This window comes from Pristiophorus japonicus, chromosome 19 (assembly GCF_044704955.1).
Source record: "Pristiophorus japonicus isolate sPriJap1 chromosome 19, sPriJap1.hap1, whole genome shotgun sequence".
In the NCBI taxonomy this organism is placed as follows: Eukaryota; Metazoa; Chordata; class Chondrichthyes; family Pristiophoridae; genus Pristiophorus; species Pristiophorus japonicus.
The window spans coordinates 32,179,180-32,250,512 of record NC_091995.1 but is presented as its reverse complement, the minus strand read 5'-3'; the positions used below and the strand labels follow the sequence as shown (position 1 = coordinate 32,250,512).

The following is a 71,333-nucleotide window of genomic DNA, read 5'->3' as shown; positions in this document are numbered from 1 at the left end:
AAGATTTTTTTTCAGATGGTTACGTGAAGTCACGTAATGACATCAGGTCTTCTTACAAACCTGTAAAGGAGTTAACCCTTTCCATTGACAGCCGTTTCATACTGAACATTATTAATTTAGATTTCTTATTCGAAAAAAGACTCACCTAACAGAGGAATGGTGCGATAGTCAGAATAAAAATAAAAACAGAACTAGCTTATGTAATAATACTTGCCTGATACAATAAAGAAATAGATACTCAAACAATACAAATTGAAGAGTTAAAAGGCTAAGATAAATAAGCTGAAAGGGATCCACAAACCCAACTTAACCCTGACCTCCGATTTCACGGAGTGACCTCGACATGCATGGATATAATGCAGAATCAAGGGACCTGTGGGCCCTGGTAAAGCAAACCCTGAGCCCAACTGAGCATGCCCGATTTCTAACTCACCTAGGACGTGCTACTCATGATGCATTGTTGGTTGCTCACCCTAACGATGTCCAGGATCACCTAAACGCTATCTTTAATGCTCTCACCACGACCCTTCAGAAGCCCATCAGTATGGCCGCAGTATTAGAAACTAAACCCAAACGAGAAGAAACTGCCGATGAATTCATGGAAAGATTTATTGAAATATACGGAAGTCAATCAGGAGATAATGCCTTCAGGGCAGGAGAGGATTCTCCTCAATTCTGCGCTATCCTATTTCAGTGCCTGCCCTATTCGATTGCTCACGGTATCCGGACAAATAATTGGGCAGATAATAGTAAAGCCCAGATGGAAAGGGCGGTTAAATATTATTGGCAGGAAAAGAGAGGAGAGGGGGGAGGTGCGCCCCCAACCCGGGTCAAGACTGAATACGCGACTAGAAAGGAAGAGCTGCCTCGGGTGGAAGGACCAAAACCCGACCCAAGGGGCTACCAGATGGAACCGCAGTGTTGCGTGCAGGGTTGGGTGGATAAACAGGGATACGGTTATATCAAACACCCAAATGGCCCGGGCCCTGCTAATTACGGACCGCCCTACTGTCCCCGGCCTGGTATGGGAAGAGGTCGGGGCTGGGAAAGACGAGATGGATGCTTTATTTGTGGGCAAGAAGGACATTGGAATAGAAATTGTCCCTCCGGTCAGCACGAAAAAGGAAGAGGAGTGGGGCAAGGGGGGAGAGGACGGGGATCTTACACTAACTTCTCCCAGAACAACCCCTTTGGCCAACCGTCCCCCGATTCGTATTGACTACGCAGCTTGATTGTGCAGGGACCCTCCCCGGATGACGAACCGATGATATTGTTAAAAATTCGGAATGAGTGGCAACCCTTCTTGATAGATACGGGAGCCTTCATGTCTTCTGTACAATCAAAGCTTAAACTCCCCGCCTTCACTGAAACACAGGGACTGTCAGAATTCCTGGAACAAGTATCTACATTCCCGGTGTCAGAACCGGTTAAAATGGGTTACCAGGAAGAATCGGTGGAACATCGATTTGTTATCACAACCAATCTGGACTGTAACTTGATGGCGAGAGACCTCCTCTGCAAATTCCAGTTGCATTTGGAGTGTGGAGATGATGGGATTATTGTAAAACAGGGAATCCTTAAGCGGCAGTATTATACCACTAGAACCCCTCAGTGGTGGTCTCCGGACCTGCCGCAGGCACCCTATCACGTGACCCTAGCATACGATCCCAGTGGAAAGAATCAGGACCTGCAGAACTTTTATCAGGATCACGAAGGGGAAGTGAAGGAAATTCTATTAAGGGCTAGAGTGACTGGACCGGAAGGGAAGACAGATTTTGTGGAAATGGACAGCCCCCAACGGTGGCACCACATATTACTCGTGAAGTATTACCTCCCCCCCACCACGCTAAAGATTTGGGAGTTATGGTGCGCCAGGCTATAGACGAGGCTGACCCTACCAGCCGGGATGTGCAAATTGTAAAACATGGCCGAACAGTCCAATTCCACGGGGACCCCGAGAAGGTCTTAACGACTCTACAGCATCATACTGGCTCTGACATACCTGACTATGTGGATCCTCATGTGTGGGCAGAGGACCCCTCCCAAGTGGGTTATACTCCCATTGATCCGATTGAGATATCAGTGAAGGGCAATGTGGACTGGCCCTGTATCTGACAGTACCCACTGAAATCACAGGCAATACCGAGTATCCACCGACTGATTAAGGGGCTAATGGAACAGGGGATTTTGGTCCGATGCCAGTCCCCGTGTAATACTCCTATACTGGCAGTCCCTAAGCCAGGCAGACCAAACGAATACCGTTTGGTCCAAGACCTTTGAGCTATCAATGCTATCGTCCAGCCCCTGCACGCTCTGGTTCCCAACCCAGCACAGATACTGTCTTTAATCCCAGCAGACGCCAAGATCTTCACAATAATAGACCTCCAACACGCCTTCTTCGCTTTGCCGCTAGCCCAGACGAGTCAGTACCTATTTGCCTTCACTTACCAGGGACAGCAATATACCTGGACTAGACTTCCCCAAGGGTTCATCCACTCCCCAACCTTATTCTCAAGGTGCCTGCAGAAACAGTTACAATCTCTCACGCTGACTAAGGGATCTACTTTAATTCAGTATGTGGACGATTTACTGGTATCCAGCGCAGATGAACCAAGTAATAGAGAGGATGCTAATCAGTTATTGAATTACTTGTCCTCCCTGGGATACATAGTTTCCCCGTCAAAGGTCAAAATTGGCCAGTCTCAAGTCAAATTTCTTGGGATCATTTTATCAGGCACCCACCGAGCCTTGGAGGCATGTCGAATCAAACCCATCTGCCAGTTTTCAGTCCCTAGCACGGCTAGACAAATGCGGCAGTGGTTGGGGATGATAAATTACTGTAGATCCTGGATTCCTAATGCTGCCCTGATGACCAAGCAACTCACACCGTACACTACCAAGGAAGGCAGCTTTAAAATAGAAACCACAGACGTCCAAGCCTTTAAGGGACTAAAGACAGCCCTGCTGCAAGCTCCGGCTTTGGGACGGCCCCTCTACGACCGTCCCTTTCAACTGTATTGTACGATCATGAAAGATTGTGCTACCGCTGTCTTAACTCAGAAACACGGGGATAAACATAGGCCTGTTGCTTACTACTCTTCTAAAATAGACCCCGTTGCCTTGGGGCACCCCGTATGTACTCAAATATTAACTGCTATCTACAATAGCCTTCAATCTGCCGCCAACCTTACCCTCCAGCAGGATATTGTTGTATACACCTCTCACTCCGTAGCTGCCCTCTTGGGTCAACTGCAGACTCAACATCTTACCATGGCCAGGCAAAGTAGATATGAGATCTACCTACTAAATAATCCAAGGCTGACCTTTCAGCACTGTACTGCCATCAATCCGGCCTGTTTTCTTACCGAGCTGCCCCAAGATAAGGAAGAACCCAGTCATGATTGTTTATCTTTAATTCAAGAGGCCACATCAGTCAGGGAAGATTTAGTTGATGTACCAATGGAGGACCCTGACTGTATTATGTATGTAGACGGAAGCTCTTCCATTGACCCAGAAGGCAGACGCCATAGTAAACCAGGAGAATCAGGTCGTGGAATCTGCCGCCTTTGAGACCGCCTATTCCGCCCAACAAGCTGAACTATTTGCCCTTACCCGAGCCTGTATCTTGGCTAAAAACCTCAAGGTCAATATCTATACCGACTCTGGGTATGCCTTTGGGGTGACCCATGATTTCGGACAATTATGAAAGAATAGGGGATTCCTAACTTCAAATGGGAATGAGATATCTCATAAGCAGCTAGTATCTGATTTGTTGCAAGCCCTCATGTTCCCCAAGCGCATTGCCATTGTCAAATGTACCGCCCACACTACCGGAAATCCCCGGTTGATATAGGGAACCACTGTGCTGACAAAGAGGCTAAACAGGCCTCTCGTCACCAACAGATGGTAGTGCCCAGAATGATGAGTCAGACTAAAAAATCCTGCGAAGGATAAGTTAGCCTCGGAAAAACCAATGCCAACCATCCAAGATGTTATAAAAGCACAGGAGGACGCTCCTGAAAAAGATAAACTGTTGTGGAAATATTATGGATGTACTTATGACAATGTTTCTAAACTCTGGACCACTCCCGCGGAACAGACTTGCATGTCTGACGAGTTGGCTCTATGGGTTATTGAATGTATGCATTTTGCTACTCATTGTGGAGCAAGGACCACGAGTGACACACTTTTGGCTACTTGGTAGCACCCTAGACTCCAGGCGCTCGCCCAGAACATCAGTAGTCGTTGCCTGGTTTGCCAGCAACATAATCCAGGGAAGGGAGTCCCCTGTGATTGGGGTAAAATGCCCCTACCCGAAGGTCCCTTTGAGACATTTCAGTTGGACTACATTGAGTTGCAAAAAGTTCAGTGTTACAAATATATGTTAGTAATAGTAGATGTGTTTAGCAGATGGATTGAAGCCTACCCTACCCTGGACAATAAGGCTCAAACTGTTATTAAGGTGTTAATGAGGGAAATTGTTCCTAGATATGGTATCTCAGCTCGACTGATGACCACCTATGTTCTTTCTCTGACTCAGGCTCTGCGACTAGCTCACAACCAGGTTCAAGATGCTCACCTCGACCTCCCAGTTTTACCCGAATTGTCCCTCGTGGCACCAGGGAAGTATGGATTCGGAAGTGATTAGAGCCACAATGGGAGGGGCCTTTTCAGGTGTTACTCACTACCCCCACTGCAGCTAAGGTTGAGGGGAAAAGTGCCTGGGTTCACCTGCACCACTGCAAGCTCACCACCCTCTAACGAACCTATTTTACTGGTTATTCTAACTCCTGTTTCTGTTCCAGACTTCCTCTTCTCCATAGCTGAACAAGGCCGTTGGCATCCTAATTGGAATGTGGACCAGTTTGAACTTTTAACCGTAGTGATAGACAGCCAGCTACACCGACGGTGACCTAAGAAGAGAGACGGGAGAACCGAACTCTTTTAATCAGCAAAATAATTGGACTTTTTATCTGAATCCTGAGCCATAAGATGAAACTGTCTGTGTGCCACAGTCTGTATAATAGTGTTGATATATGACAGTTTTGGCGCATGGGAGGGGAGACAGAGACGAGAGCTCCATGTAAACACCTTTTTGTACATGTCTTATGTTTATGCGCAAAATGGGAACTTTTCTAGATGCTGGGTGTGTTCACATTCCCTATACATTCCAAAGGGAGAATTCCTTTGCACCCCGTTCCACTGACCCTAATTGAGACTGTCAGATGGATTCAGAGCCAAACTATCACGAGAGGAGGGGGGGCCAATACAAATACGAGAGAGGAAAGGCGGGTCAAAAGAGGGATCACAGAGATCAGGAGGAGCATCATACCGTTACCACATGAACGACCACGGGGAGGTTAGCAAGTGGGAGAGTGCTGGAGATCCCATTAGTCAGACATTCCAAGGATGATACCAACCAACCTACAACCGTGAAAAGGAACCCCCATTCATAGCCCTGACCAATACCTCAGGGATTGGGAGGCCAACCGGGGACATATGTCTAACCCGAAATGACACCAGTAACAAGGGACATATCGTAGGGTACAGCAATTGCCCACACAGTCTCAACCTCACCACAGGTGCACGAGTCACCATCCACTCTCACGATCCGAATCCTTGGTTGCCTAGGCAATGGACAGGGTTCTGCTATATGGGATATGTGGTGCCATTTGTGCGGCAAGTACGTACCCTGGCGGAAGCACATGCCTCCAGCCGATACAAGTGAGCCATCACCCCCGCCGACAAGTTCTTTGGGGTCCTGGTGTTCCCAATCGGGATAGGACATCTCATGGATGAAGTACAGAACCTAGAGACGATATTGGAACAGAAAGCTAACCATACTGCTGAAGCTCTGGAGGGCATCACAGCTGAAATGGTAGCAATAAGGACCGTAGCATTACAAAACCGAATGGCCCTCAATTACCTGTTCGCTGAGAAAGGGGGAACGTGTGCCCTGATAGGATCTGAATGTTGCACTTACATTCCTGATAGTTCAGAAAACGTAACCAATCTCGCTGATCACATAAGAAGGGAGGTGAAGAAGTTATCCACACCAGCAGAAGGATCTAGCTGGTTTGATTGTTGGTTGCCTTAACCTTTGTTGTAAAGTAATGATGGCAAGGTTAGCAAACCGTCTTGTGGTCAAGGGCTCCCGAGTTATGATCCAACGAACTAAAGAACTACTCGACACTAACAACAATATGATTCAGGAAATAGAGTGTGAACGGATGAATGCGATACTCCTAGAATGATCCTAAATGTTATCATGGAATGATAAAAGGGGGGAATGTGAATGTTTAAAAATGTATAAAGTCGAGAAGTTGAGAACGTGGGAATTGTATAGGGACAGTATAAGCTAACAAAGAATTCATGGAGGAATAGCCATGACATCTCAGACTCGAGACTGCGAAATGTTACAACACTAACACATATTGAAACAAAACCCACAGCTTGCAGAAAAACCTCAAGGTCTTATTAAATCATGTTATTAACCTGAAACATTAACAGAAGGTCTTTGTTTAAAATCAGACCATACTTAGGTCGGCTTATGAGTGGACAAAGGGAAAGAGGGATCAAAAGGGATAGGCTGGACTAGGATGTCACTCTAGCCCTATCTTGTTATCTTTTGCCGAAAATGTATAACCGTCGTCCCTTTACAATGTAACGTCACTTTGTCCGTAGGAAGTGAGTGCGTTCTATCAGAGTTGCATTCCTTCTGTCTGATAAGGTCCCCGATCGGGATTTGCTTTTTAAATAAAAGCTTGCTTTGTTTAAAGCACAAACGGTATTCGTTTCAGTAATTTTGCTGAACCAGATTGAGGTAAAAGAATCCAGAAATCAACAGGACCATGTCTATAATTGAGCACAAACACAGGATCATTGATCTCAATATCGTGTGACAAATTTGCGCGGCCATGGTACATACTTTGTTGATGCCTCTTGCCCTCCACGTGATCACGGAGATCAGGGTGGACAAGAGAGAGCCTTATTTTAAGCGCCCTTTTCATGACCAGCTCAGGTGAGGGAATCCCCGTGAGTGAGTGGGGTCTGGTGCGGTAGCTGAACAGCACTCGTGACAACCGGGTCTGCAAGGAGCCTTCTGACACATTTCAAGCCTTGCTTGATGGTCTGAACTGCCCATTCTGCTTGGCCGTTGGATGCGGGCTTGAAAGGGGCAGATGTGACATGTTTGATCCCGTTGCGGGTCATGAATTCCTTGAATTCAGCACTGGTGAAGCACGGCCCATTGTCGCTGACTAGGACATCAGGCAAACCGTGCGTGGCAAACATGGCTCGTAGGCTTTCAATGGTGGCCGTGGATGTGCTTACAGACATTATTGTACATTCAATCCATTTTCAGTAAGCGTTCACGACAACTAAAAACATTTTGCCTAGGAATGGGACAACATAGTATACATGGATCCTCGACCACGGTTTGGATGGCCATGACCACAGACTTAGCGGTGCCTCTCTGGGTGCGTTGCTCAACCGAGAGTAAGTGTTGCACTGGTGCATGCATGGCTCTAAATCTGAGTCGATACCGGGCCACCACACGTGAGATCTGGCTATGGCTTTCATCATTACGATGCCTGGGTGGGAGTTGTGCAGTTCACAAATAAATGTGTCTCTGCCTTTCTTGGGCAAGACCACGCAATTGCCCCACAAAAGACAGTCCGCCTGCAGGGACAACTCGTCTTTGTGTCTGTGGAACGGCTTAATCGCTTCCTGCATCTATACTGGGACACTGGACCAGCTCCCATGGAGGACACAGATTCTTACCAAGGACAGTAAAGGATCCTGGCTGGTCCAGGTCCTGATCTGGTGGCTGCAACGGGGGACTTCTCGTTCTCAAATGCCTCCATGACCATAGCAAGTCCGCTGGCTGTGCCATTTCCATCCCGGTGCTGGGCAATGGTAGCTGACTGAGAGCATCTGCGCAGTTCTCTGTGCCCGGTCTGTGGCGGATTACATAGTTGTATGCTGACAGCATGAGTGAGCGCCCAGCTTTGGATGCGGGCAGAGGCTTTGGTATTAATCCCTTTGCTCTCAGAGAACAGCAATATGAGCGGCTTGTGGTCAGTTTCAAGCTCGAACTTGAGGACAAATAAGTACTGGTGCATTTTTTTTACCCCGTAAACGCACGCCAGAGCCTTTTTTTCAACCAAGCTGTAGGCCCTTTCGGCCTTGGACAAACTTCTGGATGCATACGCAACCGGCTACAAAATCCCTGAATCATTAACCTGTTGTAACACACACCCGACCCCGTATGACGACGCATCGCAAGCTAACACTAATCATTTATATGGATTATACAGGACAAGCAGTTTGTCCGAACACAATAAATTTCTGGCTTTCTTAAAGGCAGCCTCTTGTGAATTCCCCCATACTAATCGTATCCCTTGCACAGTAGCGCATGTAGGGGTTCTAGCAGGGTGCTTAACCCAGGTAGGAAATTATCAAAATAATTAAGGAGTCCCAGGAATGACCGCAGCTCCATCACGTTCTGTGGTCGCGGCACGTTCTTGATGGCCTCCGTCTTGACGTCGGTGGGTCTGATGCCGTCTGCTGGGATTCTCCATCCGAAGAATTCGACGTCCTGTGTCAGGAAAATGCACTTTGAGCTTTTCAACCTGAGCCCCACGCGATCCAACCGACAAAGAACCTCCTCCAGATTCTTCAAGTGCTCCATGGTGTCCCGACCTGTAACCAATATGTCATCCTGGAAGACCACTGTACAAGTAACCGACTTTAGCAGACTCTCCATGTTCTGCTGGAAGATTGTCGCGGCCGGCCGAATCCCGAACGGGCACCGGTTGTTGATAAACAGACCTTTGCGCGTGTTGATGCAGGTGAGGTCTTTCGAAGACTCCTCCAGCTCCTGCGTCATGTAGGCTGAGGTCAGGTCCAGCTTGGTGAACATCTTACCTGCAGCCAGGGTCGCAAATAGGTCGTCTGCCTTGGGTAGCGGGTACTGGTCCTGCAACGAAAAACGGTTAATTGTTACTTGATAGTCCCCGCAAATTCTAACCGTACCGTCCTCCTTGAGTACAGGGACAATCGGACTGACCCAGTCATTGAATTCCACCGGCGCGATGATGCCTTCACGTTTCAGCCTGTCCAGCTCAATTTCCACTTTATCACACATTATGTACGTTACCGCCCGAGCTTTGTGGTGGATGGGTCGCGTCCCGGAAACCAAGTGGATCTGCACTTTCGCCCCCGAGAAGCTTCCAATTCCTGGCTCGCATAGTGATGGGAACTTGCTTAGAACCTGGGTACATGAGATCGTCGACGGACGAAAGCGCTCGGATGTCGTCCCAGTTCCAGCAGATTTTCCTCAGCCAGCTTCTGCCAAACAACGTGGGGCCATCCCCTGGCACAATCCACAGCGGGAGTTCGTGTACTGCTCCATCATAAGAGGCTTTGATTTCTGCACTGCCAATTACAGGGATTAGTTCCTTTGTGTAAGTCCTTAGTTTAGTGTGAATGGGGCTGAGCTTGGGCCTCTGTGCCTTCTTTCCCCAAAGCCTGTCGAATGCATTTTTACTCATTATGGACTGACTTGCCCCGTGTCCAGCTCCATAGATACTGGAACGCCGTTCAGTTCAACTTTCAACATTATTGGTGGACATTTCGTCATGAATGTATGTACCCCAGACACTTCTGCCTCCTCCATACGAGTTTCCAACTCAGTCTGATCCACTGTGGATCGATCTTCCTCTGCAACGTGGTGGTTTGCAGGGTTTGCAGCTCGCCTGCACATTCATTGGAGGTGTCCCATTGTTCTGCAACCATTGCACGCATAGTGCTTAAAGCGGCATTGATGGGGCCGATGATCACCCCCACAGCGCCAACAGGATGTTAACTGCCTCGCATTAACAGATGATGGCGGACTCTGGGTCAATTGAAGTCGGGCCACAGCAGCCGGTGTGTACGTTCTGCCCTGTACATTTCTGCTCAAAACGGACGTTACTTTATGCACAGTACTGGCCGAAACTTCTTTGTTCTGCGAAATGAACTGGATGGCGGTGTGAGCTGTGAGGGGGATGCTAGGAGGTTGCAGGGCGACTTGGACAGATAAGGTGAGTGGGCAAATGCATGGCAGATACAGTATAATGTGGATAAATGTGAGGTTATCCACTTTGGGGGCAAAAACACGAAGACAGAATATTATCTGAATGGCGGCAGATTAGGAAAAGGGGAGGTGCAACGAGACCTGGGTGTCATGGTTCGTTAGTCATTGAAAGTTGGCATGCAGGTACAGCAGGCGGTGAAGAAGGCAAATGGTATGTCGGCCTTCATAGCGAGGGGATTTGAGTTCGGAGCAGGGAGGTCTTACTGCAGTTGTACAGGGCCTTGGTGAGGCCTCACCTGGAATATTGTGTTGAGTTTTGGTCTCCTAATCTGAGGAAGTACATTCTTGCTGTTGAGGAAGTGCAGCGAAGGTTCACCAGACTGATTCCCGGGATGGCAGGACTGACATATGAGGAGAGACTGGATCAACTGGGCCTTTATACATTGGAGCTTAGAAGGATGAGAGGGGATCTCAGAAACATATAAGATTCTGACAGGATGGGACAGGTCAGATGTGGGTCGAATGTTCCCGATGTTGGGGAAGTCCAGAACCAGAGGACACTGTCTTAGAATAAGGGGTGGGCCATTTAGGACTGAGATGAAGAGAAACTTCTTCACTCGAGAGTTGTTAATCCTGTGGAATTCCCTGCCGCAGAGAGTTGTTGATGCCAGTTCATTGGATATATTCAAGAGGGAGTTAGATATGGCCCTTACGGCTAAAGTGATCAAGGGGTATGGAGAGAAAGCAGGAAAGGGGTACTGAGGGAATGATCATCCATGATCTTATTGAATGGTGATGCAGGCTCGAAGGGCCGAATGGCCTATTCCTGCATCTATTTTCTATGTAAATCTGCTTGGTGTTGTCGCTGGTGGACATAAATGCCTGGGCTATCGTTATGGCTTTACTCAGATTCGGAGTTTCTACAGTCAACAGTTTGTGAAGGATTGTCTCATGTACAATGATCAGTACACAAAAGTCTCTGAGCATTTGTTCGAGGAATCCCTCAAACTCACAATGTCCTGCGAGGCGCCTTAGTTCGGCGACGTAGCTCGCCACTTCCTGGCCCTCCGATCGTTGACACATGTAGAACCGATATCTCATCAAAACGCTTTCCTTAGGATTTAGGTGCTCCCGGACCAGCGTACACAATTCTGCATAGGATTTCTCTCTTGGTTTTGCCGGGGCCAGGAGATTCTTCATGAGACCATAGGTTGTTGCCCCACAGACAGTGAGGAGGATCGCCCTTCGATGGTGGTGTTCTCATCCCCTTCCAGCTCGTTGGCCACAAAGTATTGGTTGAGTCTCTCCACGAAGGCCTCCCAATCGTCCCCTTCTCAGAACTTCTCCAGGATGCCGACTGTTCGTTGCATTTTCGCGCGGTTGTTCGTTACCTCGTCGCCAATTGTTACACTCAATAATGGTCAGACTGAGTACTGTGTGTAATGAGCAAGTGTGACCTTAGCTCCTTTATTAAGGTTCCAGAGTGCAGGTACCTGGTGGGTGGCCTGCTTATATACTGTGCTCCCAAGGGATGCTGGGATCCCTTGGGATGCCAACCGGTGGGCCCTCTGGTGGGCAGGTGTCATGCAGGTTACAAAGCGTTAAATACATAACACTCGTCTCCCCTTTTTCTTTTCTCCACCGTCTCCTCTCTTTTCTCCCCATCCCTTTTTCTTCTCTCTCCTTCCCTCCACTCTGTCTTTCTTTACCACCCTCCCTCCTTCTCTCCTCTCTCTCTCTCCCTCCACTGTCTGTCTTTTCTTTCCTACCCCTTCCTCCTTCCCTCCCTTCTCCTACTCTTTCTCCCTCTGCATCTCACTCCCTACTGTCTCCATTCCCACTCTTTCCCCATCCTCTTTCTTTCTCTCTCCTCCCCCCCTCTCTCGTCTCTCCCTTTCTCTCACTCCTACATTACAACAGTGACTACACTTCAAAAAGTACTTCAGTGGCTGGAAAGCATTTTGAGACATCCCTTGGTCATGAAAGACGTGATAAAAATGCAAGTCTTTTTTTCTTTCTCTCTTACTCCCTCTGCCCTCTCTCTTTGTCTCACTCCCTATCTTTCTCTTTCTCCACTTTTTCTTTCTACCTCTCCCTCCCTCTTTTTCCCTCACTCCCTCTGTCTCTTACTCGCTGTCTCATTCTTCCTCTCCACTCTCTCTTTCTTCCTCTCTCTCCTTCAATTTATCTTTTTCTCGATCCTGCACTGCCTCTCTTTCCTTCTGTCTCTGTCCCTCACTCCGTTTCTCCCTCATTCTCATATTCCTTTTGCTCTGCCTCACCGTCTTGTTTTCTCCCTCACTTTTTCTTCCTCTGATCTTTTCCCTCACACTTTCTTCCTCTCTCCTTCACTCTCTTTTTCTTCTCTTCCCCTCTCCCACTTTTTCTTCCTCTCATCTTTTCCCTTTTTCTTCTCTTCTCCTCCCCCACCCCCTCCATCCCTTCTCTTCCCCCTCCTCCTCTCTCTATCCCACATCATCCCCTCTCTTTACACCTCCTCATCCCCTCTCTACCCCCTCATCTCCTATCTTTGTCCCCCTCCTCCCCTCTTTTGCCCACTCCTCCTCCCCTCTATCCCCCTCCTCCTCCCTCTCCCCTCCCCTGCCCCTCGCCACCCCATCCCTCTCACTCCTCCCCCCATCCCTCTCTCCCCTCCGATCCCCATCTCTCTTCCCCCGCCCTCCTCTCTTCCCCTCTTTCTCTTTCCCCCCCTCCTCCACTCTGCTCTCCCCCTCCCCTCTCTCTCGCCCCCTCCACGCCCCTCTCTCTCAACCCTCCTCCTCCTCCTCCTCCTCCTCTCTCTCTCTCTCTCTCTCTCTCCCCCCCCTCCCCTCCTCGCCCCATCCCCTCTCCTGTCTCTCCCCGGCTCATCCCCTTTCTCTCTCCCCACCTTCTCTCCTCTCCTCCCCTCCACTCTCCCCCTCCTCCCCTCTACTCCCCCATCTCTCCCTCCTCCTCCTCCTCTCTCTCCTCCCCTTTCTCCCGAGCCCCCATCTCTCTCTCCCCCTCCTCCTCCTCCCTCCACCTCCTCCTCATCCCCTTTCCTCCCATCCCCTCTTCCCCGTCCTCCCCTCTCTTCCCCCAGATCCTCCCTCTCCCTCTCCTCCTCTTCTCTCTCCCCCCCTCTCCCACTCGCCCCTCGGTCTCTCACCACCTCCCTCTCTCCCCTCTCCTCACTCTCCCCCTCCTTTCTCTCCCCACTCCTCCTCTCTCTCCCCCTCCTCCTCCTCCCCTCTCTCTCTCCCCCCTCCTCCTCTCTCTCCCCCTCCTCCTCCTCTCTCTCCCCCTCCTCCTCCCCTCTCTCTCTCCCCCCTCCCCTTCCTCTCCCTCCTTTCTCTCTCACCCCCTCTGTCTCCCCTCTCCCTCCCCCCACCTACTCCTCCCCACCCACTCTCCTCTCTCTCCACCCGTCCTCCCCTCTCTCCCCCTCCCCCTCCTCCATCTCCCGCAATCCTCCTCCATCTCCTCCCATCCTCCTCTTCTCTTCCCCCATCTCCTGTCTCACCCCCCTCCTCCCTCCCCTCTCGAGCCTACTCCTCCTCCCCTCTATCTCCCTCCTCTTCCCTCTCCCCTCTCCTGCCCCTCTCCCGTCCAATCCCCCTCTCTCTCTCTCTTCCCCCGCCCTCCTCTCTTCCCCTCTCTCTTTATCCCCTCCTCCACTCTGCTCTCCCCCTCCGCTTCTCTCACCCCCTCCCCTCTCTCCCCCCATCTGCTCCTTCCCACCCCCCCTCCCCCACCTGCTCCTTCCCACCCCCTCTCCTCTCTCTCCCCCCCTCCTCCTCCCTCTCTCGCTCCTCCCTCCTTTCTCTCTCTCGCTCCTCCTCCTCTCTCTCTCTCGCTCCTCCTCCTCCCCTCTCTCTCGCTCCTCCCTCCTTTCTCTCTCTCGCTCCTCCTTCCTTTCTCTCTCGCTCCTCTCTCCTTTCTCTCTCCCCCCCACCTGCTCCTCCCCACCTCCTCTCCTCTCTCTCCCCCCATCCTCCCGTCTCTCCTCCCTCCCCCTCCTCTCTCTCTTCCCCTCCTCCCATCTCTCCCCCCTTCTGCTCTATCTCCGCCCCTCCTGCTCTCTCCCTCCTCCTCCTCCATCTCCCCCCATCCTCCTCTTCTCTCGCCCCCCCCCCATCTCCTGTCTCAGCCCCCTCCTCCCTCTCTCACCCCCTCCGCCACTCTCTCTCTCCCCCATCCGCATCTCTTTTCCCCCCTTCCCCCTCCTCCCTCTCCCCCCTTCCCTCTCTCACCCCCTCCGCCACTCTCTCTCCCCCATCCGCATCTCTTTTCCCCCCTTCCCCCTCTTCACCCCCTCTTCCCACGTCTCTGCCCCTTCTCTCTTCCCCCCTCCTCCCCCGCCTCTGCCCCTTCTCTCTTCCCCCTCCTCCCTTCCTCTCTTCCCTGTCTCTGCCCCTCCTCTCTTCCCCCCCCTTCCACCGTCTCTCACCCTCCTCTCTTCCACCCCCGTCTCCTCCCCGCTCTCTACCCCTCATCTCTCCCCCCACAACCCCTTCTCTCCCCTCTCTCTCTTCCACTGCTTCTCCCCACCCTCCCTTCCCGCTCCCCTTCTCCCCCTCTCCCGCTTCTCCCTTCCTGCTCTCTTCCCGTCTCCCCCGCTTCTCCCCCAGTGCCTCTACGCTCTCGCTTCCCCCTCTCTCTCCCACCCCCCCTTTCCCCATCTCTCCCCCCCACCCCCGCTCTCTTCCCCCTTACCCGGATCTCTCCCCTTGTTCCCCCATCTCCCCCCCACTCTCTTTTCTCCTGTCTATCCCATCCCCTCTTCCCCGTCTCTCCCAATCCCTCTCCCCACCCTCTCGTTTCCCCCGTCTCACCCCCCTCTTACCCCGTCTCACATCCCCCATCACTTCCCCTCTCTCCACTCCCTCTCTTCCCGTCTCTCCCCTCCATCACTTCTCCCGTCTCACCCCCCCCCCATCTCTTTCCCCGTCTCTCCCTCCCTCTCTTCCCCCGCCTCTCCCTTCCCGCTCTCTTACCCCGTCTTGTCTCCCCACCCCCGCCCTCTCCCCTCATCCCGTCTCTCCCCCCCCGCCCTCTCCCCTCATCCCGTCTCTCCCCCCTGCCCTCTCCCTTCATCCCGTCTCTCCCCCCCTCTTCATAGAAACATAGAAAATAGGTGCAGGAGTAGGCCATTAGGCCCTTCGAGCCTGCACCACCATTCAATAAGATCATGGCTGATCATTCACTTAGTACCCCTTTCCTGCTTTCTCTCCATACCCCTTGATCCCTTTAGCCGTAAGGGCCATATCTCACTCCCTCTTGAATATATCCAATGAACTGGCATCAACAACTCTCTGGGGTAGAGAATCCCACAGGTAACAACTCTCTGAGTGAAGAAGTTTCTCCTCATCTCAGTCCTAAATGGCTTACCCCTTATCCTTAGACTGTGTCCTCTGGTTCTGGACTTCCCCAACATCGGGAACATTCTTCCTGCATCTAATCTGTCATCGGCCTTCAATCCCATCAATTTCCCGCCTAATAAAGATTTCCTTCAGTTGCTCCTTCTCACTAGACCCTCGGTCCTCTAATATTTCCGGAGGGTTATTTGTGTCTTCCTTCGTGAAGACAGAACCAATGTATTTGTTCAACTGGTCTGCCATTTCTTTGTTCCCCATTATAAATTCACCTGAATCTGACTGCAAGGGACCTACGTTTGTTTTCACTAATCTTTTTCTCTTCACATATCTATTGAAGCTTTTGCAGTCAGTTTTTATGTTCCCAGAAAGCTTCCTCTCATACTCTATTTTCCCCCTCTTAATTAAACCCTTTGTCCTCCTCTGCTGTATTACAAAATTCACCCAGCCCTCAGGTTTGCTGCTTTTTCTGGCCAATTTATATGCCTCTTCCTTGGATTTAACACTATCATTAATTTCCCTTGTTAGCCACGGTTGAGCCACCTTCCCCGTTTTATTTTTACTCCAGACAGGGATGTACAATTGTTGAAGTTCATCCATGTGACCTTTAAATGTTCCTCCCGCCGTGTCTTCCCCCGCTCTCTTTCCCTCCCCTCCGTCTCTGTTCCCCCCTCTCTTCCCCGTCTCTCTCTCCTCTTCCACGTCTCTTCTGTGCCTCTTCCCTCCCTCTTTCCTCTCTTCCCCCGTCTTCACCCCTCTCTTCTCCCGTCTCCCCCCTTTCTTCCTCCCTCCCCCTCGTCCCCAGTCTCTCCTACCCCCTCTCTCCCCACCCTCTCGCTTCCCCCCGTCTCTCTTCCCCTGTCTCCCCCCCCCCACTCTCTTCCCGTCTTCCCCCCCCCACTCTCTTCCCGTCTTCCCCCCCCACCACTTCCCCCGACTTGCCCCGTCTCTCCCACCCCCTCTCTTAACCCGTCTCTCTCCCCACCCACTCTACACCCCGTCTCTTCCCCTCCCCACTCTCTTCCCGTCTCCCCCCCCACTCTCTTCCCGTCTCCCCCCCCACTCTCTTCCCGTCTCCCCCCCCACTCTCTTCCCGTCTCCCCCCCCCACTCTCTTCCCGTCTCCCCCCCCACTCTCTTCCCGTCTCCCCCCCACTCTCTTCCCGTCTCCCCCCCACTCTCTTCCCCTGTCTTCCCCCCCATTCTCTTGCCCTGTATCCCTGCCCACTCTCTTGCCCTGTATCCCCGCCCCCACTCTCTTCCCGTCTCCCCCCCCACTCTCTTCCCCCCGTCTCTCCCACCCCCATCTCTTCCCCCGTCTCTCCCACCCCCATCTCTTCCCCCCGTCTCTCCCACCCCCATCTCTTCCCCCGTCTCTCCCACCCCCATCTCTTCCCCCGTCTCTCCCACCCCCATCTCTTTCCCCGTCTCTCCCACCCCCATCTCTTCCCCCGTTTCTCCCACCCCCATCTCTTCCCCCGTCTCTCCCACCTCTCTTCCCCCATCTCTCCCACCCCCATCTCTTCCCCCGTCTCTCCCACCCCCATCTCTTCCCCCGTCTCTCCCACCCCCATCTCTTCCCCACCCTCTCCCCCATCTCTTCCCCCGACTCCCCCTGCTCTTCCCCAGTCTCTCCCATCCCTCTTCCCCCCCATCTCTCCCACCCCTCTTCCCCTCTCTCTCCCCACCCACTCGCTTGCCCCGTCTCTCTCTCCCCACCCTCTCGCTTGCCCCGTCTCTCTCTCCCCACCCTCTCGCTTGCCCCGTCTCTCTCCCCACCCTCTCGCTTGCCCCGAATCTCTCCCCACCCTCTCGCTTGCCCCGTCTCTCTCCCCACCCTCTCGCTTGCCCCGAATCTCTCCCCACCCTCTCGCTTGCCCTGTCTCTCTTCCCACCCTCTCGCTTGCCCCGTCTCTCTCCCCACCCTCTCGCTTGTCCCAAATCTCTCCCCACCCTCTCGCTTGCCCCGAATCTCTCCCCACCCTCTCGCTTGCCCCGTCTCTCTCCCCACCCTCTCGCTTGTCCCAAATCTCTCCCCACCCTCTCGCTTGCCCCGTCTCTCTCCCCACCCTCTCGTTTGCCCCGTCTCTTCCGTCTCTCACCACCCTCTCGCTTGCCCCGTCTCTTCCGTCTCTCCTCACCCTCTTGCTTGCCCCGTCTCTTCCGTCTCTCACCACCCTCTCGCTTGCCCCGTCTCTTCCGTCTCTCCCACCATCTTGTTCCCCGACTTCCCCCGTCTCTCCCACCACCTCTCTCCCCCCCTCTCTTCCCCTGTCTCTCCCCCCCTCTCCTACCACCTCTTTCCCCCCCAGTCTCTCTTCCCCCCTCTCTTCCCCTGTCTCTCCCCCCCTCTCCTACCACCTCTTTCCCCCCCCAGTCTCTCTTCCCCTGTATATGCCCCCCCCCATCTCTCTTCCCCTGTATCTCCCCCCTCCTCTCTCCCCCAACTCTCTTTCCCCGTCTCTCCCACCCCCCCTCTCTTCCCCCGTCTCTCCCACCCCCCCTCTCTTCCCCCGTCTCTCCCACCCCCCTATCTCTTCCCCCTCTCAACCCGTCTCCCCCCATCTCTCCTGTCTCTCTCCCCACCCTCTCGCTTGCCCCGTCTCGTCCCCCGACTTCCCCCGTCTCTCCCACCACCTCTCTTCACGTCTCCCCCCTTCCCCTATCTCTCTCCCCTCTCAACCCGTCTCTCCCCCCACATCCATCGCTTCCCCCGTCTATCCCTCCCCCGTCTCTCTCTACCCCCTCTCCTTCTCGCGTTTCCCCTTCCTGTCTCTTTTGCCACCCCCCGTCTCTCCCTCCACGCTCTCTTACCCTGTCTCGATTCTATCCCCCCACCTTCTCTTCCCCCGACTCTCCCCCAACACTTCTCTCCCCCCCCCCCGCTCGCGTCCCTCCCCCCGTCACGTGATGCCCCACTAGCCCCGCCCCTCCCCGCGCGGTGTGATGACGCGGGCCCGCAGTGGCGGTTGGTGGGGCAGGTGAGCGCGGCGCGCGGGCGGAGAGAGCGAGCGAGCGAGCGAGCGAGATCCGGCGGAGCCCGGGCTGAGGCCCGACTTTTCATACAGTCACCGGGGTCAGCGGGAGGCTGCAATGGGGTGTGGATGTGTTGAGGTTGATTTTGTGCCCCCTGATTGGGACTGTTTGGTTTAAAGCTCCAGCAGTTTCTATTACTTTACTGTTAATTTGCATCTCCCCACCTGCACTGCACTTCAGACGCAACTCGTTGGCTGTAAAGCGCTTTGGGAGGTGAGATGTGTTTTTATAAAGGCAGGTTCTTTAATCAATGGCAGTTACTCTGTGCAGTTGTTGGGAGTCAGAGATTTATGCCCAAAAGGAGTGAGATCCTTCACATTGAAAGACATGGAGCTGTTTTGACCTTTGGGTAAAATGCTAATCCTGATCCTGGAATTGCCCATGCAGACTAGTTTGTGCTCAGAAGATAGTTGCCACCTTCATGACTGAGATCGATAGATTTTTGTTGGATAAGGGTATCAGTCGATCAATACGGAGCAAAGGCGGGTAGATGGAGTTGGCGTACAGATCAGCCGAGACCTAATTGAATGGTGGGAACTGGCTCGATGGGCTGAATGCCCTCCTCCTGCTGTTTTTGCCAAGTCCAGGACAGGAGCGGATAAGTGGTTTGAGTTTTGCTGTTTCCTGGATGCCAAACACTACTGGAAACATTAGTGACTAGCAAATCCCTCTAATGCAGAGAAAAATGGAGGATAAAGGAATAAAAAGAACTTACAAATCCAGATGAGTAAATCGTCAAACCTTTAGCGGTTACTGCTGGGCAGCCAAGTTACCATTTTACAAATATCAATTGTCGAGCTAGCCTGCGATCAATATGGAACACAGCAGGCATGGGGAAGGCCAATCAGACTAAGGGAAGTGCTTGAAGGAGAAATCTATAAACCAAGCAGCTGCAGTATCAAAAGGAGGGCGCGCCAACAACAACAAATTGTATTTATATAGCGCCTTTAACGTAGTGAAACCTCCCAAGGAGTATTATGTGATTAAAAAATTGACACCGAGCCGCATAAGTAGAAATTAGCACAGGGCTTGGTCAAAGAGGTAGGTTTAACGAGCGTCTTGAAGGAGGAATGAGACTTAGAGAGGTGGAGAGGTTTAGGCAGGAAGTTCCAGAGCTTGGGGCCTCGGCAACAGAAGGCACGGCCATCAGTGGTTGAGTGATTATAATCCGGGATGCTCAAGAGGACAGAATTAGAGGAGCGCAAACATCTCGGGGCGGGTGGTTGGTTGTGGGGCTGGAGAAAATTACAGAGATAGGGAAGGGGCGAGGCCATGGAGGGATTTGAAATCAAAGATGAGAACTTTGAAATTGAGGCGTTGCTTAACCGCGAGCCTATGTAGGTCAGCGAGCACAGGGGTGATGGGTGAGCGAGACATGGTGCGAGTTAGGACATGGGTAGCCAAGTTTTGGATCACCTCTAGTTTACATAGGGTAGAATGTGGGAGACCAGCCAGGAGTGCGTTGGAATAGACAAGTCTGGAGGTAACCAAAAGCATGGATGAGTGCTTCAACAGGGAATGAACTGAGGCAATGGAGGAGACGAACGATTCAATGAAAACCGGGGACAGCATATCCAAAAGCCCCCCTATTCGTGGGGGAGGGAAATAGGTTTCAATTTAGTAAGTGGGCTCGGGAAGGATTAACATTGCGAAGATCCCGAGCAGTGATATTTTTCACTTGTGAGCCGTACGTCTCACCTGGTTAAACTCGGCAAGGGCCGCAGAGACAGCCGAGCTACCAAATGCCCCTCAATCTTTCCTTTCTCTTTTTTGTTTCTTCCCTTCTCCCCGTTCCCCATACCTGGCTACAGCAAAGCGAGCGGGCGTCCTGGAGGCAGTGCTTTCCCAGTCTTCGTAGAGATGATGAAAGGTTTTCTGTTAAACCTGTCGGCCTTGTTTATGAGCCAGAGGGACTCCAGGATTTGCCAACACTGGATGTAGGTGCGCTAGCATAATTGTGAGGTGTGAGAGTAGGATACGTGTCTACCTTATTTAACAGGCAGAGTCTATGCATCTGTTTTTTTTTTAATTCATTCTCTGGTCGTGTGCCTGGCTAGCAAGACCGGCATTTATTGCCCATCCCTGATTGCCCCGTCAGAAGATGGTGGGTATCTTTCTTGAACCGCTGCACTCCGTGTGGTGAAAGGTCCCTGCACGGTGTCAGTAGGGAGTTCCAGGATTTTGACCCAGCGACAGCGAAGGGACGGCAGATTTGTGTCCCAAATGGGGATGGTGTGTGACTTGGAGGGGAACTTTCAGGTGGTGGTGCTCCCATGCGCCTGCTGCCCTTGTCCTTCCGGGTGGGTGGAGTTTGCAGATTTGGGAGGAGCTGTCGAAGAAGCCTTGGCGAGTTGCTACAGTGCATCTTGTAGATGGTGCACACAGCAGCCACGGTGCGCCAGTTGTGGATCTATGTTTTAGAAATTTCAGTGACTGGCCCAAAATTGGATGAATCAGCTAAAATTTAACAACGAGCCACGTGAGATATTAGGACAGATGACCAAGAGCTTGGTCAAAGAAGTAGGTTTTAAGGAGGAGAAAGGGGTGTAAGAGGGAATTCCAGAGCTTGGGGCCTATGCAGCTGAAGGCATACATAAGAAATAGGAGCAGGAGCAGGAACGGGCCCTTTGGCCCCTCGAGCCTGCTCCGCCAGTGGGGAGAAAGGAGTGGGTAATGCATAAGAGGCTGGAATTGTGGGGATGCAGAGATCTCAGAGGGTTGTAGGACTGGAGGAACGTACGGGGTGGGGTAGGGGGGTGGGTGAGCACCGCCACCTTTAGCCCACCTTTCCTGAGGGTGTTCAGTTAGGTTGGCTCACATTTCCGTCTCCTGGGTGGGTTGCATGCTCCCATCAGACTGTCCTTCTGAGGGAGCGTGTCGTGGAGTTGGTAAAGCTTATAACTCTCCCAGCACCTCCTCCCCAATTAACCATCTGATGACTCAAAATTCTCGCCTGCACTCCCCCACACCAATCTTCTCTGCCCTCCTCTCCCCCCTTCTCTCTTGAAGACATTTACTCTTTGCTGGTTACTATCAGATTTACTAAGTAAAACATTTTTATTTCCCTACCTGCCGATAGCATCAATTGTTGTGGATGTGGACTGGTACCTCTCCCAAGTGACCGTTCCCCCTGTGAGGATTGGTGGGCTATTTGACTACGGGGGCATCGTAGCCAATCCCGATTTTGTCCTCGCCCAGCACCCGTGCGTGTACACTTGTTGCAGGTTACACAGGATATCAATCGAGAGGGGGAAGCCTAGCTGATTTTCACCCCCGCCCCCCCTCCCATTCCCTATCCCAGGCACCAATTCTGATGCCTGTAATGAGAAACCATTAACGCAGCAGAGATAGACGTACCCGGGAAAGTCTTGATCTATCTCACAGGGTGAGCCATCCCTTTTCAGCTGCCAATAAAAATTAACGGTAGAATGGGAAACCTCAGTTTACTCTTCTTCTACACTCTTGTTTTGCATAATGTGAATCCTGCTGTCCCCTATGTTATTGGTTCTGAAATGACCCATAACAATTCATAGTCTGAAGTGAAATATTTTTGAAGTATAGTCGCTGCTGCAATGTAGGAAGCGCAGCAGACAATCTGCTCACAGAAAGGTCCCACAAACAGCAAAGCAAACATTCGCCAAAATCACCTGAAAGAACTCCCCTGGTTCTTCTTTGAAATAGTGCCATGGGATCTTTTACATCTGCCCTCTTGGGCTTCAGTTTAACGTCTCTTGAAAAACGGCACTCCGACAGTGCAGCACTCCCTCCAGTACTACACTGGTAGTGTCAGCCTAGATTCTTGCGTTCGGGTCCCTGGAGTGGGATTTGAACCCTGACTGTGGCGAGAGTGCTACCCACTGAGTCACGGCTTGGATCAGATCAGGGCTGCAGCAAGGTCGAACGATAATGTGGGGCCTAGTTTTCAGGATGTTCAATGGAGCTGGTAAAAGAGTCTCAAGAGGCACCCCCCCACTCTACCCCGCTGCTGAAGTTGTTCACTCTTGCCAGGGTAGGGTTCCAGGAGCACCAGCTTCTTTCCAACCCCCCTCGGCCAGTACTCATTCTTGCATCTGCGAGCCGAGAGCGCAGGCAGCAGACGGCTGTTCGACTGTGGGCGGCATCGCACACTTGCACGTTCCAGCAGAAGTCACAGGGCAGTGATCAGGAATAGGTGAGCCTTGCCTTATTTTATGTTTTCCTTGCTCCCTTCCCCTACTCACCAGGCCAGGCATACAGAAGCTAATTTTAGCTCTCACACCATCCCACCCCAACAGATGCCCCCAGGAGTGATTAACTAACATGGTATTAAATAGGCTCGGTATCTTACTGAATGGCACAGTCGTGGAATCATAGAAATTTACAGCATGGAAGGAGGCCATTTTGGCCCATCCTGTCCGTGCCGGCCGACCAAGAGCTATCCAGCCTAATCCCACTTCCCAGCTCTTGGTCCGTAGCCCTGTAGATTACAGCACTTCACGTGTACATCCAAGTATGTTTTAAATGTGGTGAGGTTTTCTGCCTCTACCACCCTTTCAGGCAGTGAGTTCCAGACCCCCACCACCCTCTGGGTGAAGAAATCTCCCCTCAAATCCCGTCTAAACTTTAAATCTGTGCCCCCTGCTTGTTGACCCCTCTGCCAAGTCAACCCATTCAGCCCTCGGGGAGCCCAAAAGTTTAAGTGCGCATTCTAAAGTCAGGCAAAAAATAAACTGCTGATGTGACTTAATAGGGAAAAGCACTGTGAACGTCAACACTAATTGCTTGTTCTGAGCCTCACGCACGAATCCCAGCCAAGCCGTCGGGCTTCGGGTAGATGTGAATTTAATCAGTCTGGATCCAGCTGATTACTGAGTTAGTGAATCTGAGCTGGTCACTACACCACTCCCACCCCCACCACCCTGCCCCCCCCCCAGCCACCAATACTGCGCTCCCCATTCCCATCCCCCCCATTCCTTGTTGTGTCGGCGTTGGACCTTTTCAAACCACCTCTGGCCTTCGGGGAGTTGCAGTTCCTCCCCATAAGGGTGTGAAATACTCATTCAGGAAAAGCAGCCACGGTCAGGCCTGCACGTCTTAAAGCCGTCGTGACGCCATGTCAGTGAGTGCATCTGCTTAAGGCCCTTGTCAAAGTGATGTCTCGCTCAGTGTGGTGGGTGATGCCTCCCCCAGCGCACTATCCCCTTGAGGGGGCGGCGTTGTCCCAATGACTCATCCGCTGCTGTCGGCCTTCCACTCCTTGTTTGATAGTAAATGTTACGGAACTCTGGAACTCTCCACCTCTCTCTCCTTCAAGATGCTCCTTAAAATCTCCCTCTTTGACCAAGCCCCAGCACAAATTTCTACTTGCGCCGCTAGGTGGCAAATTTTTTATCTCGTAGCACTCCTGCGAAGCGCCTTGGGACGTTTCACTATGTCAAAGGCGCTATATAAATACAAGTTGTTTTTGGTCAGCCAAATTAGATTGAGATAACGGAAGAACGTGAGAAGTTACCTGGAACAGGCAAAGGCGAAAGACCCATCGAACCTGACCCCTCTTGATCGCTCTCAACACCACTTAGTTGCCTTCACACAGTATCTCTGTCTCCTTTCTCTCTCCACAAACACATCTAATTGCCTCTGAAGCCCATTTATACAAATGTACGAAAGGGATGGGCGGGTAAAGACCAGATCAAGTCATCCCACACCTCGATGGCCGAAGGCTCAACAACCCTCCGCACCCCCCTCCCCCCACCCTCTCTCTTTCCCCCCCCCCCCCCCCCCCCTCCCCCCACCCTCTCTCTTTCCCCCCCCCCCCCCCCCCCAACCACACACACACACACACACAGTGATGTAATCTGAGAAATGCAAGACACCTGAGAAATAACTCCGGGCCAATATGGGAAAAAATCTTAATATACTTACCCAACTGTCAATCTCGGTCCTAAATTTTTCAATTGGCTCCCCGCCCCCCCCAGCCTTAACAGCTTTTTGGGGGAGAGCGCTCCAGCTTTCCACTGCCCTTTATGTGAAGAAGTGCTTCCTGATATCACCCCTCAATGGTCTAGCTCTAATTTTAAGGTTATGCCCCCTTGTTCTGGAATCTTCCCACACCAGAGGAAATTGTTACACCTCTCTCTCTATCCTATCAAATCTTTTAATCATCTTAAACACCGCAATTAGATCACCCCGTAATCTTCTACACTTGAGGGAATACCCTCCTATATCATGTGATCTCTGCCCCCGTCAAGAAATGGGTCCAGCTTCAAGGCAATACAGAGAGTCAGAACCCACCACACCAGCCGGCAATGTAATCCACAGGCTCACTACTCCTGCTTCAGTGACCTTCCACTATCACTCTCCCTTTTGGTGGAAAAGGTTCCACCCGGCTCCCATTCTTACTCCTCACTTCCCAAATTTGACCTTATAGCCCCCTATTAGAACCCTTCACCACAACAACAACTTATATTTATACAGCACCTTTAATGCAGTAAAACGTCCTAAGGCGCTTCAAGGCAGTGTTACAAGACAAAACAAATAAATTTGACACCGAGCCACGTAAGAAGAAATTACGGAAGATGAACAAAAGTGTGGTCAAAGAGGTACGTTTTAAGGAACGTCTTAAAGGAGGATAGAGAGGCAGAGAGATTTAGGGAGGGAGTTCCAGAGCTTAAGGCTCAAACAGCTGAAGGCACGGCCACAAATGGTTGAGCGATTATAATCAGGGATGCTCAAGAGGGCAGAATTTGAACAGCACAAACATCTCTGACGAGGGTGTTGTGGGGCTGGAGGAGATTACAGAGATCGGGAGGGGCGAGGCAATGGGGGGGACTTGTAATCAAGAATGAGAATTTTGAAATCGAGGTGTTGATTAACCTTGAGTCAATGTCGGTCAGCGAGCACAGGGAGGTTTGTCATGATCAAGCTTTCTCAGTTCCCCTTTATAATCTTGAAAATTTCATTGAAGTTCTCTGGAAGAAAATAAAAACAGGCCGATATAAATCCCCATGCTCCCTGAGCCAAGTGTCAGTTCGGCTCCGTTGGTAGCATCCCCGTCTGAGCCAGAAGGTTGTGGGTTCAAGTCCCGCTCCAGGCCTTGAGCATGTAATGCAGGCCAAGACTTCAGTGCAGTGCCGAGGGAGCGCACCACTCTCAGATGTGGCACGTTTTTGGATGTGACGTTAAACCGTCTTATTTCGGTGGACGTAACATAGAAACATAGAAAATAGGTGCAGGAGTAGGCCATTCGGCCCTTCGAGTCTGCACCACCATTCAATAAGATCATGGCTGATCATTCACCTCAGTACCCCTTTCCTGCTTTCTCTCCATACCCCTTAATCCCTTTAGCCGTAAGGGCCATATCTAACTCCCTCTTGAATATATCTAACGAACTGGCCTCAGCAACTCTCTGCGGCAGGGAATTCCACAGGTTAACAACTCTCTGAGTGAAGAAGTTTCTCCTCATCTCGGTCCTAAATGGCTTACCCCTTATCCTTAGACTATGTCCCCTGATTCTGGACTTCCCCAGTATCGGGAACATTCTTCCTACCTCTAATCTGTCCAATCCCGTCAGAATTTTATATGTTTCTATGAGATCCCCTCTCATTCTTTTAAACTCCAGTGAATACAGGCCCAGTCGATCCAGTCTCTCCTCATATGTCAGTCCTGCAATCCCTGGAATCAGTCTGGTGAACCTTCGCTGCACTCCCTCAATAGCAAGAACGACCTTCCTCAGATTAGGAGACCAAAACTGAACACAATATTCCAGGTGAGGCCTCATCAAGGCCCTGTACAACTGCAGTAAGACCTCCCTGCTCCAATACTCAAATCCCCTAGCTGTGAAGGCCAACATGCCATTTGCCTTCTTCACCGCCTGCTGTACCTGCATACCAACTTTCAATGACTGATGTACTATGACACCCAGGTTTTGTTGCACCTCCCCTTTTCCTAATCTGTCGCCATTCAGATAATACTCTGCCTTCGTGTTTTTGCCACCAAAGTGAATAACCTCACATTTATCCACATTATACTGCATCTGCCATGCACTTGCCCACTCACCTAACCTGTCCTAATCACCCTGCAGCCTCTTAGCATCCTCCTCACAGCTCACACCGCCACCCAGCTTAGTGTCATCTGCAAACTTGGAGATATTACACTCAATTCCTTCATCTAAATCATTGATGTATATTTTAAATAGCTGGGGTCCCAGCACTGAACCCTGCGGCACCCCACTAGTCACTGCCTGCCATTCTGAAAAGGACCCATTGTTCCCGACTCTGCTTCCTGTCTGCCAACCAGTTCTCTATCCACGTCAATACATTAACCCAATACCATGTGCTTTAACTTTGCACACTAATCTCTTGTGTGGTACCTTGTCAAAAGCCTTTGAAAGTCCAAATGCACCATATCCACTGGTTTTCCCTTGTCCACTCTACAAGTTACAGCCTCAAAAAATTCTAGAAGATTTGTCAAGCATGATTTTCCTTTCATAAATCCATGCTGACTTGGACCGATCCTGTCACTGTTTTTTAAATGCGCTGCTATTTCATCTTTAATAATTGATTCCAACATTTTCCCCATTACTGATGTCAGGCTAACCAATCTATAATTCCCCGTTTTCTCTCCCTCCTTTTTTAAAAAGTGGTGTTACATTAGCTACTTTCCAGTCCATAGGAACTGATCCAGTTGGAAAATGATCACTAATGCATCTACTATTTCTATGGCCACTTCCTTAAATACTCTGGGATGCAGACTATCAGGCCCTGGGAATTTATCGGCCTTCAATCCCATCAATTTCCGTAACACAACTTCCTGATTAATAAGGATTTCCTTCAGTTCCTCCTTCTCGCTTGACCCTCGGTTCCCTAGTATTTCCGGAAGGTTATTTGTGTCTTCCTTCGTGAAGACAGAACCAAAGTATTTGTTCAATTGGTCTGCCATTTCCTTGTTCCCCATTATAAATTCACCTGATTCTGACTGCAAGGGACCTACCTTTGTCTTCACTAGTCTTTTTCTCTTCACATATCTATAGAAACTTTTGCAGTCAGTTTTTATGTTCCCAGATCTCACTTTCGATGAAGACCAGTGTTCTTCTGAAATCCTAGTCAACATTCATCCCTCAGGAAAAAAACAACACCTGAACAGATTAACCGGTCATTCTTCTGATTGTAGTTTGTGAGACCTTGCTGTGCGTAACATCCACCCACCCCTATCCGCTTAGAACAGTCAGATAACCCATCAATTGTCAAGATCTAGGCTTGCACATAAAGAATGGTCAGGAGAGGAAAAAAGAAACATTTGCATTTATCATCATCATCATCATAGGCTGGCTCTTAAAATCGAGGAAGACTTGCTTCCACTCTAAAAGTGAGTTCTCAGGTGACTGAACAGTCCAATACGAGAACCACAGTCTCTGTCACAGGTGGGACAGACAGGGGTTGAAGGAAAGGGTGGGTGGGGAGCCTGGTTTGCCGCACGCTCCTTCCGCTGTCTGCGCTTGATTTCTGCATGCTCTCGGCGACAAGACTCGAGGTGCTCAGCGCCCTCCCGGATGCACTTCCTCCATTTTGGGCGTCTTGGGCCAGGGATTCCCAGGTGCTGGTGCCACTTTTATCAAGGAGGCTTTGAGGGTGTCCTTGAAACGTTTCCTCTGCCCACCTGGGGCTTGCTTGCCGTGTAGGAGTTCTGAGTAGAGCGCTTGCTTTGGGAGTCTCGTGTCGGGCATGCGAACAATGTGGTTATAGAAACATAAAAAATAGGTGCAGGAGTAGACCATTTAGCTCTTCGGGTCTGCACCACCATTCAATATGATCATGGCTGATCATTTTTGCAACTTTAGTACCCCATTCCTTCCTTCTCTCCATACCCCTTGATCCCCTTAGCTGTAAGGGCCACATCTAACTCCCTTTTGAATATATTTAACAAACTGGCCTCAACAACTTTCTGTGGTAGAGAATTCCACAGGTTCACCACTCTCTGGGTGAAGAAGTTTCTCCTCATCTCGGTCCTAAATGGCTTACCCCTTATCCTTAGACTGTGACTCCTGGTTCTGGACTTCCCCAACATTGGGAACATACTTCCTGCATCTAGTCTGTCCAATCCCGTCAGAATTTTCTATGTTTCTATGAGATCCCCTCTCATTCTTCTAAATTCCAGTGAATACAGGCCCAGTCGATCCAGTCTTTCTTCATATGGCACCTTTCACAACCTCAGGACGTCTCAAAGCGCTTTACAGCCAATAAAGTACTTTTGAAGTGTAGTCGCTGTTGTAATGTTGGAAACGCGGCAGCCAACTTGCGCACAGCAAGCTCCCACAAACAGCAATGTGATAATGACCAAATAATCTGTTTTTTAGTGATGTTGATTGAGGAATAAATATTGGCCAGGGCACTGGCGATACTTCCCTTGCTCTTCGAAAAAGTGCCATAGGGTTTCTTACCTCCACCTGAGAGTAAGAAACCGTAACGTTTCATCTGAATGATAGCATCTCCAACAGTGCAGCGCTCCCTCAGCAGTGCATTGCAGTGTCAGCTGAGATTTTTGTTCTCAAGTCCCTGGAGTGGGACTTGAACCCACAACCTTCTGACTCAGAGGCAAGAGTGCGACCCTCTAAGCCAAGGCTGACACTTGGCGATAATGGGGGATGGAGAAGGGGAAGTACATTTTCGCGTGTTTTTCTGTCTATGTCCCCGCAATTCTGCCCCCCCCCCTATCACCACTGAATGTCCTCCGGAAATTTGTTGAGGGCGCACTGAGTATGGATGATAAGCGTCACTGAATGCCAAACGATATCTTCTTGGTGGTGGCTTTAACCGTTTTAGCCTTGAATGCAGAGCATAATTCTGAGCCTGTTTCCAATGCCTCTTCTGTGGTGTCCGCACAGGGTAAAGTGAGTCTTCAGTCAGCCGGAGACTAGGCCTCAAACACAGCCCCTTCAAAGCCACGATGTTTGTAAGTTTATATTTTTCCTTTGTTCTATAACGAGGTGATCTCCCGTCTAATGCTCTGGGATGAAGTGAATCAAAATCTCTCGTCATTGTGCCCCCGTCCCTCTGCTTGTCTCTTAGCGACTGTTCCTCTGGGCAAGAGAAGGCCGAGGGGGTGATCTGAAAGAGCTCTTTTAAAAATGATGATGGGGTTTGTCAGGGTAGACGAAGAGAGGATGTTTGCACTTGCGGGGGAGAGAGACCAAAACTAGAGTTCATAAGTATAAGATGGTCACTAATAATCCAAATAGGGAATTCGGGAGAAACTTCTTTACCCAGAGAGTGGTTAGAGTGTGGAACTCGCGACCACAGGCAGTGGTTGTGGCGAATATCATCGATAAATTTAAGGGGAAGCTACATAAACACACGAGGCAGAAAGGAATAGAAGGATATATTGATGGCGTTAGATGAAGTAGGGTGGGAGGAGTCCCGTGAGGAACGTAAAGGCTGGCACGGACTAGCTGGGCCAAATGGCCTGTTTCTGTGTTGTAAATTATATGCAATTCTTTCTGTCTTCATAGCCCTGGAATGTTAAGAGGTTTTAACCTACTTAAAAAAAACTGGTTAATGGCTTTGTTAAGTGTTCAAAATGCACTTATTGCAATCAGCAGTGACTAGGCTCTGGCCAGTCACTGTTTTCTGTCACTATCTTTGTGTGTCAGTCACGTTTTTGTCATCTCGATACTGTGTCCATTTGTCTCTGATTCTCTTGCTCACTCTACTTCTTTCTGTCTGTCCGTCTGTCCCGTCTCCGTAGGAGTGGGTGCAGCTGGTTGGAGAACAGGGATGGAAAGTGATCACTGCAGACATAACCTTTTTAGTTCGGTTATGCAGACTAGCAGGTCTGCTGCAGCATTGCTCTCTGAGCCAGAGTGTATAATAGCCTAGTGCGGGTACGTTAGCCTAATGGTTACGTTACTGGGTGGGAAGGGAGAGGAGAAAGAAATGCAGGCCGTGCATTTATATAGCGCCTTTCACAGCCTCAGGACGTCTCCAAGGGCTTTACAGCCAATTAAGTACTTTTTGAAGTGTAGTCACTATTTTTCATCTAGGAAGCGCACAGCAAGCCCCCACAAACAGCAATGTAATAATGATCAGATAATCTGTTTTAGTGATGTTGGTTGAGGGATAAATATTGGCCAAGACACTGGGATGACCTCCCCTGCTCCTCTTCAAACTAGTGTCATGGGATCATTTACGTCCACCCAAGAGGACAGACGGAGCCTTTGTTAAAGTCTCATCCGAAAGACGGCATCTCCGACAGTGCAGCACTCCCTCAGCACTGCACTGGGAGTGTCAGCCTAATTTATGCGCTCAAGTGTTTGGAGTGGGACTGGAACCCACAAAGTTCTGACGCAGACATGGCAGTGCTACCCACTGAGCCACAGCTGATATCTGACGGAGGGAGAGAGAGGGACGGGGGAGGGGGAGGACGGGGGAGGGAGGGGGTGGACGGTGGAGGGGAGAGAGAGAGAGAGAGAGAGAGAGGGAGGGACGGGGGAGGAGGGAGAGAGAGGGGGGGACGGGGAGGAGGGAGAGAGAGGGGGGGAGGGGGGGGAGGGGAAGGGGAGAGAGGGAGGGGGGACGGGGGAGGGGAGAGAGAGAGGGAGGGGAGAGAGAGAGGGAGGGGGGGACAGGGGAGGGGAGAGAGAGGGGCGGGGGAGGGGAGAGAGAGAGGGGCGGGGGAGGGGAGAGAGAGAGAGAGAGAGGGGCGGGGGAGGGGAGAGAGAGAGAGAGAGAGAGGGGCGGGGGAGGGGAGAGAGAGAGGGGGTGGGGGGACGGGGGAAGAGAGAGTGGGGTCGGGGAAGGGGAGAGAGAGGGGGGGACGGGGGAGGGGAGAGAGAGAGAGAGAGAGGGGGGGGACGGGGGACGAGGGGGAGGGGGGGACGGGGGAGGGGAGGGGGGGACGGGGGAGGGGAGAGAGGGAGGGGGGACAGGGGAGAGAGGGAGGGGGATACGGGGGAGGGGAGAGAGAGAGAGAGAGAGGGAGGCGGGGGAGGGGAGAGAGAGAGAAAGAGAGGGGGAGGGGAGAGAGAGAGAGAGAGAGAGAGGCGGGGGAGGGGAGAGAGGGGGGGATGGGGGAAGAGAGAGAGAGAGAGGGGGGGGAGAGAGAGAGAGAGGAGGGGAAGGGAAGAGAGGGGGAGAGAGAGAGAGAGAGGGGGGAGGAGGGGAGAGAGAGAGGGGGGAGGGGAGAGAGAGGGGGGAGGAGGGGGAGGGGAGAGAGAGAGGGGGGAGGGGAGAGAGAGGGGGGAGGGGAGAGAGAGGGGGGAGGGGAGAGAGAGAGAGGAGGGGAGAGAGAGAGAGAGAGAGAGGGGGAGAGGGGAGGGGAGAGGAGAGAGAGAGAGAGAGAAGGGGAGAGAGAGACGGGGGAGGGGAGAGAGAGGGGGGGACGGGGGAGGGGAGAGAGAGGGGGGGACGGAGAAGAGAGAGAGGGGGACAGGGGAGGGGAGAGAGAGAGGGGGATGGGGAAGAGAGAGAGGGGGACAGGGGAGGGGAGAGAGAGAGGGGGACGGGGAAGAGAGAGAGGGGGACAGGGGAGGGGAGAGAGAGAGGGGGACGGGGGAGGGGAGAGAGAGAGGGGGACGGGGGAGGGGAGAGAGAGAGGGGGACGGGGAAGAGAGAGAGGGGGACAGGGGAGGGGAGAGAGAGAGGGGGACGGGGGAGGGGAGAGAGAGGGGGGGACGGGGAAGAGAGAGAGGGGGAGGGGAGAGAGAGGGGGACAGGGGAGGGGAGAGAGAGAGGGGGACGGGGGAGGAGAGAGAGAGAGAGAGAGAGGGAGGGACGGGGGAGGAAAGGGGGGGTCACGGGGGAGAGAGAGAGAAGGGGACGGGGGAGGAAAGGTGGGGGGGGTCATGGGGGAGGAGAGAGGAGGGGGGGAGCACGGGAGAGGAGAGAGAGAGTGGGGAAGGGGAAGGAGAGAGAAAGAGAGGGGGGGACGGGGAGGAGAGAGAGAGGGGGACATGGGTGGAGAGGGAGAGAGAGCGCGGGGGAGGGGGAAGCGAGGGAGCGAGAGAGTGAGAGATGGGACGGAGGAGGAGAGTAAGGGGGATGATGGAGAGGAGAAATGGGGGTAGGGGAGGATAGTAGGAGAGCAGAAGAGGTGTTTCAGATCCATTCGACTTCATAGAAACATAGAAAATAGGTGCAGGAGTAGGCCATTCGTCCCTTCAAGCCTGCACCGCCATTCAATGAGTTCATGGCTGAACATGCAACTTCAGTACCCCATTCCTGCTTTCTTGCCATACCCCTTGATCCCCCTAGTAGGAAGGACTACATCTAACTCCTTAAGATGTAGACTTCGAGTGCACTTAAAAAAAAAATTGAGATGCAGTTACATGCTCGGCTGGGTGAGTTGGATTAGTGGAAGGGTAGAAAGGCCTTTTTTTCCTGACCGTGACTGAAAAGCTAAGGTGAGCTTGTTATCGTGGGTTCTGCCAGATTTGCTTTGGTTGAGGGGAGGGGGGTTTGCTGTAATTGCCTTCCTGACCTGAGCTGTCAGTTTATGTGCGTGTACCGCTTGCTTGCAGTGCTGCTTCATTGCACCATAAATAACACAAGGCCCCTGTCTCTGGGCAGCCTGCCGAATTCTCGGGAGGTTTGTTGACTGTTCAGTCTCCAGAACTGATGGGCAGTCAGCGTGTGAAGCATTCGCTTCCCTGAGTACCGATGTGTCGTGCCCTTGCCTTTCTGCCGCCGCACCCCCCCCCCCCCCCCTCAATGAGTGTGCTGAGCCAGATCCCTCCCCCTCGTGACTGCAACATGCCCAAGCTCTCTTCTCTCTCCCCCACCCAGCTGAGTGTGTTGTGTCTCCTTCCCACTTGTCCCCCACGCCCTCTAATTAAAGGCACCATGCCCAAGCCTCCCTTCCCATGAGTGATTATGATATGGCCCCCTCTCAAACTCTCCAGCTCAGATGAGCCCATCATACATGGGCATATGGAGTAGGTGGAGATAGCCTCTAACATATCCCACAGAAGGGACTGTGGACATAGTCTGCTGAAGCCTGTAACTCACAGTATCCTATCGAAAAGACTACGTGGAGACAGCCTGGTGCTCCCTGTAACTAACAGTATCCCACAGAAGGAACTATGTAGAGATAGCCTGCTGATCCCTGTAACTAACAGTATCCCACAGAAGGGACTATGTGGAGATAGCCTGCTGATCCCTGTAACTAACAGTATCCCACAGAAGGGACTATGTGGAGATAGCCTGCTGATCCCTGTAACTAACAGTATCCCACAGAAGGGATTATGTGGAGATAGCCTGCTGATCCCTGTAACTAACAGTATCCCACAGAAGGGATTATGTGGAGATAGCCTGGTGATCCGTCTAACCCTCTTGTCTCCCGTAGGTTCTGCTTTTCACACTGTTGATGTTCTCCGGCCTGAGGAGCGTGGGATTGAGACTGTTCTCCATGGCGACAGAGACCTACGTGTCCGGGACCCACTCTGCGGCCTTCATTACCTGCCCCAACATGGACGTTGCCAAAGACATTGCAAGGTGAGGGAGGAGCCCTTTATCTGTACCTTTCTGGTGCTTGTGTTTAAGTTGATGGATGAGAGTTGATGAGACCATATGTGGTGCCATGTAGCTGGTTTTCAAACAACAGCACTCCGTCTCCCCCCCCACTCCCACACTACCCTTGTATGATCATCCAGCACAGATCGTGCCTGTGCCGACTCCTTGCTCAAGCTATCCAATTAGTCCCACGCCTCCTGCTCTTTCCCCATAGCCCTGCAATTTTTTCCACCTTCAAGTATGTATCCAATTCTCTTTTGAAAGTTACTATTGACTCTGCTTCCACCATCCTTACAGGCAGTGCATTCCAGATAACAATAACTTGGGCATAAATTATTATTTCTTCACATCGCCTCTGTGTCCTCTGGTTACCGATCCTTCTGCCAGTGGAAACAGTTTCTCCCTATCGGAGCACCTCCGTTCATTCCGCAAGTGTGACCCCGAGCTTCCGGTCGCCTGTCACTTTAATTCTCCACTCCATTCCCTCCCTGTCCTCAGACTCCTACACTGTTCCAATGAAGCTCAACGCAAGCTCAAGGGACAGCACCTCATGTTTCACTTTACAGCCTTCTGGACTCAACATCAAGTTCAACAATTTCAGAGTGTAACCGCTGCCAATCTTTGGCTCCCTTCCCCCCCACCCCTCCAGAGCCTGTTTCTTTTTTTTTTCCTTGTCTGTAATGGCAGCTGGTCATTATCCCACCATTCACACCCTATCTTGACTCATGTTTTTCTAATTCCTGCCATTACCATTTGAATTAGGCCCATCATCCCTTTTGTCTCTCTAATCTCTCCTGCCTTCCACCTCGTCACAGACCTTCCCCTTTTGTTCTTTCTTCCCCTCCCCCTTTCAATGCTTGTTCAGAATCTGGTCTTTCCGAACTCTCCAGTTCTGACGAAGGGTCATCGACCAGAAACGTTAACTCTGCTCCCTCTCCACAGATGCTGCCTGACCCACTGAGATTTCCAGCATTTTCTGTTTTTATTCCAGACTCCAGCATCCGCAATATTTCGCTTTTGTATTGTTGTTTCTCCCTATCTATTCTATATAGTTAGGAACACCTTTATTAAATCTCCCCTTAACTGTCTCTGCTCTAAGAAGAACAATCACAGCTTCTCTACTCTCTCCTATAATCCCATGTGTGCAACATTAAACCCCGAGCTTCTGCTAGGTACCCCCTTTGAAGTCTAATTGTCAAACAGCCTTGAACATACGAGATACAAGTGTACCATCAGTGCCAGCTTGGCTCAGTTAGTTCCATTTATGCCTCTGTCTCAAAAGGTTGTGAGTTTGAGCCCCTTTGCAGCATGTGAGCACACCATCTAGTTTCGCACTTCTGTGCCTAACTTTAAGAAAAATGTGAAGACCTTAGAGAGGGTGTAGAAAAGATTAACGAGAATGGTTCCAGGGAAGAGGGGCTTCAGTTACATGGATAGACTGGAGAAGCTCGGATTGTTCTCCTTAGAGTAGAGAAAGTTTGGAGGAGAGAGGAGATTTGATAAATGCGCTCAAAATCATGAGCGGTCTGGACAGAGTAGATAGAGAGAAACTGTCCCCCATTGGCAGAAGGGTCGAGAACCAGAGGACACAGATTTAAGGTGATTGGCAGAAGAACGAAAGGCGACATGAGGAAAAACTATTTTACACAGCGAGTGGTTAGGATCTCGTTGTCAATGTCTGCTCTTGTTGATAAGAGGCTCCCGAGGTATGGGAAATGGTCCACGTTGTCCAGGGCCGCACCGTGGATCTTGATGACCAGGGGGCAGTACTGTGCGGCGAGGACAGGCTGGTGAAGGATCTTTGTCTTATGGATGTTTAGCGTAAGGCCCATGCTTGATCAGCTCCGCTGGGCAGGCCACAGTCCGCATGCCAGACACGAGACTCCCAAAGCAAACTCCTTCACGGCAAGCGAGCCAAAGGTGGGCAGAGGAAACGTTACAAGGACACCCTCAAAGCCTCCCTGATAAAGTGCAACATCCCCACTGACACCAGTGGGAGTCCCTGGCCAAAGACCGCCCTAAGTGGAGGAAGTGCATCCGGGAGGGCTCTGAGCACCTCGAGTCTCATCGCCGAGAGCATGCAGAACACAAGCACAGGCAGTGGAAAGAGTGTGCGGCAAACCTGTCCCACCCTCCCCTTTCCTCAACGACTATCTGTCCCACCTGTGACAGAGACTGTGGTTCTCCTATTAGACTGTTCAGCCACCTAAGAACTCATTTTAAGAGTGGAAGCAAGTCTTCCTCGATTCCGATGATGAGGGTTAGGATCTGGAATGCACTGCCTGAAAGGGTGGTGGAAGCAGATACATGAAGGAAAACACGGGACTGCGGGGAAAGGGCGGGGGAGTGGGACTAGCTATGGTGCTCTTGCTGAGAACTGGCACGGGCTCGATGGGCTGAATGGCCCCCTCCTGCGCTGTAACCATTCTATGATGATTGTCTGAGTTGCCAATTTTCGATAAGACTTTAAAACCGAGGTCCCAACGACCAACTGGATGTAAAAAGGATCCTATGACACTTTTTTGGAGAAGAAAAGCAGGAGAGTTCTCCTGGTGTCCCTCAACCAACCCCGTCACAAAATGTCAACTGGTTATTCATAAAACCACAACACAGCAAGAGGTAGCTCGGCTCAACCAGTCCATGTTGGGTTTGAAAGTCCACTTGTGCAGCGGTCCTGATCCCCATATCCCTTCATCCCCTTCCCTCAACCAGTTATCTAACCAGTTCCTACATGTTGACATGGTCTCTGCTTCAGTGACTGGGAGAGAGGACCTGAGGGAGGGGGTCATTAGGGACGTGTATATGTGTGTGTGTGCTAGGCCCATGCAGCAGAGCCTAGTCTCCAATTGTCTTGGATCCTCTTGCCATTGGACCAAGACCTAGCTCTGCCAAGCCCGTGTGGTGGCTGGTGTGCAACGGCCACCCCATGTTAAAAGAATTCAAGCACAGGTATCTTCCACCCTTTACAATGGAGTTCGGGACCTGGCCCGCATTGGTCTCATCAGTCACCTTAGAACTCATTTTGGTGTGGAAGCAAGTCATCCTCGGCCCCGGGGGGCCGCCTAAGAAGAATAATTCCAGTAGTGCATTACACGGCCTCATAACCATTTATAGAATGATATAGCACAGAAAGAGGCCATTTAAATTCTCCCCTCTGTCCTAAATTTCCTTGAATCTGTGTCCGCTCGTTCTAGATCCCCTCAATCATTGCAAACAGCTTATTTCTATCTACTGTGTCCCATCCTGTTATCATTTGAAACACCTCTTACCAAATCACCCCATAATCTTCTGTTTTAATGAAAAACAGCCCCAATTTTTCCAATCTTCCCTTGTGTTTGTATTGCCTCTCAGTAGACAGCACCCTCGTGACCCTGTGGCGTGCCCACTCTATTGCCTCAACATCCTTCCTCCAGTGTGGAGCCCAGTGCTGCAGACAGTATCCTAACTTTAGCCTTACTGAGGCTTCATATAGATTCATGATTGCATCTTGTCCTTTAGATTCTGTACCTTTGGACACAAAACCCAGTATTCCATTAGCTTTTTATAGCCCTATCCACTCGAGGTGCTGCTCTTAATGTCGTCATCATCATAGGCAGACCCTCAAAATTGAGGAAGACTTGCTTCCACTCTAAAAGTGAGTTCTCGGGTGACTGAACAGTCCAATACGGGAATTACAGCCCCTGTCACAGGTGGGACAGATAGTGGTTGAGGGAAAGGGTGGGTGGGACTGGTTTGCCGCACGCTCCTTCCGCCGCCTGCGCTTGTTTTCTGCATGCTCTGGCGATGAGACTCGAGGTGCTCAGCGCCCTCCCGGATGCTCTTCCTCCATTTAGGGCGGTCTTTGGCCAGGGACTCCCAGGTGTCGGTGGGGATGTACTCTTAATGTCGAGTAAACATGGAACCCCAAATCCACATCAACTAGCTTTTCCCACATTCAAAGCATCATACTTTTTTTTAAACCAAGATGTACAATCTCATATTTACTGACCCTGGAAATCCACATGTCACTGTGTTGTCCATTCACCATCTTATCAATAACCCTCCTTTGGTCCTCAGAATTATTCTCCATGCCTCCTATTTTCATATTTAAACGCCACTCCCTCTAGCTCTTTATCCAAAGATTCATGTATACAGTGACGAGAAGTGGTCCCAGAACAGAATCCTGTGGGACACCACTACCCACTTCCTTCTGAGAAACTGCCCTAACTCCCACTCCCCGGATTCTCCCTTCTGACCAGTTCTAAATTAGATTTTCTCCCCTCCCCTCGCACACCATATGTTTTAATCTTCTCCGTCCCATTGCTGCTCCTGGGACTTGCAGTGGGAAAGTTGGCTGCCGCGTTTGCCTACAGAACAACTATAGTTCAAAAACAAGTTAATTACCCGTGAAGCACTTTGCAACGTCCTGAAGAATGTAGAAAAAGCATAAGAACATAAGAAATAGGAGCAGGAGTCGGCCTTTCAGCCCCTCGAGCCTGCTCCGCCATTCAATGAGATCATGGCTGATCTTCTACCTCAACTCAACTTTCCTGCACTATCCCCATGTTCCATGATTCCCTTAATATCCAAAAGTATCGATCTCTGTCTTGAATATACTCCATGACTGAGCCTCCACTGCCCTCAGGGGTAGAGAATTCCAAAGACTCACCACCCTCTGAGTGAAGAAGTTTCTCCTCATCTCAGTCCTAAATTGCCGACCCCTTATTCTGAGACTGTGACCCCTGGTTCTGGACTCCCCAGCCAGAGGAAACATCCTCCCTGCATCTACCCTGTCAAGCCCTGTAAGAATTTTGTATGTTTCAATGAGATCATCTCTCATTCTTCTAAACTCTAGAGAATATAGGCCAAGTCTACTCAATCCCTCCTCATAGGACACAAACCCTCCATCCCAGGAATCAGTCTGATGAACCTTTGTTTCACTCCCTCAATGGCAAGTATATCCTTCCTTGGGTAAGGAGACCCAAACTGTACACAATACTCCAGTTGTGGTCTCACCAGGGCCCTATATCATTCCAGGAAGATGTATTTACTCTTGTACTAAAATCCTCTTGTAATAAAGGCCAGCATACCATTTGCTTTCTTAATTGTTTGCTATACCTGAAATGTTACCAGTGAAGAAGTGCAGTAACTGCTCTATAAAGAACATAAGAAATGGGAGCAGGAGTAGGCCATACGGCCCCTCGATCCTGCTCCGCCATTCGATAAGATCATGGCTGATCTTCAACCTCAACTCCACTTTCTTGCCCGATCCCCATATCGCTTGATTCCCTTAGTATTCAAAAATCTATCTATCTCAGCCTTGAATATACTCAATGACTGAGCATCAACAGCCCTCTAATGTAGAGAATTCCAAAGATTCACCACCCTCTGAGTGAAGACATTTCTCCTCATCTCAGTCCTAAAAGGCCGACTCCTTATCCTGAGACTGTGACCCCTGGTTCTAGACTTCCCAGCCAGGGGAAACAGCCTCTCAGCATCTGAGTATAGGTGAGAGTTTGGTTACACCCACTGCCCAGTCAGTTCCAACACACTGGAATACTTCCCACACTAGATCACTTCCGAGTTATGTAGGCAAAGTAGATATTGTAGAAGCATGGAACGGGACAGACTTTGCACAGCACAGCGGAGAATTACACCGAGGGACCTGCGGAGATACAAGCATAGTTCGCCTGTGCCCGGATGGGCAGTCTTGTTAGTTAAGCATAGCAAGTTCTTGACAAATAAATACCAGTTCTACCAGCCACAGGAAGCCTCTGCTAGTTCAATCAATGAAATGAGCCACTTTGATCCCAACAGAAATTGAGCTTCAAGTAAATGAAAGAAGCAATTCACGCTTTGCGATGCGCAATTAGGGAACGGTAGCATGGTGGTTATGTTACTGAACTATTAATCCAGAGGCCTGGATTAATGATCTGGAGATAAGCGTTCACATCCCACCATGCTGGGGAATTTAAATTCAATTAATTAAATAAGTCTGGAATAAAAATCTAGTGTCAGTAATGGTGACCATGGGCTAGACTTTCCATCAGGATCTATAATTGCCCAAAAATGGGCGATATTTCCGGCGTTAGTGATATTATTTTTCAGGATCGCTGGAATATCGCCCATTTTAAAAACCGCTAGTTTAGATTTTTTAATTTGGGCGTTAGCCGTAGCAATGTGAAATGGGTGTTCGCGATTTATTCTGTCGCGCAAGGCCGGCATCCATAGCAACGGCCGTTCTGCGCATGCGTGGTATTGGCATAAAAACCCATCTGGTTCACTAATGTTCTTTTGGGAGGGAAATCTGCCGTCCTTACCCGGTCTGGCCTATATGTGACTCCAGACCCACAGCAATGTGGTTGACTCTTAACTGCCCTCTGAAATGGCAGCTCACCACTCAAGGCAATTGGGGATGGGCAATAAATGCTGGCCTTGCCAGCGATACCCACATCGCATGAACGAATTAAAAAAAACATTACCATTGATGGCTTCTTGCTCTGTTTAATCCTCCAGGGGCGTTGTGAAGAAGAAACTGGCCGCCTGCGTGAATATTATCCCACAGATAACCTCCGTGTACGTGAGTCTTTGCATGGAATACTCGGAAGTTACACACACAAGCAGGCCGTTGGACGTAACCAGATCAAGTCGGCATTTTTACACCACATGAGAAAATAGTTGTAATCGCATTCACCCACCCTCCCATTATCCTCCGACCCCTTTTCTTACATCCGCCTACCTGATCTAATCTTGAATGTTGACCAAGGTCCCTCTAACAGCTATGAGATAAATGAGCAGTTAATCTGTTTTCGTGATATAAATACTGACTGGGACACAGAAAGAACTCATCTGCAGTGGGATCTCTTTATTTATTCATTCACGGGATGTGGATGTCGCTGGCAAGGCCGGCATTTGTTGTCCATTCTTAATTGCCCTTGAGAAGGTGGTGGTGAGCCGCCGCCTTGAACCGCTGCAGCCCGTGTGGTGAGGGTACTCCTCACGGTGCTGTTTGGGAGAGAGTTCCAGGATTTTGATCCAGCGACATTGAAGGAACGGCTGATATATTTCCAAGTCGGGATGGTGTGTGACTTGGAGGAGAACGTGGAGGTGATGGTGTTTCCATGCACCTGTTGCCCTGGTCCTTCTGGTGGTAGAGGTGGCGGGTTTGGGAAGTTTTACATCCACCCGAAAGGGCAGACAGGGCCCCAGCTTAACATCCCATCCAAAAGACGGCAGCTCCAACATGACCCATGCAATTTCCTACTTTTGTGGGTCAGGAAGTGAATCCAGTAGCTACTGACCTGTATAGTTTCATCTGGTGATATTCTTTGTTGAAATAGTTGATGCACTTAACTGACAACACACTGTGTCCACTGATACATCTTCAACCTATATCACTTTCAGAGGGCATGCTTTATTTGCATACATGTAGATTTGATTGCACAATGTTTCAATTTCCTGTATTCTCCCCTCCAGATACGAGTGGAAAGGGAACATTGAGGAAGACAGCGAAGTTCTGCTCGTGAGTTTTCAGTTTCTAACACGTTTTGTGGACAAACTCGGAATGATTGTTGTTGGGACTATTTCTTGTTCTTTTTCATCTTGTTGCTTTATACACCGGATTACACACACACTCAGTTGTAGTAATGCAGGACCAGGTCGTTATTGAAACCTCATACTATCCACAACCTGTTTAAAAAAAAAGACTTACATTTCTATAGCGCCTTTCACGACCAATGGACATCTCGAAGCACTTTACAGCCAATTAAGTACTTTTGGAGTGTCATCACTGTTGTAATGTGGGAAATGCAGCAGCCCATTTGGGCTCGGCAAGCTCCCACACACAGCAATGTGACAATGACCAGATAATCTGTTTTTGTTATTTTGATTGAGGGATAAATATTGGCCAGGACACCAGGGATAACTCCCCTGCTCTTCTTCGAAGTAGTGGCATAGGATCTTTTATGCCCACCTGAGAGGGCAGGTGGGGCCTCAATTTAACGTCTCATCCGAAAGACAGGACATCCGACAGTGCAGCACTTCCTCAGCACTGCACTGGGAGTGTCGGCTGAGATTTATGTGCTCAATTCCCTGGAGTGGGACTTGAACCCACAACCTTGTGACTCAGAGGCGAGTGTGCTACCCACTGAGCTACTGCTGACACTGTGGTATGAGTGCACATGTCTTTTCATATTTCATGAAACCAGTATGAGGGTTCAGGTCTTTCCATACTGCACCATTCCAGTATGAGCTGCTGTACCTGCCCTGGGAGTGATTGATTGGACAGTGTAGAGGGAGCTTTACTCTCTATCTAACCCTTGCTATACCTGCCCTGGGAGTGTTTGATGGGACAGTGTAGAGGGAGCTTTACTCTGTATCTAACCCGTGCTGTACCTGCCGGGGGAGTAGTTTAAACTAAGATGGTTGCTATTCCCCACGTCTCATATTCCTGAGCATTAAACAGAGACAGTGTTTGTGTTGGACAATTCTGTTATTACAAAACTCCTTCTGTTCATCACGGAAGTTTTTCTCTCTGGCTGGTGTCTGGATTCCTCAGGCATTTACTTCACGGGTCAGTGCTGAATGTTACTTTTGAACCATGGGAGGCATCATTGTCAGTCTCCATCATGATTTCCACCTCCCGTCTCCGCCCCTGCCTGAGCTCACCTTCTGCTGAAACCCTCATCCAAGCCTTGGTTACCTCTAGCCACAATGTCCTGAGAACAAACGGATATAAATAATGTAATAGTAATAAAATCAATTGTTTTTAATTCACTGTCGAGCCATCATACTACTCACGATTCCAGTGTCATAATAACATAAGAATTAGGAACAGGAGTAGGCCATCTAGCCCCTCGAGCCTGCTCCGACATTCAACAAGATCATGGCTGATCTGGCCTTGGACTCAGCTCCACTTATCCGTCCGCTCCCCGTAACCCTTAATTCCCTTATTGGTTAAAAATCTATCGATCTGTGATTTGAATACATTCAATGACCTAGCCTCAACTGCTTCCTTGGGCAGAGAATTCCACAGATTCACAACCCTCTGGGAAAAGAAATTCCTTCTCAACTGGTTTTAAATTGGCTCCCCCGTATTTTGATGCTGTGCCCACTAGTTCTACTCTCCCCGACCAGTGGAAACAACCTCTCTGCCTCTATCTTGTCTATCCCTTTCATTATTTTAAATGTTTCTATAAGATCACCCCTCATCCTTCTGAACTCCAACAAGTAAAGACCCAGTCTACTCAATCTATCATCATAAGGTAACCCCCTCATCTCCGGAATCAGCCTAGTGAATCGTCTCTGTATCCCCTCCAAAGCTAGTATATCCTTCCTTAAGTAAGGTGACCAAAACTGCACGCAGTACTCCAGGTGCGGCCTCACCAATACCCTGTACAGTTGCAGCAGGACCTCCCTGCTTTTGTACTCCATCCCTCTCGCAATGAAGGCCAACATTCCATTCGCCTTCCTGATTATCTGCTGCACCTGCAAACTAACTTTTTGGGATTCATGCACAAGGACCCCCAGGTCCCTCTGCACCGCAGCATGTTGTAATTTCTCCCCATTCAAATAATATTCCCTTTTACTGTTTTTTTTCCAAGGTGGATGACCTCACATTTTCCGACATTGTATTCCATCTGCCAAACCTTAGCAATTTGCTTAACCTATCCAAATCTCCTTGCAGCCTCTCTGTGTCCTCTACACAACCCGCTTTCCCACTACTCTTTGTGTCATCTGCAAATTTTGTTACACTACACTCTGTCCCCTCTTCCAGGTCATCTATGTATATTGTAAACAGTTGTGGTCCCAGCACCGATGCCTGTGGCACACCACTAACCACCGATTTCCAACCCGAAAGGGACCCATTTATCCCGACTTTCTGCTTTCTGTTAGCCAGCCAATTCTCTATCCATGCTAATACATTTCCTCTGACTCCACGTACCTTTATCTTCTGCAGTAACCTTTTGTGTGGCACCTTATCGAATGCCTTTTGGAAATCTAAATACACCACATCCATCGGTACACCTCTATCCACCATGCTCGTTATATCCTCAAAGAATTCCAGTAAATTAGTTAAACATGATTTCCCCTTCATGAATCCATGTTGCGTCTGCTTGATTGCACTATTCCTATCTAGATGTCCCACTATTTCTTCCTTAATGATAGTTTCAAGCATTTTCCCCACGACAGATGTTAAACTAACCGGCCTATAGTTACCTGCCTTTTGTCTGCCCCCTTTTTTAAACAGAGGCGTTACATTAGCTGCTTTCCAATCCGCTGGTACCTCCCCAGAGTCCAGAGAATTTTGGTAGATTATAACGAATGCATCTGCTATAACTTCCGCCATCTCTTTTAATACCCTGAGATGCATTTCATCAGGACCAAGGGACTTGTCTACCTTGAGTCCCATTAGCCTGTCCAGCACTACCCCCCTAGTGATAGTGATTATCTCAAGGTCCTCCCTTCCCACATTCCCGTGACCAGCAATTTTTGGCATGGTTTTTGTGTCTTCCACTGTGAAGACCGAAGCAAAATAATTGTTTAAGGTCTCAGCCATTTCCACATTTCCCATTATTAAATCCCCCTTCTCATCTTCTAAGGGACCAACATTTACTTTAGTCACTCTTTTCCGTTTTATATATCGGTAAAAGCTTTTACTATCTGTTTTTATGTTTTGCGCAAGTTTACTTTCGTAATCTATCTTTTCCTTTCTTTATTGCTTTCTTAGTCATTCTTTGCTGTCGTTTAAAATTTTCCCAATCTTCTAGTTTCCCACTAACCTTGACCACCTTATACGCATTGGTTTTTAATTTGATATTCTCCTTTATTTCCTTGGTTATCCACGGCTGGTTATTCCTTCTCTTACCGCCCTTCTTTTTCACTGGAATATATTTTTGTTGAGCACTATGAAAGAGCTCCTTAAAAGTCCTCCACTGTTCCTCAATTGTGCCACCATTTAGTCTGTATTTCCAGTCTACTTTAGCCAACTCTGCCCTCATCCCACTGTAGTCCCCTTTGTTTAAGCATAGTACGCTCGTTTGAGACACTACTTCCTCACCCTCAATCTGTATTACAAATTCAACCATACTGTGATCACTCATTCCGCGAGGATCTTTACTCGGAGATCGTTTATTATTCCTGTCTCATTACACAGGACCAGATCTAAGATAGCTTGCCCCTTTGTAGGTTCTATAACATACTGTTGTAAGAAACAATCCCGTACGCATTCTATGAATTCTTCCTCAAGGCTACCCCGTGCGATTTGATTTGACCAATCGATATGTAGGTTAAAATCCCCCAGCTCCTGAGACTCGCTCGCTTCTTATGCCATCCTTTACCTTTGATCACTACATTCCATGTATACTACCAATAAATCTTAGTACAGGTACAATGTCACGAATCCAGAATTCCAAAAACCGGAGTTGTCTGAAAACCGGACATTTTTGAGCCGGCCAAGATGGCGACATCGGGAGGTGAGGGACGAGGAGACCGGGAAAAAAAACCGCAGCGCCAGGGGCTGCGGGCGGCGGGAATCTGCGGGCGGCGCGCAGCGTCAACAGCGAGCTCCGAAATCTGGCACAGATTCAGTCCTGAGCATGACGGATTTCAGACTATTGATTTTCTTGTCCGAAATCCAGCAAAACCCAAAAACCGGCATGATCTCGGTCCCGAGGTTGTCGGATTCCAGACGTTGAACCGGTACCTCCAAGATGTATATAAACCCAACAAATATATATTTAACAATTCTAATTGTTTTATTGTTGTAATAAACTCTTCATTCCCCCTAAACACAAGTGACCAAACCTGACATATTCCAGACCATTACCGATACGGCCAAATGACTCTTGTGCATTTTGCTATTTTACTTTCCTGTGAAGATACCCTCCCTCTCTTTAAAACCCCCTTACCCAATTTACAACCTGCGCTCAGCAGGAAGCTGTTTTAATTTTTACCTCATTGTCTGCTGGTCTCACAGACTGCCAAGAAAGAATAGCGGGTTTGCCAATTATTATGAACCCTTGATCCCACAATTGTGTCTGTGCATATTTTGTACATTTACATTTAAATACATCGCCTTTATCGTAGTGATACATCTCCAGGGACTTCACAGCTGGAGGCCAGTTCTGAGCAAGCCTCGGGAAATGAAGGAAGGTGGCTGAAGGTGAGGTCAAAGCGGTTGGCTATAAGGGGCCTTTGGAAAGTACGGAGAGATGTGGTATTGGGCTTGGGGAGAGAGAACTGAAGAATGCGAGCCCTGATAGCTGAAGACATTGTTGCTGGTGGGAGAACCGAGGGGGAAAAACATGGCGGACCAGAGTTGGAAAGGGTGCGGCCAGGAAAATATGGCTAAGGTGAGGATAGTCCATTGTATCCGTCAAGATAAGGATTGAAAGACGAGTTGGTGTATTTGTTTTATAAACCGTGCGGTTCCCGTCTATTCAGCAGGGTAAAGATGAAAGCACTAGTCAGTGTGTTTGTTCTGTAATTGTGTTCGTCAGGATAGGGAATACAGGAATATAATTAATTTGGATTCAGCAGATGTTTACTGATTGCGCAGTTACAATGTTGGATGTTGTGGGAATAATAATTGGGGAGCCCAGGAAAAACATTTGGTCCGTATCATCTAGAGATGGTGTTTTGTGGAAAGTGGAGATAAAAATCAGATTAAGTCCAACTTTTTCATTGCCAAATGGGCTCCAAGGCTCCAGCTGTGTATCATGTAGTGCGTGTGTGCTTTGTGTAGCAGTCTGTTTACCTGCGATGCGGAGCAGTGCACTGTAGGGGCAGAGGTGCCAACAGAAAATGCTGGGATCTGAAAAAGTGTGTTGAAATGGAAAGGAGCGTATTTCAGAGGGGCGATCGGAGCCTCGGATAAATTAATTGGATGGAAAAATTGACCTGAAACAGCAGAGCCGCAGTGGGAATATTGAGTTACAGAGAATTACATAGATTGTACAGTACAGAAACAGGCCATTTGGCCCAACTGGTCTATGCCGGTGTTTATGCTCCACATAAGCCTCCTCCCACCGCTGTTCATCTAACCCTATCTACATATCCTTCGATTCCTTGCTTCCTCATGTACTTGTCTAGTTTTCTAAACCTCTCTACCTCTCCTCCTTTAAGACACTCCTTAAAGCCTATCTCTTTGACTAAGCTTTTGGTCCCCTGCCGTAATTTCTTCTTCTGTGGCTCGGTGTCAGATTTATTTGTTTTGCCTTGTAACACTGCGCTGAAGCACCTTGGGACGTTTTACTATGTTAAAGGCGTTATTTGGCCCTGAAATTCCGTTCGAGCTCTTCCCGCGGGCAAACGACAGAAAAAGAGAAAAAAGATGCGCGCTTACCTGTTGCTGCTGCGCCGATTGGAACTTCCGAGCCTGAGGCCTCCCGTGACTGTGCGTCGCAGTGTGTGTACGTGGGGACGTGCGCAGGCCGGGATCTGGAGACAGCAGCCAATCAGGTGAAGTATAGATTTTCATTCATAGTAATAGGAGATCTATAAGTCCGGAACTCCTATTAGTATGAATTGAGAACCCTCAAACACCCAAAACACAATAAAAAAATAGAAAATAAACTACATATTTAACATTCATTTAAATTAAAGTTCTTATTAAAAAAAATATATATATTTTCCCGACTTTTTAAAAAGTTTTTTTAATGAAGCCTTAAAATAAACTTATCATAGTGGGGAGGGTTTTTAAAAATAAAATGTGTTTTTATAATTTTATTTTTAAATGTTTCTCTATTTTTAACCACTTGCGCCTGTAAAAGTAGGCTGAAAGCCTGCTTTTTCAGGCGCAGGATTTTAAATGATGTTTGCAGGGCAAGATATTCGTAAATATCGGAAATCTTGCAAGAGTCCTTGCTCCCGATCTGCGGATGATCTGTCAAGCCAGAAACTTGGTATATCGGTAAAGCCGGTTTTCAGCGCATGCTCATTGCATGCTGAAACCCGGCTTTTCCGATGCCTTCCCAGGTCCATAGAAACTTCGTACGGACCCGGGACATCGGAATTTCAGGGCCAGTGTGTTGTTGTTCCCCTTAAATGCATCAATGCTGTTCGCCTCAGTGGAATCATAGCAATTTACAGCATAGAAGGAGGCCATTCGGCCCATCATGTGGGCCACCCATTCCCTTGTAAAAAAAAAAAGTTTAAGTCCCCATTACATTTATTGTTGACTATCTTTTATATTTATTACTAGCAGTCTGGACCGGCGTGCTCAATGTTGAACTCCGTGCTGGTGCGAAGCTGTGAATTGCTCGCGCAGCCCCTTAAAGGTGTTGCGCACCCCAACAAAGAAAAAATGATGGGGAACACGGCTTATGACCTGTCGTTTTGGTCTCCCCTGCACAAGTGGGAACATCTTCTCTACGCCACCCTTCGTTTCAAAGACCTCGTATTGGGTCGCCCCCTCGCCCTTCTCTTGTTCAAAGAAGCAGTCGAGATGGATCGAGTGCAGACTTTAAAAAAAAAACCATGCTGAGCAGGAGTAAAAGGGTTACTCAGACCATATAGTTTGGGTGGAGATTGCTGCGCAAAGTACCAGTGTCTGAGGCAAGCACAGAGGTTCTGAGGTTGTCCAACGCGGTAACTGCTTAATTGATTCAAGGCCATCGCTTTCAATTGCAACTATCTTTGCCGCTCTCACAGGTTGGCTACCCAGTCAATATTGATAATGTTTCATCTCATGCAGTTATGAGAGATGCAGCCATTCACTGCCCTCAGTTTCAGTGTAACCATGGAAACCGTCCCCAACCACCTTTTGCACAGATCAAGTGAGTCAAGCCTCTAACCTGGAGTAGTGGGTTTGACTGGCAGTTGTATCTGTGAACTTTGACAAGGGGACATGGCCATGATCCCACAACCTTTTGATTCTTAAGGGGAGGATTACATAGGATTACAAACACCACTATCGTGATATTTAATGTTTCCTGTTCTTGTATAAAAAAAACGCTTCATAGTTTAACTCGAGTAATCATCTCTACAAACAGCCAATAATATTTAATCTGAGCCACTTTTGTTAAACCTCTATTGTTCCCCGTTCACTTTTGTATTACGTAGGATACACGGCACAGAAACGGACCATTCAGCCCAACCAGTCCATGCCAGCGTTTATGCTCCACTCGAGCCTCCTCCCGTCTTTCCTCATCTAAATCTATCAGCAGAATCCTCTATTCCCTTCTCCCTCATATGCCTGTCCAACCTCCCCTTAAACGCATCGATACTATTCACTTCAACCACTCCCTGTGGTAGTGAGTTCCACATTCTCACCACTCTCTGGGTAAAGAAGTTTTGAATTCCCGATTGGATTTCTTGGTGACTATCTTATATTGATTATGACCTTCCCCACAAGTGGAAACATTCTCTCTGTATCCACTCTATCAAAACCTTTCATAATTTTAAAGATCTCTATTAGGTCACCCCTCAGCCTTCTCTTTTCAAGAGAAAAGAGACCCAGCCTGTTCATCTTTTCCTGATATGTATACCCTCGCATTTCTGCTAGTACTGAGTCAAACCGACAGCAGTGGGTGCATCGGGGAACCTGATCTGGGCATCCTTGGGATGTCCCTATTTACAGCATTTTGACCTGTGGCCTTGAAGGAACGCACTGTATCTCAGCGGCTGTACATTGTGTGCCAGCTGGCTTCACTCCAGATATATGTGCAACCCAATGAGAGTTAGAATTAGTGTTGGCTCATTCAGGAAAGAGAGACTTGCATTTAAATAGCGTCTTTCACGACCTCAGGGCATCCCAAAGTGCTTTACAACCAATGAAGTACTTTTGAAGTGCCGTCAATGTTGTAATGTAGGGGATGGGATGATGTCGGACAGGAGACCGTCGATTGTCGGCCCAGCAGTCTGAGCGGCCCCTGGCCTGTGAGCATTATCGGAGCAGGCCGGGAGCGGAAGGAGCAGCGTGGAGACATACCACTCCAGGGAGCAGCACGTGCTGGAGCAGGAGAGTGACGGTAGTGAAGAGTGACGTCATCAAGGTTCAGGTCGGTGATTGGAGCGTGGGCAGGTACAGCAGGAGCGGCGAGGTCAGGGCAAAGGAGCGGCCAAGGTCGGGGCGAAGCAGCGGCGAGAGATTGTAGAGGGACGTGATCGGAGCCCAGGAGAGGCGTGAGTTTGGGGCCCAGAAGAAGCGAGGGCCCAGGGGCGGCACGGGCCAGCCCACACTGCGATATGTGTGCGCACTAGGTCTGTGCAGCAGAGCTGGTCTCCAGTCGTCTTGGTTAATCCTTGATACTGGACCAAGACATAGCTCTGTCAAGCCCAAGCACAGGCATCTTTTACCCTTCAAGATTTAGTTCGGACCTGGAATTTAAGGTCCATCATTGAAATACCTGTGAACTTTTTGACGTGGAAGCAAGTCATCCTCGATTCGAGGGACTGCCTATGATGATGATGAATGTAGGAAATGTGGCAGCCAATTTGTGCGTACAGCAAGCTCCCACAAACAGCAATGTGATAATGACTAAGTAATCTGTTTTTTGAGGGATAAATATTGGCCTGGACACTGAGGCGAAACTCCCCAGCTCTTCTTCGAAATAGTCGTGGGATCTTTTACGTCCACCTGAGAGGGAAAACGTTAGTTTAAAGTCTCCTCCGACAGTGTAGCACTCCCTCAGCACTGCACTGGGAGTGTAGGCCTGGATTTTTGTGCTCAAGTCTCTGGAGTGGGTCCTGAACCCACAACCTTCTGACTCGGAGGCAAGAGAGCTACCCACTGAGCCACAGCTGATAGGAGATGAACAGGTGAGGCATAGCGGGGTAATTTGAGAGGAGGGGGTGCAGGGAAAGGTTAGATTGGGCAAAATAAATTACGAGTGTCTTGGGGGGTGAAATTCGGACAAGGGCGGGAACATGAAACAGGCGGTATCGTTTTGGTCACATGTATGGTCACAGTGGCGCCCTGCCCCATTGTCACGTCCACTGACTTCAACAGCACTGAATATTGGGCGTGTGCCGTAGAACGTGGCGGGAAAATCCACCCTCCCGGAAAATCTATTAATGCTTAATCTTCGAGAGTGTCCAACATTGCAATACTCAACATCACTATTGTCTCAGATGTATACACTCCTCTAATTCTGCCCTCTTGAGCATCCCTGATTATAATCGCTCAACCATCGGTTACCTAGGCCCTAAGCTCTGGAACTCCCTCCCTGAACCCCTCCACACCTCTACCCCTCTTTCCTCCTTCAAGACGCTCCTTAAAACCTTCCTTTTTGACCAAGCTTTTGGTCACCTGCGTTCATTTCTCCTTATGCGGTGTCAATTCTTTTAAATCTCGTAATACTCCTGCGGAAGCCCCTTGGGACGTTTCACTACGTTAAAGTGCTATATAAATACGAGTTGTTAAGCGAGAACAGAAGCGACCTCTCAGATGCTGCCTGACTTGCGCGAGCTCTCGCAGCATTTTCTGTGTTTATTGTAAATCGGGATTTCCAGCACCCGCAGTACTTTGGCTTTTGTTCTGGCGATGCTCAAGTGTGTTCTGGTTATCCGGGCGGTCTGGAGTGCGTGAGTTCGAACGATTCCTCCTCCTTTGTGATGTCATGGTCCAGCAGGGGGTCTGTCTCATCGCACAAGGGCCTCCGGGTTTGATACAAAGGGTCCCGCTGTGACGGATCGCCCGCGTTGGAAGCAGAGCCCACATCTGCCTCAGCCGGCTGCCGGTCGGATGGCAGAAACCCCCGGTCGGGCAGAACATCTGCCGCCGCTCCTGCGGGAAGTGCAAGGACATACGGCGGTGTGTTTAAGGGCGATGATTCACTCGTGCACTTTGGGACACCCGTCAGTCTACATGTCAGTACAATAAAGAACTTGCAATTATATCACACCTTTCACAACTTACGTAAACTAGAGGTCTACTTCTTTCCTCCTTCAAGATGCTTTTTTAAAACCAAAGAGAATAGTTAACACATCAAAGCAGTGGAATAATTTACAATTATTAAGAGTGAATTCCAATCACAATGGTGTCATTAAATATTTTACAATATCATGCATAATAGTGTACATGGAGAAGAATTGCTTTGGTCACTGTGTAGCGAAATTGTAAATGTTTTATTTTTACCAAATTTACCATCACTAGATGTGCTGCCAAGAGTAAGTCTTCCTCCAGTTGTAAAATTTGATTGTAATCTTATTTATGAGCTCGTATTAGCATTGAGACTCTTCATTTTACAGTGCTGAATATACTTAGAGGAGTGGTTGGTTGATATCCCTGACGGGCTCTGAAAAGCCTAGTCTCATTCTCCCACTGAGGACTCAGTAGCAGTATGGATCCAAACTCAAAGTTATGACAAGAACAGAATTTTCTCTTAGTTTAGTAAGACTTTGTGAATCTTCTGTATTTCCCTCGGAGATGCTGTGTTTCAGATGAGACGTTAAACCGTCTGCGCTCTCAAGTGGACATAAAAGATCCCGTGGCACTATTTCGAAGAAGAGCCAGGGGAGTTATCTCCGGTGTCTTGGGCCAATATTTATCCCTCAATCAGCATAAAAAAAGCAGATTATCTGGTCATTATCACATTGCTGTTTGTGGAAGCTTGCTGTGCGCAAGTTGGCTGCCGCATTTCCCACACTACAACAGTGACTACATTCCATTTACATTGGCTGTAAAGCGCTTTGAGACATCCGGTGGTCCTGAAAGGCGCTGTATAAATCGAAATCTTTCTTTTAAAACCTACCTCATTTGACCAAGCTTTTGGTCACCCGCCTTAATTTCTCCTTATGTGGCTCGGTGTCAAATTATTTGTCTCATAATACTCCTGTGAAGTGTCTTGGAATGTTTCACTATGTTAAAGGCGCTATATAAATACAAGTTGTTGTGATCCAAAACTCAGCTGCCCGTGTCCTAACTCGCACCAAGTCCCGCTCACCCATCACCCCTGTGCTCGCTGACCTACATTGGCTTCCGGTTAAGCAATATCTCGATTTCAAAATTCTCATCCTTGTTTACAAATCCCTCCATGGCCTCGCCCCTCCCTATCTCTGTAATCTCCTCCAGCCTCACAACCCCCCCCCCCGAGATATCTGCGATCCTCTAATTCTGCCCCCCTGAGCAGCCCTGATTGTAATCCATTAACCATCGGTGGTCGTGCCTTCTGTTGCCTAGGCCCCAAGCTCCCTAAACCTCTCCGCCTCTATTTCTTTCCTCCTTCAAGACGCTCCTTAAAACCTACTTCTTTGACCAAGGTTTTGGTCATTTGCCCTAATTTTTCCTTATGCAGCTCGGTGTCAAATGTTTTGTCTCTCAATACTCCTGTGAAGTGCCTTGGAATGTTGCATATCCGAAAGGGGCTATATAAATACAAGTTATTATTGACCACACAATCAGCTTTAGTGATGTTGAATGAGGATAAATATTGGTCAGGACACTGGGGCGAATGCCCCTGCTATTCCAATAGTTCCAATATTATGTCCGCCTAAACAAACTGAGATTCTGTGTGTCTAACGTCTCATCCGAAAGACAGCGCAGCAGTCCCTCAGCACTGCACTGGAGTGTCAGCCTGGATGACTTGAACCCCACAGATTTCTGACTGAGAGGCAAGAGTGCTGCCCCACTGAGCCATGGCTGACACTTTACAAGTAAGATTTGTGGGAAGTGTGCAAGTGTTTCCTCAGAATAAGGTTGCCTTTATTTGTCTTTTAAAACAGATGATTAAAACACGAAGCACCAAAGTTGGCGATTTAGCGGCGTATGTGCGGTAAGTGAAGCGACTCGGTTTGGCGCACTCTAGTGTCGGAGGAGGGCAGTGCTGTTTGTCGGGCCTGTTGTGGCTCACTCCCCTGCGGTCCACTCGGACTGGCAGGCCGCCGCGAAGGAAGACGCGGAGATGGGACGTGGAACTTTCACATTAACGGTGTCACTATGTGGCTGGCCCCCCCTACCCACTGGTGTTCGCATGGGCACCATTGAGCATTGTTTAGCAAACATGGCTTTACTTTGGGAACGGTAGCACAGTGGTAATGTTACTGGACCAGTAATCCAGAGGCCTGGACTAATGATCCAGAGGCGTGAGTTCAAATCCCACCACGGCAGTTGGGGAATTTAAATTCAGTTAATTAAATAAATGTGGAATTTTTAACAAAAGTTAATATCAGCAATGCCGACCATGAAACTACCCGATTGTTGTAAAAACCCATCTGGTTCACTAATGTCCCTTTCGGGAAGGAAATCTGCCGTCCTTACCCGGTCTGGCCCATATGTGACAGCAGTGAGGTTGACTCTTAACTGCCCTCTGAAATAGCCTAGTGAGCCACTCAGTTGTAACAAACCGCTACGAAAAGCAGCAATTAGGGATGGGCAATAAATGGCTGGGCTTGCCAGCGCCTCCCACATCCCGTGAACACATTTAAAAAAAAAAACTCAAAATATAGTTGCTCTGAGAAGGTAGCACTCCTTCGATGCTTCACTGGTCAGCCAAGAAGGCCTGCCATTGCGTACTTATCCAATGTGGTTGAGTGTTCATCCCAAAGGCTCAGGTTTGGGACCCAGAGTTCACTCCCAAATGTTCCATCCAATCTCTGACCAAGCTCTTACCTGGATCGTCCTACCACATCTGCAGGAGCTTCTTGTCTCTTCCGTGTCAGTTTCCATCTCACAGTCAGCTGTGGCTCAGTGAGCAGCACTCTCACCTGAGTCAGACGGTTGTGAGTTCAAGTCCCACTCCAGAGACTTGAGCACAAAAATTCAGGCTGACACTCCCAGTGCAGTGCTGAGGGAGCGCTGCACCGTCGGAGGTGCCCTCTTTCAGATGAGACGTTAAACCGAGGCCCTGTCTGTTCTCTCAAGTGGCCGTAAAAGGCTCTATTTCGAAGAAGAGCAGGGGACTTATCCCCGACGTCCTGGGGCCAATAATTATCCCTCAAGTCAACATAACAAAAACAGATTATCTGGGTCATTATCACATTGCTGTGTGTGGGAGCTTGCTGTGCACAAATTGGCTGCCCCATTTCCCACATTACAACAGTGACTACACTCCAAAAGTACTTCATTGGCTGAAATGCGCTTTGAGATGTCTGGTGGTCGTGAAAAGCGCTATATAAATGCAAGTCATTTTTGTATTTTTCCCCTGGATGGGATGCTACCAAAAGAACATAAGAAATAGGAACAGGAGTAGACCATTTGGCCCCTCGAACCTGCTCCGCCATTCAATAAGATTGTGGATTCAGCTCCATTTCCCTGCCCGCTCTCCATAACCCTTTACTCCCTTATCGCTCAAAAATCTGTCTATCTCCGTCTTAAATATATTCAATGACCCAGACTCCACAGCTCTCTGGGGCAGCGAATTCCACAGATTTACAACCCTCTGAGAGAAGCAATTCCTCCTCATCTCAGTTTTAAATGGGCTTTCTGTCTGAGGGGCAGTCCCTCTCTTGCCACTCACGCCCCCTCCCGCTGTTGCACATTTTCTTGCCCCTCTCTTTCGCGTCCACTCTGACATGCTCAGTGCCGCTGCCGTTCTTTCCCATTTTTCTGCACAAGCTCCCAGGCCGGGTGCCTCTCCATGGCCTTCCTCTCTGCCTGCTTACCGCGTCAGGTCGAGACTCTTTGTCCCACGAGACTCAACTGTGCCATAGCCCATGCTCCGCAGTCGTCCCCTACCCCAAGCTCATCTCGCTCTCCTGGTCCCTGTACTACAGGCCTCAGGCCTTCACCTTGGCCAAAAAAAATGAAAGAAGACGCTACACACAACAGTGCCCACAAATCGTGGGCAATTTGACAATGATCTAACAACTTTTTTTTATAAATGTTGGTTGAGGGCTAAACATTGCCCAGGAGATCGAGGGGAGGAACTCCCCTGCTCTTCTTTGAAGTGGTGTCGTGGGATCTTTTATATCCACCTGAGAGGGCAGACGAAGCCTTCATCTGAAAGACGACACCTCTGAAGGCCAAACGCGCCCTCAGTACTGGCACTCCGAGTGTCAGCCTTGCTTTAGTGTTCTGGAGTGGGACTTTTTTTTCCCCAAAATATACTTTATTCATATAAAATTTTCACAATACATTGTAAATTCAGCAATTCCATACAATTCGTTTGGATGCTGACAGCAGTTCCATACAATGCACTAGCGTGCATTTCATTTCAAGGTACAGTTTAGTACAATCCGTAAATCACGTTACATGTAGTGCTGTGCAAATGAGGGTATTACATGGAGCAGATGAGAACAGGTTTACATTACATTCCAGGATACATTTCAATACCGATCACGAATCACGTTACATGTAGCACTGTGCAGATGATAGCAGTACACGGAACGGATGAGAATACATTTACATTTCTTTACAAGTTACTAAACAGTGCAGAGACTTTCATTATACATGGCACAACGCAGGTGTTTTTCAGTACGTGGTGCTCTATGTATACAAGCAGATTAACAAGTACAGCCCGAGGGGGTCTGATTCCATCCCCTGGGTTTACCGTGGTGGAAGGGCTTTAAACTGTGGCTCTTCCCCATCGTGCCTTTGCAGCGACTGCACCAATTTTTAGTGCGTCCCTCAGCACGTACTCCTGGATCTTGGATTGTGCCAGTCTGCAACACGCAGATGTGGATATCTCCTTGCTCTGGAAGACCAGCAAGTTTCGGCAAGTCCAAAGTGCGTCTTTCACCGAGTTGATGGCCCTCCAGCAGCAGGTGATGTCTGTCTCGGTGTGTGTCCCTGGGAACAGCCCGTAGAGCGCAGAGTCCTGTGTTACGGAGCTGCTCGGGATGAACCTCGACAGCAACCACTGCATCTCCATCCAGACCTGCCTTGCAAAGGGGCAGTCCCAAAGGAGGTGGATGACAGTCTCGTCCGTACCACAGCCAACTCGGGGGCAGAGTGCCGTGTCTCTGAAACCCCGGCTGTGCATGAACGCTCTGACGGGTAGGGCCCTCCTCACCGCCAACCAAGCTACATCTTGGTGCTTGTGTGAAAGCTCTGGCGATGAGACATTCTGTCAAATGAGTTCGACAGTCTGCTCGGGGAACCGTCCGACAGGATCCATCATCTTCTTCCGTAGGCCGTCCAGGCCCTTGCATGCCGACCACTGCTTTATGGCCTTGTGGTCAAAGGTGTTTTTCTTGAAAAACGTTTCCACGAAGGACAGGTGCTGAGGCATGGTCCAACTGGTTGGAGCGTTCCGCAGCAGCCTGGCCAGACCCATCCTTCACAACACCGGGGACAGATAGAATCTCAGACACTTGGTGTTTGCGTACGAAGGGTCTATGCACAGCTTGATGTAGCCGCACACAAAGGTAGCCATCAGGATGAGGGCCACGTTCGGAACGTCCAGTGATTTGCGGATCGTGTCTCTGCGGACACAGTCCATTTTCGATCTCCAGACGAAGTGGAAGACGGCTCGGGTGACGACCACGGTACAGGGGCCGGGTATGGGCCAGACCTGCGCCACGTACAACAACAGCAAGAGCACCTCACCCCTGGTGACCAGGTTCTTTCCTGCAATGGTGAGGGAGCACAGCTTCCACTATCCCAGTTTCTGTTTGGCTTTAGCGATACGCTTCTTCCAGTCTTTTGCGCACATCCCATCTGCTCCGAACCATATTCCCAACCCCTTCAGGTAATCTGACTTCATGTTGAAGGGAATAAAGGATCGGTCGGCCCAGCTTCCAAAGAACATGGTCTCACTTTTGCTGCGATTAACCTTCGTCCCCGAGGCCAGTTCAAACTGGTCGCAGATTGTGAGCAACCTGCGGACTGACAGCGGATCCGAGCAAAAGACGGTGATGTCGTCCATGTACAGGGAGGTCTTGACCTGAGCGCCTCTGCTGCCTGGGATCGTCACCCCCCTGCTGCCTGGGATCGTCACCCCCCCTAATGCCCGCATCCTTCTTGATGGACTCGGCAAAGGGCTCGATATAGCACACAAACAAGACAGAGGAGAGGGGACAGCCTTGCCTGACTCCAGACCTGATCGGAAAGCTTTCAGTTTCCCACCCGTTGATTAGAACTGTGCTACTGATGTCTGTGTAGAGCAGTTGGATCCAATTGCAGATTCTCTCCCCAAACCCCATCTTGGAGAGCACGTACATCAGGTACGTGTGCGATATCCTGTCAAAGGCCTTCTCCTGGTCCAAGCTGATTAAACAGGTGTCCACCCTCCTGTCCCGCACGTAGGCGATCGTATCCCTGAGTAGCACGAGGCTATCAGAGACCTTCCTGCCGGGGACAGCGCAGGTCTGGTCCGGGTGGATCACCAGCTCTAGAGCAGACTTGACCCTGTTTGCAATGACCTTCAACAGGATCTTGTAGTCCACATTGAGCAGCGAAATGGGCCGCCCATTTTTGATTTCCTCCCTCTGCCCCTTCTGCTTGTAGATGATGCCTTTCCTCATTGATTCTGACATACTGCCGGCCAGAAGCATACCCCTCTACACTTCCAGCAGGTCTGGGCCTATCCAGTCCCACAGAGCCGAGTACAACTCGACCGGTAAGCCGTCGCTTCCGGGAGTTTTACTCGTCGCGAGGGACCGGACAGCCTTTGTCAGCTCGTCCAGAGTTAGCGGGTGGTCCAGACTCTCCCGCTCGCTGTCGTCTAAGACCTCCGAAATAGACGACAGGAAGGACTGGGAGGCTGCGCGGTCTGTGGGCTTGACGTCAGCATGTCAGGCTGCGAAGACGTCACAGAACCATCTTCTTCCTTTAAGCTGCTGATCACAGAGCTCCCTCTGTGTACCTTTTGGAAGAAGAAACGCGAACACGTCTCATCCTGCTCGACGGAGCGGACTCTGGAGCGGAAGATGATTTTGGAGGACTCTGAGGCAAAGAGCGAGGCTTACTGACCCTTCACCTCTTGGAGTTCCTCCGTGACATTGACCCCCATCGACTGCAGCAGGAGCAGGTTTTGCATACTCTTCTGGAGTTGGGACAATTCCCTCTGTCTCCCTCTCACCTCCTGAACACCTTTTGACGATGAAGAACCTCTTGATGTTTGTTTTGATTGCTTCCCACCAGTGCATCAGGGAATCACAGAGGGGTTTTACGGTTCTCCAATCTTTGTAATCCCTCTTGAGTTCCTCGATGTTTTCCGGGGTCAACAGTTTCACGTTGAGCTTCCATATCCCCCTGCCAACTTTCTGGTCTTCCTGTTGGAGGCAGTCGGCCAGTAGGAGGCAGTGGTCAGAGAAGAACACTGGCGTGACGTCGGTGGATCTGACCTTAAGCGTGTGGGACATAAACAGGAAGTCTATTCTGGAACGGACGGACCAGTCTGTTCTCGACCAGGTGTATCTGCGCGGTGCTCCATCTGCAGGGTTGCTGAAGACATCGCACAGTTTGGCATCTTTTACCACGTCCATCAGAAGTTTGGATGTGATGTCCAGTTTGCTGTCGGCTCTGCTGGATTGTCCAGCCGCATCGATGATGCAGTTGAAATCACCGCCCAGAACGACCGGTCTGGATGTTAATTAGCCTTCGAGGAACATTTTTATACAATACATCTGCTACGAGTAGGCGGTCGCCCAACACCTCCTTAACTTCAGTGATGGTGAAGTGGCCTCCCCGCAGTAGAATGCCCAGGCCGGAGGAACGGCAATCGTTGCCTCCTGACCAGACAGATGTTCTGTGGAACCACCATTGCAACCACTGCCGGTAACTGCTGAAGTGCGGCAGGCCACACTGTTACAAGAATAGCAGGTCTGCCTTGACCTTGGCGATGTACCCCAAGGTGGAAACACATCGCGTGGTCGATTTAACGCTACGCACATTAATGGATGCAATCTTTAAACCTATTTTTAAATTGGTGATTACAGTCCAAACATTACATTACAAACACGCATTCCTTTGGCCCTGTGGCCTGTTCCTGCATACATAGGTTAGCTTTAAAATCATCTGCACCTTGGCTGAGATATGGGTTGTCCTCTGCCTTGGGGATGGTTCGACCAGGGGACGCCAGCAGTGTGGACGGGAGGTCCTCCATGTCAACTGGGCTGCCCTCGCCTGGTGTTGGTTGTTCCTTGTGTGCATCCCCTGTGGTGTCATCGCTCACGGCATTCTGGAGCTGGGGTGCATCTGTCACTTCATCGCTCCCAGAGATCCGGAGCCGGGGTGCATTGGTGGCTTCATCGCTCCCAGAGATCTGGAGCCGGGGTGCATTGGTGGCTTCATCGCTCCCAGAGATCCGGAGCAGGGGTGCATCGGTCACTTCGCTGCTCCCAGGGTCCCGGAGCTGGGCTGCGTTGGTCGCACTGGCGTTTTGCCTCCTCTTCTGCTGGTGGTAGTGGGGGCTTTTGCCTCACCCTTCGTCATCGGAAGAGCTGCAGCCACTGCTGTCCGTCGTGGACTCTAGCCGTCTTTTGCCCCTCGTTTCTGCAGGAGGCCTTTTTTCCTTTGATTTGCGGGCTGCCGCCTTCTTGGTGACGCGCTGCCATTCCTGTTCCTCTTCTGCTTCTGCTCCCTGCTCTTCCATGGACTCGGTGTCTCGGGGGAGAGTTACACTGTTGGGTGTTTGTGTTAGTGTCTGGCGGCTTGCCGTGGCAGACTTCCCTCCATCCTCTCGGTCAGTGTCGACTAGGGCAGTAGTTTGTTCGCACGGTGTCTTGGTGGGGAGGGACGTGTCGGTCTCCTCTGGGGTGTTGCGCTCCTCAGCTTCCGCCTCACATGTCACCATATTTATTTTGCCGCCTCCGCATAGCTGAAATTGTGCTTGGGGCAGGCTTTGTACAGATGTCCAGCCACACCACAAAGGTTGCAGCACTTGCTCTCTTTGCAGTCCTTTGTCTGGTGTCCTTCCTCCTTGCAGTTGCGGCAAATGACTGCTTTGCAGCTTGCCGCCACGCGGCCTGCTTTCCCGCAGGGTCGGCACACATTGGGTTGTCCAGCGTACACCATGTAGCCCTGACTTCCTCCGATGGCGAAGCTGGGGGCGGGGGGGGGGGGGGGCGGGGGCGGGTGCAGGATGGTTCCATTGGCGTCCGCTTTTAAAGTGACCTGGATGTGGTGCTTGCTGGTCCAAATCCCATGCAAGTCCTTCACGTCCACTCTGATGCCTGTCCCATCGACATACCTGACGAGGAATGTCAGCACATCAATGACTGGGTTGTGGTGGGGCTTGTTACATATGCACTGTGATTAGTGCTCTTCCTCTGCGATGGAAGGGTGAACAGTGGTTCTGCAGTCACTATTGACCGCAGCAGTTCAGCCATCTCCTTCAATGCCTTCAGGAATTTTAGGCATTGGGTGACGTTTTTGAAGGTTACATCAAAGTAGCCTCTCTTCGGAAAGCCCTGCCGGGCGAAGATCGCCGCAATCTTCATGCTGCACGATTCAAGCAGGATGTTCTTGACGAAGAAGGACCGGTCGATTGTCGTCACTCCCCTCGCTTTCTTAGCAGTCACTCGAATGGTACTTCGAACCACCTGGTTCGCCGCTCGGTTGGCCGCCATTCGGTTTGCATCGTCGTCCTTTCGGCTTGTGTTTTGGCCAAAGCCTTCAATCTTTTGTGCTCTGGAGTGGGACTTGAACCCACAACCTTCTGACTCGGAGGCGAGAGAGTGCTACCCACTGAGCCCCCGGCTTGACATCTCCATTTGAGAGGCCTGCTTGGTGAGGTGGCTAACAGCTATCCATTCAGCACTGCCATGTAACTGCCCCTGGGAGTGTCTAGATACCAGGTTTGACTTGGATGGTGATTTCCACCTTCTCTTAATAAGGAATTGGATGGGTTCATTGTGCACCTTCCAGTGGAAGTTCGACAGAATCTGCTCTGATCTCCATTTTACTGCTGTGGAAACAGACTGCAGGGAAACTCTCACCGAGCTCCCTCTGGTGGTAGAAAGAGGTGCTGCAGTGTTTCAATTGCTGCTTGGCTTTTGAACACTGTGGTGGATGAAATAAGACGAAAGACTTGGATTTATATAGCGCCTTTCATGACCACCGGACATCTCGAAGTTTTTACAGCCAATGAAGAACTTTTGAAGTGTAGTCACTGTTGTAATGTGGGAAACACGGCAGCCAGTTTGCACACAAGCAAGCTCCCACAAACAGCAATGTGATAATGACCAGATAATCTGTTTTACTCATGTTGATTGTGGGATAAATATTGGCCCCAGTACACCAGGGATAACTCCCCTGCTCTTTTCAAAATAGTGCCATGGGATTTTTTTACGTCCACCTGAGAGAGCGGACGGGGCCTCGGTTTAACGTTTCATCTGAAAGACGGCACCTCCCACAGTGCAGTACTCCCTCAGCACTGCACTAGGAGTGTCAGCCTGGATTAATGTGCTCAAGTCCCTGGAGTGGGACTTGGACCTACAAACTCCTGACTCAGATGCGACGGTGCGACTCACTGAGCACAGCTGACTCGTCAATCGTGCTTTAATATTGATTTGTGAACTAGTTATTTTAAATGGGTTAACATATTTGCTCAAATATCAGACTTGGGAATTGTCAAGGACAGGTTGCATAGACTAGGCCCTCGAGTATAGAAGATTAAGAGGGTGATCTAACCAAGATGTTTATGATGATTAAACGATTTGATAGGGTAGATCGCGAGAACCTGTATAAAGCACAGGTTCCGCCCCAGTTGGAGTATTGTGTCCAATTCTGGATACTGCACTTTAGGAAGGATGTGAAGGTCTTAGAGAGGGTGCAGAAAAGATTAACGAGAATGATTCTAGGAATAAGGGACTTCAGTTACGTGGCTAGACAGGAGAAGCTGGGTTTGTTCTCCCTGGAGCAGAGGAGATGGTGGAGAGCGCCAGTTCAAACAATCACAGGGCAGGAGAGTGGAGGGTTCCAGTTCAAACAATTGCAGGACAGAGAGTGGAGAGCACGAGTTCAAACAATTTTAGTCTTTAACTAAGGGCAGAGGGATACACAAAAAAATTTTGTTAATTAATCTAATAACTAGAGGCACGGCAGGGCAGCTCAGTCCCATGGAGTGCACATCCTGTGCCATGTGAGAAGTCCTGGACGCTTCGCGTAGCCTGGACGACCACATGTGCACGAAGTGTCTGTCGCCAGCGACAGCAACTTGAGCTCCGGGGTTCGGAGCTTGAGCGGCGGCTGGAGTCACTGCGGTGCATCCGCGAGGCTGAGAACTTCATGGATAGCACGTTTCCAGAGGTGGTCAGCCCGCAGCATAAGAGTGTGCAGGCCGAGAGGGAATGGGTGACCGCCAAACAGAAGTGGAGGACCAGGTAGTTAGTGCAGGAGTTCCCCGAATCTATCTCGCTCTCTGTTCTGTTTCTGTTCTGAGTACTGGTGGGTGGGGGGGGGGGCGATGGTTCCTCTGGGGAGTGCAGTCAAAGCCAAGTCCATGGCACCACGGGTGGCTCAGCTGCACGGGGCGGGGGCCGGGGGGGGGAGGAAGAATGGAAGAGCAATAGCAGTAGGGGATTCGATAGTCAGGGGAGCAAACAGGCATGTCTGCGGCCGCAAATGTGACTCCAGGATGGTATGTTGCCTCCCTGGTGCCAGGGTCAAGGATGTCACCGAGCAGCTGCAAGGCATTCTGTGGGGAGAGGGTGAACACCCAGAGGTCGTGGTCCATATTGGTATCAATGACGTGGGTAGAAAAAGGGATGAGGTCCTGCAGGAAGATTTTAGGGAGCTAAGCGAGAGATTAAAAAGCAGAACCTCAAATGTAGTAATCTCCGGATTACTCCCGGCGCCACGTGCCAGTGAGTACAGAAAGAGGAGGATAGAGCAGATGAATGCGTGGCTGGAGAGATGGTGCAGGAGGGAGGGCTTTAAATTTCTGAGGCATTTTGGGACCATTTCTGGGGGAGGTGGGACCTGTACAAGCCAGATGGGTTGCACCTCAACAGAGCCGGAACAAAAATCCTCGTGGGGGGTGGTGCTCGTGCTGTTGGGGAGGGTTTAAACAAGCTTGGCAGGGGGATAGGAACCTGAGAATAAATTCAGAAGGGAGTGAAGCAAAGCTGAAATTGGAAAGCAGAAATATAGAAAGTGAATTTGAAAGGCAGAGGAAACAAGGACTAGAAAATAGACAACAAGGGAGTTTGGCAGTACTAAATGGTATATATTTCAATGCAAGGAGTATATGGAATAAAGCAGATGAGCTGAGAGCACAGATAGACACTTGGAAGTATGATATAGCTATTATGAGACATGGCAGGTATGGCAGCTCAACATTCCTGGTTACAGGGTTTTCAGACGGGATAGAGAGGGGGATTAAAAAAAGGAGGGGGGTGTCACAGTATTGATTAAAGAAACAATTGCAGATATGTTAGAAGGATTATCAAATGAGGCCATATGGGTTGAATTGAAGAACAAAAAAGGGGCGATCACACTGCTGTGAGTGTACTGTAGACCCCCAAACAGTCAGAGGGAGATAGAAAAGCAAATATATTGGCAAATTTCTGAGAAGTGCAAAAACTATAGGGCAGTAATAGTAGGGGATTTCAACTACCCGAATAAAATTAGTGTGACAGGTATAGAGGATGCAGAATTCCTAAAATGCATTCAGGAGAACTTTTTTAGATAGTATGTAACAAGCCTAACAAGGGAGGGGCGGTTCTGGACTTAGTTTTAGGGAATGAAGTTGGGCAGGTGGAAGGGGTATCAGTGGGAGAGCATTTTGGTGCTAGTGATCACAATTCAGTTAGATTTAGGGTAGTTATGGAAAAGGATAAAAGTTCTCAATTGGGGAAAAGCCAATTTTGCTAAGCTGAGATGGGATTTAGCCAAAGTGAACTGAAAACAGCTACTTGAAGGTAAATCAGTGTCAGAGCAGTGGATTCAGAGCAAGTATGTTCCCTTAAGGAAAAAGGGTGGGACTAACAAATCTAGAGTCCCCTGGATGTCAAGGAACATACAGGGTAGGATAAAGAAAAAAAGGGAGGCTTATGACAGATACCGAGGGCTCAATACTGCAGAAACTCTGGAGGAGTATAGAACGTGCAGGGGTAAAATTAAAAAGGAAATTAAGAAAGCAAAGAGAGAGCATGAAAACATTTTGGCAAGTAAAATCAAGGAAAACCCAATGATATTTTATAAATACATTAAGAGCAAGAGGATAACTAAAGAAATAGGACCTATTAGAGACCATAAAGGAAATCTGTGTGTGGAGGCGGAAGATGTGGGTATGGTTCTTAATGAATACTTTTCACAAAAGAAAGGAGGCGATGCAGACACTGCTATCGAGGAGGAGGAGTGTGAAATATTGGATGAAATAAACACAGTGAGAGAGGAAGTATTAAGGGACTTAGCAGCTTTGAAAGTGGATAAATCCCCAGGCCCGGATGAAATCTATCCCAGGCTGTTAAGAGAAGTAAAAGAGGAAATAGCAGAGGCTGTGACCGTCATTTTCCAATTCTCTCTGGCAACAGGTATGGTGCTAGAGGACTGCTAACGTTGTACCTTTGTTTAAAAAGGGAGAACGGGATAGACCGAGTAATTATAGGCCAGTCAGTCTAACCTTGGTGATGGAAAATTATTGGAAAAAATTCTGAGGGACAGGATAAATCTTCATTTAGAAAGACACGAATTAATCAAGAACAGTCAGCATGGATTTGTCAATGGAAGGTCATGTCTGACTAACTTGATTGAATTTTTTGAGGAGTAACAAAGAGAGTCGATGAGGGCGTTTGATGTAGTGTATATGGATTTTAGCAAAGCTTTTGATAAGGTCCCACATGGCAGACTGGTCATGAAAGTAAAAGCCCAAGGGATTCAGGGCAAAGTGGCAAGTTGGATCCAAAATTGGCTCAGGCAGGAAGCAAAGGGCAATGGTTGATGGGTGTTTTTGTGACTGGAAGGCTGTTTCCAGTGGGGTTCCGCAGGGCTCAGTACTAGGTCCCTTACTTTTTGTGGTATATATCAATGATTAAGAAGTTTTCAGATGATACTAAAATCGACTGTGTGGTTGATAATGAAGAAGAAAGCTACAGACTGCAGGAAGATATCAATGAACTGGTTAGGTGGGCAGAACAGTGCAAATATAATTCAATCTGGAGAAGTGTGAGGTAATACATTTGGGGAGGGCTAACAGAGCAAAAGCGAATACACATTAAATGGTGGGACACTGAGAAGTGTAGATGAACAAAGGGACCTTGGAGTGCATGTCCACAGATCCCTGAAGGCAGCATGCCAGGTAGATAAGGTGGTTAAGAAGGCATACAGAATACTTGTCTTTATTAGTCAAGGCATAGAATACAAGAGCAGGGGGGTTATGCTTGAACTGTATAAAACACTAGTTAGGCCACAGCTAGAGTACTGCGTGTAGTTCTGGTCACATTACAGGAAAGATATGATTGCACTAGAGAGCGTACAGAGGAGATTTACAAGGATGTTGTCTAGACTGGAGAATTTTAGCTATGAGGAAAGATTGGATAGGCTGGGTTTGTTTTCTTTAGAACAGAGGAGGCTGAGGGGAGACCTTATTGAGGTGTATAAAATTATGAGGGGCCTGGATAGAGTGGATAGGAAGAATTTGTTTCCCTTAGCAGGGGGATTAACAGCCAGGGGGCATAGATTTAAAGTAATTGGTAGGAGGTTTAGCCTGGATTTGAGGGGAAAATTCTTCAAGCAGAGGGTGGTGGGGGTTTGGACCTTACTGCCTGAAAGGGTGGTAGAGGCAGAAACCCTCACCACATTTAAAAAGTACTTGGATGTGCACTTGAAGTGCTGTAATCTGCAGGGTTACGGACCAAGAGCTGGAAAATAGGATTAGGCTGGATAACTCTTTGTCAGCCGGCACAGACACGATGGGCTGAAATGGCCTTCTTCCGCGCTATAAATTTCTATGATTCTATTTGATCGAGATGTTCAAAATCATGAGGGGCCTGGACAGAGTAGATAGAGAGAAACTGTTCCCATTGGCAGAAGGGTCGAGAACCAGAGGACACAGATTTAAGGTGATTGGCAAAAGAACCAAAGGCGACGCGAGATAAAACCTTTTTACGCAGCGTGCGGTTCAGATCTGGAAAGCACTGCTGGAAAGGGTGGTGGAGGCAGACTGAATTTTATCTTTCAAAAGGGAGTTGGATAAGTATCTGAAGGAAAACATTTTACAGAGCTACAGGGAAAGGGCAGGGTGGGTATGGGACCAGCTGACAGTCGGCACGGGTTCGACAGGCCGAATGGGCTTCTTCCATGTTGTAACCATTCTATGCTTCAGTGAAACTATTTCCTCTGGTGGGGGGAGTTCAGGACAAGGAGGCATCACCTGAAAATCAGAGCTATGCCATTCAGGGGTGATGTCACTTCTTCACACAAGGGGTAGGGGAAATTTGAAACTCTCCTAAAAAGCTGTTGTCTGGGAGGCTAATGAAAAATTTAAAAACTGTGAGTGATGGATTTTATTTGGGCGAGGATATTAATGTTCACGGGACCAAGGTTGGTGAATAGAGCTGAGATACAGATCAGCCGTGATTGGATCGAGTGGCGGGACAGGCTCGAGGGGCTGAATGGCCTCCTCCTGTTCCTACGCCTCGTGTCCAGAAAGTGGGTCCACGGGCCTTGGAGCTGTTTACTTTTAGCGGTGAAGTGTCAAGTGATATTTCTCTCCCTTCTTCCACCACTCTTTAGGTCAGTTCACCCGTACGAAGTGGCGGAGGTTATCAGCCTACCGATCGACCAGGGAAACCCACCTTACATGAAATGGCTGAGCGAGGTGGTGCCGGAATAAACTCCCGAGCGTTCGAGTGGCAGAGGAGGGGGAGCTTTGCGAGCGCAGTAGCTGCCGGTGACAGACTGTCCTCGAACCCTATTTTTTTTTAGCCCTGCCGCGTCAGTTGCTTTTTTTTTTGAAGTCTCTCCATCCCCAGTCTTCCTCCAGCACTTGACAATGTTTCCTGCTTCCTATTAACAGAAGAAATAGGAGCAGAAGTAGGCCATTCAACCCCCTCGAGTCTGCTCCACCACTCAATAAAATCATGGCTGATCTGATCCTGGACTCAACTCCACTTCCCCACCCGCTCCCCATAACCCTTTACTCCCTTATCGTTCAAAAATCTGTCTATCTCCACCTTAAATATATTCAATGGCCCAGCCTCCACAGCTCTCTGGGGTAGAGAATTCCACAATTTTACGACCTTCTGAGAGAGGAAATTTCTCCTCCTCTCTGTTCGAAATGTATAAAACTATTGATGGCCCGCGACCAGATTTGAAAGGCTTTCGCGTGTTGTCTTATTTTCTCGCTTGCAAGCGAGAAATCAGCCGCGGCCGAGGTCCCTTGCCTACAGGGGAGCACTTGGTCTGGTCACTTGTGCCCTGTGAGTGTTTTGCTGCTCCTTTCGCCTACCGAGCCCCAGTCACTGCACTGAAGGACTTTGAGATGATCGGACAGCATTCCTGAGGTGCTACAGAAAGGAAAGTACTCTGTCCTCGTCATGAACACGGGCCTCACGAGCATTTTTTTTTCGTTTTTAGCGGTAGTCCCTCTGCTAATTTCTCATTAAAGATTCGCTCAGATTTATGCCTCTTTTCTAGATTTAGTTTGTACCTTTTCTTGCGTATATTTTTTGTCCCGTTACTCACGACGCTGTCCTGCTGATTGTTCTGCTATCTCGGACGCGCTGCTCGAGCAACCCTGCGGAAGTGTGTGTTCAGCAGAATTTCTTCGCCAGCCCGTGACCCCAGAATGGAAAGAAAGACTTGCATTTATATAACGCCTTTCATGACCACCGGACGTCTCAAAAAGAACCTTGCAGCCAATGAAGTACATTTGGAGTGTAGTCACTGTCGTAATATAGGAAACACAGCAGCCAACTTGCGCATGGTAAGCTCCCACAAACAGCAATGTAATAACGGCCAGATAATCTGTTTTTATGTTATGTTAATTGAGGGTTGAATGTTGGCCAGAACACTGGGGATAACTCCCTGCTCTTCTTTGAAATAGTGCCATGGGATCTTTTACACCCACCTGAGAGTGCAAAGGGTACCTCGGTTTAACGTCTCATCCGAAAGACGGCACCTCCAACAGTGCAGCTCTCCCTCAGCACTACACTGGGAGTGTCAGCTTAGATTGTTTTTGTGCTCAAGTCCCTGGAGTGGGATTTGAACCCTCTGACTGAGGCAACTGTGCTACCCATTGAGCCACAGTTGAGTATATCAACATGAGGGCGAGTTGATCCAATATGGTTGGAGCATCCTGACTGGACACTTCTTACCATCATAGGTACGCTAGCATAGTGGTTGTGTTACTGGACTAGTAATCCAGAGTTCAAATCTCACCATGTCAGCTGGGGAATTTAAATTCAGTTAATTAAATAAATCTTGAATCTAATTTTAAAATAAAGCTAATTTCAGTAATGGTGACCATGCAACTACCAGATTGTCGGAACAACCTAACTGGTTCAGTAATGTTCTTTAGAGAGGGAAATCTGCCGTCCTTTCCCAGATCTGGCCTATATGTGACTCCAGGCCCACATCAGTGTGGTTGACTCTTAACTCCCCTCTGAAATGGCCCAGTGAGCCATTCAGTTGTACCAAACCGTCACAACAAAGTCAGCACTGTAGGGAGCACCTTCACCACACGGACTGCAGCGGTTCAAGAAGGCAATTCATCACCACCTTCTCAAGGGCAATTAGGGATGGGCAATAAATGCCGGCATGCCAGCGACGCCCACATCTTGTGAACGAATAAAGAGAAAAAAAAACTTCCACCAACCCCCCACACAGCCAAGTAATCTCCTGGGAGAGGAAAGAAATGGCCAATAAGGGTGAAAAATATTTGGAAAGTTCCTATCCGACCCCTTTCAAGTATAAATGGAATTCACGTTCCACCGTGATTTGAACTCCGATCGCTGGATTCAGAGTCCAGAGTGCTGATCATTTCACCATGGAACCGGCACTAAAGGAACTCTATTGGAGAAATGTCACTTCAAACGCGAAAACATACAAAGATTTCAGTATAAAGGGGTAGAGTTTCCACTTCGGCCGCAAACTGCGATCGAAATTAGTTTTGAGACATTCTTTTTTTCCACCTCAAGTTTCAGCTCAAACTCCTTTGCATATCGCTGAATGCAAAAATCTGTCATGAACCAGCGAAATCAGGCAGCATTTTAGAAGGTAATTTAAAAACATTTTGCATCAGATTTATTCCTTGATATATTTAGGAGTGGTACCTCAGTGCAGTTTGATTAATACAGCTGGAAACGGCTTTAATCACAAAAAATAAGTATTTTCAATCACTGTCAATCCACCACCTATGAGTAACCCAATTTTACATTACTGAGAATGACTACAAAACTATACAGAACCATTTGCTAATTATATCGGGGTACTGTAGTCAGTTTCTTGGTAAATTATCTTTGAAAGCTTTTAAAACGTGCCTTCCAGTGCCCCTGCGCCCAAAAGATTCAGCTTACTTTAAAGAGCCTCCTCAAAGGGCAGCAAACAGCCGCAATTAGCGGAAACTCTCCAGGGTGATTAATTCGATCTGCGGGGGCGGGGCTAGCATCAAGCACGATGTTTTTTAAACTGGTGCAGAAGAGCGTGGAAACTCGATGTGTGCCAGGCGTATTTTGCACTTAAAATTCCCCGATCTTTTGCACTGGATTGGCTGATTTTGGGCGCATTACGCTGAAAAAAAACAGTGCATCCGAGCCTGGAAACTCCAGGCCTTAATGACTAAAGCAGATATTCCGGGACGTTCTCGGTTTGAAATCCCCTCCCGATCTCTGTAATCTCCTCCAGCCCCCAGATATCTGCGCTCCTCTAAAATTCTGCCCCCTGATTATAATCGCTCAACCATTGGTGGCTGTGCCTTCAGCTGCCTGGGTCCCAAGCTCTGGAATTCCCTCCGTAAACCTCTCCGCCTCTACCTTTCTTTCCTCCTTCAAGAAGCTCCTTAAAATTTACCTTTCTGACCAAGCCTTTGGTCACCCGCGCTAATTTCTACTTATGCGGCTGGGTGTCAAATTTTTTATCTCAGCTCCTGTGAAGCGCCTTGGGACATTTCACTACGTTAAAGGCGCTATATAAATAATACAAGTTGTTGTTGAACTTTCATTGCGACAGCCCAGGCTGAATTAACCACCTTTGAACACCGCTCCAACCGAAAGTGTCCTGCAGTTCCATTTTGTCCAATATTTGTATCTTTCATCACTACAGCTGGGAGAATTACCTAAATAGAAAGCGGCGTGATGAAGGCGAATCTTTAGCTGGTGTTTATAAGGAAGCCTTGGCATCGATTTCTGCTTCACAGTGACCAACAATTGCAGTGTAACTTCGACGTCAGGTCTCATTCTGAATCAGCATCCCCTGTGCCCCCAGAAACGATAGACCAGGAAGCTGCACTTGATTTGCGACATGCATTTAACAAACGCAAAAAAAACTACAGAGAATTACATTACCGTGTGAAACCCCTTTATTCATACAAATGCATATAGGTGCACAGAATCAAACCCTGAGTTGAACATTTGATTCTTGTTTCACGTTCAGGGTGGCTGTTTAATCAGCAACAGGACATGTTGCGGAAACTCTTGC

The 71,333-nt window shown here is 49.4% G+C and overlaps 1 protein-coding gene across 6 annotated transcripts; it reads left to right on the top strand.

The window, feature by feature from the left end:
- Positions 1 to 18,396: 18,396 nt before the first annotated feature.
- On the top strand, positions 18,397 to 68,319 carry LOC139229827 (protein CutA homolog). 6 transcript variants are annotated; one of them, XM_070861424.1, is made up of 7 exons: positions 20,389 to 20,407; positions 29,329 to 29,396; positions 33,783 to 33,931; positions 40,445 to 40,504; positions 41,405 to 41,450; positions 53,594 to 53,643; positions 67,431 to 67,627. In XM_070861424.1, exons 2-7 carry the CDS (start codon positions 29,391 to 29,393, stop codon positions 67,528 to 67,530), a joined length of 411 nt encoding a protein of 136 aa, XP_070717525.1. In that variant the 5' UTR covers positions 20,389 to 20,407; positions 29,329 to 29,390; the 3' UTR covers positions 67,531 to 67,627. The 6 variants fall into 6 exon arrangements, with proteins under 6 accessions (XP_070717522.1, XP_070717523.1, XP_070717521.1 ...); XM_070861421.1 differs by lacking the exons at positions 20,389 to 20,407; positions 53,594 to 53,643 and adding an exon at positions 18,397 to 18,415 and having other exon boundaries at positions 67,431 to 68,319; XM_070861420.1 differs by lacking the exons at positions 20,389 to 20,407; positions 53,594 to 53,643 and adding an exon at positions 18,477 to 18,532 and having other exon boundaries at positions 67,431 to 68,319.
- Positions 68,320 to 71,333: the final 3,014 nt, after the last annotated feature.

Excerpts from the sequence above, each read along its gene's own strand:
- LOC139229827 (XM_070861421.1), top strand. Across the intron at positions 33,932-40,444 it reads GTTGCCAAAGACATTGCAAG|GGGCGTTGTGAAGAAGAAAC; the intron begins GTGAGGGAGGAG and ends TTAATCCTCCAG. Across the intron at positions 40,505-41,404 it reads ATCCCACAGATAACCTCCGT|ATACGAGTGGAAAGGGAACA; the intron begins GTACGTGAGTCT and ends TCTCCCCTCCAG.